Source organism: Salvia splendens, chromosome 3 (genome assembly GCF_004379255.2).
Source record: "Salvia splendens isolate huo1 chromosome 3, SspV2, whole genome shotgun sequence".
NCBI classification, from domain to species: Eukaryota; Viridiplantae; Streptophyta; class Magnoliopsida; order Lamiales; family Lamiaceae; genus Salvia; species Salvia splendens.
Genome location: NC_056034.1, coordinates 35,530,156 through 35,584,233, shown reverse-complemented (window position 1 = coordinate 35,584,233; position 54,078 = coordinate 35,530,156). Strand labels below are relative to the sequence as shown.

The 54,078-nt window shown below is 39.3% G+C and overlaps 4 protein-coding genes, 2 long non-coding RNA genes, 1 other non-coding gene and 1 pseudogene across 17 annotated transcripts; 4 read left to right on the top strand and 4 right to left on the bottom strand.

The window, feature by feature from the left end:
• Positions 1-10,201: 10,201 nt before the first annotated feature.
• On the top strand, positions 10,202-13,718 carry LOC121795813 (annotated as a pseudogene).
• A 1,049-nt stretch (positions 13,719-14,767) lies between these two features.
• LOC121795812 (50S ribosomal protein L18-like) lies at positions 14,768-16,677 on the top strand. Of its 2 annotated transcripts, none has more exons than XM_042194431.1 (2): positions 14,768-14,917; positions 16,155-16,677. In XM_042194431.1, the coding sequence occupies exon 2, from the start codon at positions 16,160-16,162 to the stop codon at positions 16,514-16,516; it is 357 nt and encodes a 118-aa protein (XP_042050365.1). In that variant the 5' UTR covers positions 14,768-14,917; positions 16,155-16,159; the 3' UTR covers positions 16,517-16,677. The 2 variants fall into 2 exon arrangements, with proteins under 2 accessions (XP_042050365.1, XP_042050366.1); XM_042194432.1 differs by having other exon boundaries at positions 14,786-15,191.
• Positions 16,678-16,936: 259 nt separating this feature from the next.
• Positions 16,937-24,338, bottom strand: LOC121795811 (DNA gyrase subunit B, chloroplastic/mitochondrial-like). 3 transcript variants are annotated; one of them, XM_042194428.1, is made up of 21 exons: positions 24,068-24,338; positions 23,630-23,774; positions 23,447-23,527; positions 23,231-23,344; positions 22,883-22,939; positions 22,236-22,337; positions 21,983-22,133; positions 21,770-21,846; positions 21,471-21,641; positions 21,214-21,284; positions 20,892-21,033; positions 20,709-20,807; positions 20,495-20,623; positions 20,244-20,358; positions 20,021-20,088; positions 18,226-18,339; positions 17,991-18,107; positions 17,815-17,868; positions 17,595-17,700; positions 17,373-17,503; positions 16,937-17,229 (listed from the first exon to the last, which is right to left on the bottom strand). In XM_042194428.1, exons 1-21 carry the CDS (start codon positions 24,244-24,246, stop codon positions 17,161-17,163), a joined length of 2,292 nt encoding a protein of 763 aa, XP_042050362.1. In that variant the 5' UTR covers positions 24,247-24,338; the 3' UTR covers positions 16,937-17,160. The 3 variants fall into 3 exon arrangements, with proteins under 3 accessions (XP_042050362.1, XP_042050363.1, XP_042050364.1); XM_042194429.1 differs by having other exon boundaries at positions 21,531-21,641; XM_042194430.1 differs by lacking the exon at positions 24,068-24,338 and having other exon boundaries at positions 23,605-23,744.
• Positions 24,339-24,736: 398 nt separating this feature from the next.
• On the bottom strand, positions 24,737-24,808 carry TRNAC-GCA. The gene has a single exon. It is a non-coding gene; the product is annotated as a tRNA-Cys (tRNA).
• Positions 24,809-27,265: 2,457 nt separating this feature from the next.
• On the bottom strand, positions 27,266-30,270 carry LOC121795810. The gene is made up of 6 exons (XM_042194427.1): positions 29,886-30,270; positions 28,939-29,031; positions 28,381-28,614; positions 28,171-28,273; positions 27,866-28,095; positions 27,266-27,633 (listed from the first exon to the last, which is right to left on the bottom strand). The coding sequence occupies exons 1-6, from the start codon at positions 30,260-30,262 to the stop codon at positions 27,402-27,404; spliced, it is 1,269 nt and encodes a 422-aa protein (XP_042050361.1). The 5' UTR covers positions 30,263-30,270; the 3' UTR covers positions 27,266-27,401.
• Positions 30,271-31,164: 894 nt separating this feature from the next.
• Positions 31,165-31,971, top strand: LOC121794836. The gene is made up of 2 exons (XR_006049364.1): positions 31,165-31,319; positions 31,447-31,971. It is a non-coding gene; the product is annotated as an uncharacterized LOC121794836 (long non-coding RNA).
• Positions 31,972-33,490: 1,519 nt separating this feature from the next.
• Positions 33,491-37,983, top strand: LOC121795809. 8 transcript variants are annotated; one of them, XR_006049641.1, is made up of 3 exons: positions 33,781-35,141; positions 35,264-37,374; positions 37,466-37,983. It is a non-coding gene; the product is annotated as an uncharacterized LOC121795809 (long non-coding RNA). The 8 variants fall into 8 exon arrangements; XR_006049638.1 differs by having other exon boundaries at positions 35,264-37,390; XR_006049639.1 differs by having other exon boundaries at positions 33,788-35,141; positions 35,264-36,976; positions 37,051-37,983.
• A 9,650-nt stretch (positions 37,984-47,633) lies between these two features.
• LOC121795806 (probable auxin efflux carrier component 1b) lies at positions 47,634-50,184 on the bottom strand. Its single transcript, XM_042194424.1, has 6 exons — positions 48,961-50,184; positions 48,641-48,884; positions 48,462-48,547; positions 48,217-48,374; positions 48,067-48,143; positions 47,634-47,980 (listed from the first exon to the last, which is right to left on the bottom strand). The coding sequence occupies exons 1-6, from the start codon at positions 50,000-50,002 to the stop codon at positions 47,914-47,916; spliced, it is 1,674 nt and encodes a 557-aa protein (XP_042050358.1). The 5' UTR covers positions 50,003-50,184; the 3' UTR covers positions 47,634-47,913.
• Between the last annotated feature and the right edge of the window lie 3,894 nt (positions 50,185-54,078).

Sequence of the window (54,078 nt, the reverse complement as noted above, 5' to 3'; positions counted from 1 at the left end):
CAAGGGGGAGATTGGTGTTCAGGAGGCCCTCCCCTGGATCCGCCACTGACTGACGGAGAGACAGTGCAAGAATGGGGTTGTGCTGTGAGCATCGCTATACTTAAAAGCAAAGTTATGGGGAAAAATATTAATGCACGTAATCGTGTATACCCAATACTCGATCAGATATGAGTACCAGATATCCGAAATGTACAAATATACTAGAATACTTGAAGACAACCCATCCCAACTTCTGTGGGTATTGAATACTCGTACTACTTGACACCAGACTTTCATTTTAACAACACAACAACGTTGTGAGACAATTTAGAAAAATTAAAACTTCATAGATATTCTATGGTCAAACCTTTCATCCAAAGTTCAATGCAATTTCGTATTTATAAATAACAAATTGCACATTTTTTTTTTTGTTTTTAACAATACTATTTCATCATACACTAATTTGGACAACAAAAGTAGGAGTAATATGGTATTATAGGAAAATAAAGGGACCAATAAGACAATCAAGCTATAAGAGTATTACAATTTCAGTATTTAACTTGATCTAAATCCTTCTTGGATTTGCTCCTTCCTCTGGATCTTGATCTTACACGATTATGTTTTCCCTTCGATTTGCCTCTTAGCCTTTATGTTCCGTACTCAGTGTTGACCACGAAGCAGACGATTCTGATTCTCTCAGTCGAATTTCTTCATCAATCATCAAATCTCTTACTTTGTCAACTGTCAGTTTTGCCTTTACGGCGCTGATAACTGTCACTGTGTCAGCCAAACTCTCAGACAAGGACAATAGCAAATTATGACACGGTTTTCATCAGCGAATTTTATATCAACTGAGTTCAATTACGCAGTAATCATGTTGAACTCGTTGAGATATTGTTGCACCAGCTTTCCCTCTTGCATTCTAAAATCAAACAATCGTCTAATTAGATATATCTTGTTTGTCGTTGATAGTTTCTGATACATCTCCTAGTACCAAGGTCTTCATCATCTCATTCGTCAACATTGTTGTAGTTGTGTGATACGCCACAAAAGCAATAATCTAATCACGCTTCGTTTTTCTGTCCAACAACTCTCACTCTTCATGTTATATCTTTTCGGGTTTGGTTTTAAAAGGTTTCCACATATTATTACCGTACAGGTAATCCTCGATCTGCATCTTCCAGCATCTAAAATCAGATCCGTCGAACTTCTCTACAACAATCTTCCCATCGATCCCCATCATAATTTATGTCTCTTGAACATTTGGCTCTTGATACAGGAAATAAACACAGACAATCACAAATATAAACGAGATAAACACAAGAAATTGTTTACCCATTTCGATACGATGTGTATCTACGTCTGGGGCGACGCCAAGCCAGTAAGTTTACTATATATTAGAAAATCGATCTCCAGGAGAAATCCTACATGCAAATTTTGTAAGTAACAACTTTTAGCAGTTTTTGTAAAACTGACATAATACGTAATTTTAATTGAAGTATGCAAGACATGCATCCATGCAATCAATGTTTTAAAAATCGGATCGGAAAGCGAACCGGCGTCGTTACTGGTTCAACCGATTCACAGGTCGAACCATTGGTTGAACCAGAATACTGTTTATATATATATATTTATTTATTTAGTACTAGTAAATAATAAAATTTAATTAAATATTTTATCAATAAATATTATAGTATTATACATTTAATAGTATTATTATAGAAAACAAGTCTTGTACTAGTATATTAGAATATTTAATGACTTAAGATTAAATACAATAATAAATTATAATACACAATATTAAAAACTAGTATTAAACTCTATGTATAATTATAAACTCTTATATTGTAAAATATTAGTGATCGTAAAAGTATAATTAAAATATAAGAAATATATTATAATTAACAATTTCTTAAAAGAATATAAAATTAAAATGAATTATTATTTTCGGTGGAAAAAGAATTTCAGATTTAATGTATAAGGATAATTAATGTTCATAATATTTCAAAATAACCATGTGGTAAAGTGGTAGAGGAGTAGGTATTTAGAGATGAGGTCATGTGTTCAAGTCCTAGCAACAATAAATCTCAAAAAAATATTTTGAAAAAGTGAAAAACCGGTTTTCGTTTTTAGGAGTGAACCGGACCGGACTGTCTGCCGGTTCATGGTTGAACCGGTCGAACCGGCCGGTCCGGTCATGTTTTTAAAACACTGCATGCAATGCTCTTTAGAAGATGAGGAGATCGTGTTCTAAAGGGCCCTCATGATATCAAAAGATATCTTTGGAGATCGTAAAGGTTAATATCCTGCATTAATTTTAGAAATCATGTAGATTTACTTCTGTGCATGCATTTAAATATAGAGTGAACTGCACCCAATGGCCCTAACTTTTCACTGTGTAACGACAGAGGCCCCTAACTTTTAAATATCCCACCAGAGGTATCTAACAAAATATGTAATCACAAAACGTGTATATTTTGCCATTTTTCGGACGAAAATGCCCAAATGGGCTGAAGGGCAGTTTAGACCTTTTACGTACTACACCTGCTCCCTATGCCTGCACATAGTCTGCATGTGCAGAGGCTGTCTTGTCAAACAGTATAGTCGTCATAATTCCATTCTCCTATTTTCTTTCTCATTTCCCTCCCTATCCGTTTCATTTTCGTCTTTCATATTTCCCTCTCTAACATAATAGGCGATTATATTTTGTTCGGCATTTGGTTCGGCATCTGTTCGGCATCTCGAAATTACGGGTTTTCATCTGGATTTAGCTGAATTTAAGGTATCCACAAGGGTTTAAGCGATTTCAGCTGGAATTTTATTTTGCAATTGGTGGTTGATTTTTTTGTTGTAGGGTTAGCATCTGAAAAACTAATTTGCAATTCTTGGTCGAATTTAATGGTTGTAGGGTTACAGTCGGGGCAAGTGGAAAATTTTGCTGTTCTTGGTTGAAGTTTACAGTTGGGCGGAAATTTTAGTTTTTGTGCTATGTGCTATGTGCTATGTGCTATCTTTTCGACGAAATTGAATTCAGGCCGTGTTGAATTCTTGCATTGCTGATTTGAATTTTATATTGTCAAATTGAATTCAGGTCGTGTTGCAATGTCTTCTTCTTCTTCTCAATCTTTCGGCTCAAGCTTCAATTGGAATTGGCCTCGTCCCGAAATTGTGAAATGTAATCACGATCTTGATGCTGAGCTTGTGACATCTAGGATGGCTGCTAACCTGGGTAGACGTTACTATCGCTGCCCAATATGGAAGGTTAAAACCATGTATTTTGGTCCCTTTTCCATTAATTTTCTTGGCATAAAGATTAATGAGGAAGTATTATGCAGAAAGATGATTGCAAGTTTTTTCGATGGGTTGATGCGAGTCTATCCCCAAGTCAAGACAGTTACTTTCAGAGAGTGAAACTTGAGCGAGACCAATTCGAATCTGAAGTTTGAGCCAAATCGGTACTTGAAGGTGTTCTGCAGGAGAAATTGTGCATGAAAACTGAGGAGGTTGAAACCTTGAAGTTACAACTGGGCATGAAAACTAAAGAGTGTGACGATTTGGCGCTAACAATTGGTAAAACGGCAAAAACTCTCCGACGGTTAAAAATCACTATCTTGTTCTTATGTATTGTAATTTTTCTACTGTTATAACATAGCTATGTCGTGTTCACTCCGTCGTTATCTTCTGCTGTGGATTGATTACGCTTTGCAAAGCTTTGTTTTAATCTATGCCTGAAATTACGAATGAGGTTACTCTTACTCAACTATGACTGAAATCACAACTGAGGTTAGTAAAATATGACCGAAATCAAAAATGTCTGAAGATGATTGTTTTCTTTATGCCTGAAATCACGAATGAAGTTACCCAACTATGATTGAAATCACAATCACATACTATGTAAAAAATGGATACAAACCGACGAAGTACTCTTATCAAATACCACCAAAATATGTCATGATATCATTTCTACCAAAATACTAGAGTAATTTGTTACAAACTAGTCTGTAACATACATAACATACATATCATATCATGACTGCCACCAAAATATACAAACTCGTAGTTACCATACACATCATATCAACACTGCCACTGTAAATTGTTCACCCATCCCAAACAAACACAAAGTTTTAAGATTAAGTAAAGCCCGTCAATCTTGATCACCACGGCGGCCGCATCTCTGAGACTGAGTCCTGGTCCGAGTGCTTGGTCCCGGATTCGAAACATTAGGCTGCAACACTTAACAGCATAGTAAGTATATACGAGAAAGCACTGTGTACAATTAGAGAATATATGTTTATTGCATATTACCTCTCGGCAACTATTTGACGATTCTGGCAAAGTACTCTCACCACGTTCACGCGACCCGTTGGGCTGCGAAGTCTCCCCAACCTGAGAACGGGCATCTGTCCGAGGATCATTGCTGCATGTCCTCCTATTATGACCTTCTTGACCGCATCGACGACATTTCAACGCACCAGCACAAGTAGACTTGGGCCAATTGTCCACCCCATTGATGGGGTAAAGGACATTCTCGTACAGCATGATCATTGTGGACTTCAAATAATATCGAGAGACGAATCGCGTCACGTCGTCGCCATTCTTGTTGATTGTTGCGATAGCATGCGTGCATGGGATTCCGGTTAGCTGCCACAATCTGCAGGAGCACGTGAAATCACGCATGTTGACTATATATTGGCCAGACGGCCCAGTTACTTGGTACGAAGACTGTCTGTTCTATGTAGCCCTCCACAATGACGCCCTCGCGTACCACTTGTCAACAATCTCCTTGATAATAGGAGGGACCGCGTGATCGTAACTTTTGATCCACTGGCCTCTGATCTGAATTCTTTCTATTTGACTTGTTCGAATCTCCTCCAACATGCTGATAATTGCTTTCTCTCGAGCCAATGTAATCTTCGAATTGAATGTCTCACAAATGTTTTTCAGGAGCACATCACAACAAGTGTGTGGAGAGAAAAATGCCTTAACCCAGTTTTCTTTGGGAGCAACTCCAGAAAGCCACTGATGTGCTTGGGGATACTCGGTCTGCAAAGCATCCATCTTGTCCACATAATGTTCGATGGTGGTACTCGAGGCAATCTCCCACAAACGTTCTTTGAAATTTTCTCCAACAAATCTCTTCTTGAAATTGTTGTATATGTGCTGCACACAAAAGCGATGTTCGCTTTGTGGGAATTCCTCAGCAATCAATTTTGCAAGCCCCTGATGCAACACAACAAAACATTATCACAAAATCACAGTTCAAGTACATCATGTATTGATCAAATCACAGATAAAATAAAATCACATACCACGTACATTATGTAATATTGAAATCACAGGGACCATACCTTTTGTTGGTCAGACATAAACACATATCGTGGCCCATTTGCATGCAAGTTTAGGTCATCAGACAAGTACTCCACGAACCACTTCCACTGGATATAACTCTCGGCTTCAGTCACAGCCCAAGCAATCGGCCACCAGCCATTGTTGGGATCAATCCCCATTGTTGTCATGAGCTGTCCTCTGTACATCCCTCGCAAGAAACAAGCGTCGAAGAAGATAATTGGCCGACATAATTGCATCCGTCCCTTTTTCAATGGTCCTAGGCAGCAGTAGAACCTCAGGAATCTCTGGCCCACGGCGCCAGAATCCCTCGTATTCTCATAATGTATATGAATGCTGGAATCAGGGTGTGTCCGCTCCAATTCGGCTTTATAGTAGAACAAGTTTCTGTATTGGGTTACCGCAGAGCCGAATATGTCGTCCAGTGCGTGCTCTCTGGCCCGATATACCTTCATCCTACCTATCTTCAGGCCAAAATCTTCATCGACACACTGCCGTATAGCTGCAAGTGGAATGTGAGGGTTGGCTTTGATCTTCTCCATATAACGCTCACCTAGCCACTTTGCCGTCAGCCACTTCGAATCCAACATCTGAGAGCATGTGTGCGCGTGATCGCGTTGCATATTCATCACAACGTAATCATGACCGTTGTGTATTTCGTGCTTCCTCAAGTATACATACCACTCACACCCTTGCCCTTTATAAATGGCTCGAAGCTTGTCGCCGTCATTTCTTTTCACGTGCACCCGCCTTCTGGTCATTATTGCGTACTGTCTCAACACGTCATAGAAGAAATCCATATGCTTAAAAACATCACCCGGCTTCCACACCGGAAGCTCATTACTCTCGAGCTTGAACGGGGTAAACTTTATGCCGCTCTTCTTCAAACCCTCCAAACCCTCCAAATCCTCGAGGTCATCAACATCTTGTAACTCGTCCACAGCTTCTTCCTCGAAAAGTGGGTTGTCTGTCATGTTCCTCTTGTCCACATAAGGCGAATACTTCCTCCGCCATTTATCCCCTGACCCCCCTGACCCCGGCTGGTCTTCGCCTTCACCCGGCTGGTCTTCGCGTCCACCTGGCTGGGCTTCGCCTTGACCCGGCTGGTTTTCGCCTTCAACTGGCTGGGCTTCGCCTTGACCCGGCTGGTCTGCATTCTCTGGCTCCTGTCTCGCCTGTTGTTGGAAAATGGATTCGTAATATGAGGTGAAAAGCTGCTCATCTCGGCACATGCGTGCCAACGAGATAAAATGGTCCATCTCATCATCTTCATCATCAGTCGGCGGTCCCTCGTTATGTAGATGGCAGTCGTCCGGAACGTACTCAAACGATGGAATGTATACCTCCTCTTGAGGTTCTACTCCCGGAACATCATGTACTTCTGGAATACCTTGTACCTCGGGTCCAGCTTGCACTTCCAGTCCAACATGCACTTCCGGCCCATCATGCACTTCCTGTCCAGCTTGTTCCACATCACGTTCAAGTCCGGGCATTAGCAATTCATCCGGAATCTCCTCTAAAATGGGAACTTCCGCCTGCAGTTGACATTGCGGTTCGACTGAAAAATCCAGGGTCGGGTTGTACACACTATCGTCAACATGCTGAACATCTTCACTATGAATAGATTGCTCCATCTGATTTAACATAAAATCACAAATGAACACCATACATACAAGCATAAATCACAACTATATTACAAAAGGTGTGCACTAACCTCTACCACACTATCAGGGTCTACAATTGCTTCATCTTCATGCAGGAGAATCTGACCAAAAGATGAATCACATATGAATACCAAACATAAACAATAAATCACAAACATATTCCACAGTGGTGTACTAACCTCTGCATGGTCTATAACTGCTTCAACCTCAACCTCATGTTGTTTAACGTGTTCACCTTTGCTACCTTCATCTCCATCTTCTACCTCAATCTCATCTCCATCTTCGCATTCATGGACATCTCCTTGTCCAATAACTCCATCGACTGCATCATTCTCTTCAACCTCCACCACAACAGCTTCTGCTTGGTCTGCACTACATGATGCAAATGCATCCATCAAATTCTTACTTGCTGCATCCTCTTCCCTCTTCCATTCGCGACGTTTGTCTTCTAAGCTTTTGGTCAAATACTCTTCAAACTCGATATCCCTGGGGTACCACTCAAGCATCAATAATGGTGCCGATGGTTTCCTCTGCTCCTCGTGCTGATGTTTCTTCCTTTTCAGTTTACTCTTACTCTTCGGCACAATTGGGTCCGGTTCGTCAAGCTCTTCAATGACCACAGTGGTTTTTTTACAAGCGTTCACAAATTTTAGAAGCTCATCCGCTTCTTGAGCTAGGCGGCCGCCTCTGTTAGCTCCACGAGATAAATGTGAACAAGCTTTGTGCTAGTAGCCGCGACTTCGAGAAAAGGGGCTAGATGTGGATCGTCCGTAATGGGCAGCAATGGACCTCCTATGTCCACGCCCATACAACCATAACTGTACATTGGATGAACGTAATAGAACTCACAGATGGTTTTCCTATTGTACCCCAACCGCAACACCATTGCGGAAAGATCTAAGAGCTCGAATTGGCGAATCCAGCAATAGTCGAAGAATGTCAATTGCCCCCCAACATACTTCTTCTGTCCATTGATTTCGAAGATTGACCCTCCGTGATGAAAAGCGACAGAAAACATCCCGACATGGTCCTCTGTTAGGGGGTTTGTATAGAATTAGAAAACTTCCAAATTTAAACCAAACAATTTCACATATAAAGTCATAATTTCCCAAACGCGACGACATCAAAACAATTTCACAAAACAACCAATTTTCGGAGCCCTAAATCACAGTCAAAATCGCTTGCTTGGAATTTTAAATTTGAACTTACTATATTCGTCTTCCGGAACAAAGAAATCCAACCGAGAATCGCGAAGGCTCCACGTTTCTGGGTCTACGTTGATTATCTCCGGTCGACCCCTTCTACCGTATCCAGGTGATGGTGACGCAGAAGATGGCGTTGGCGGCTTCTTTTTGCCCCTTGAAGAACTACGGTCGGAACTTCGTCTCCGTTTTGGAGGCATTGATGAAAATGGCGTGAAAGGCAGCGGCGTTTTCCGAGAATTAGTAGAAAATTGTGGTGAGATACGGTTATGCAGACGAAAATGATGCAGTTAAAGTGGATTGGAGGGAAAAATGAAAGAGAAACTACCGCCTAATTGTTTTGGCGAAATGGCTACAAAATTGGAAATTACAATGCAGGTCCGAGGGTTTGAAAATAATAGGGGACAAGAACCATGCTTTGCAGTCACATCAAATCTTTTCGCAGGTCCATCAACAGTCCATGCAGCAGTGGCGGCCATACAAAAGGCCGGTTTTGCCCTACCAAGCCCTGAGGGTATTATGGTCCGAAAATACACGATTTGTGATTACATATTTTGTTAGATCCCTCTGGTGGGATTTTTAAAAGTTAGGGGCCTCTGCCGTTACACAACGAAAAGTTAGGGTCATTTGGTGCAGTTCACTCTTAAAATATTCTTGTTGTAGTGATAAGCTGAATGCATGTCCACAAATCTTAATTAATTTATCCTTGATAAATCCGAGCAAAGGGGAAAGATTCATAAGTGAATCTGTAAACCACCCATAACACCCCATCATCCTATACTCCTATTCCTATCAAATTGACTGAATTCAAATTTCAAAATTATTGTGACTGGTAAAAAATTAACACAAAAATGGAAATATTATTAAATATTTTGGCCATGTTAGCTCCAATGAACCTGGAGAGTTGCATTGGCAAATCGTGCAGATTGGATCGTTATCGGGTCAACCTGGTAATGACCCAAACCAATAAGGCCTAACCTGACCCCGACCTGTTAAGGAAACTGTAAATCCGAACACGAACCCGACCTGCTACCTTCAAATCCGAACACGACCCGCACCCGACACGAACCTGTTATCGACACGATATAATATGGGTTGACACGACACGATAACAACCCGAACCTGATATTACACGATTAAAACCTAATATTACACAATTAAACCTTAATTTTTAACCTAATTTACACAATTAAAATTCGGTTTATACTATTTAAACCTAATTTATAAGAAATTAAAAAATTAAAGCAATATATATTTTTTTAAATAATAATAAAAATAATAATATTATTTCTTAATGGGTTACCTGTATCCGACCCGAACCCAACCCGAAATTATCGAGTTCTTAATGGGTCACTGGATAAGGACACGGATCCAATAAGACTTGACCTCAACCCAATACTTTCGTGCGAATTCGTGTCAGATTATTGTGTCGTGTCGAAAATTGTCAGCCCTATGCAAGCATCTGATCTTGACGCATATAAAAGGGCAGATTACATTCTAAGAAACTCAATTTCTGAACCCAGATAAATTTCAACATAAATCTAAATAATTCACTATTTGTACTCTTCTGAACAGTGAACACTACTCATCTGTGAAAGGGGAAGAATAGTTACTATTATTACTAAAGTTAGAAATCATCAATTGATGTTATTCCCTACAGTGTTATAATTTAGGATGAAATCATTTGTCGGCCATATTTACGTCTTAATGCATACGGAATTGTATCTTTCTACAAACTCGTCTACATTCAACTCTGCAATAGATGTGATAGTCAAACTTTGCTTACAAGGAATAGCAACCCAAAATTGAAGCTTGAATTTGAATTATTCTTTTTTTTCATGAGAAAAAAGTATCCGTATTCAGACCCTTCTCTCCCATCTTTAGTTTTCCATTTTCGATCTTCGATTTTACATACATACTAAAATTACATTTACAAAGTCAAATACTAAACAACTACTACAAATAATAAACTTGAGAGAATAAAGTCAAAATAATGTCACATTTCTGCAACTTCATCTTCCTCTTCAAAAATCAAAACAAATAACAAAAGAAATTTCACCCAAGAATCCAGACAAATATAGCAGTACTACATATATAAGAGCTGTATAATGTAAGAGAAATATCCCATGACACCATGACATCATTCAGAACAATCAAGAAACATCATAAACACATCAACAACCCTTTCCCTTCCAACCCAAAGACTCTACCTTTAATCCAAGGGAGCCTAGTTTTCGATCCAAAAACACTTCCCCCACACCAATTCTACGACATAGGCCATGATTTCCAGCTCAATTGGTCGTCAAGCAATGGCGGGTCTCTCTCGGTTTGCCGCAAGCCCAGCCTCTCAAGATCCATATGGTCCACTGTCCCGGGCCGGGCCTTCGTCTCTGCAGCCGCCGCTGATACAGAGGTCCAAGAGAGCAGGGGATCATTCCTTGTCAAAGACACCAACATCCGCCTTGTGTGCAATCATCAAACTGTCGAAGAGATCGGAGTCATTCAACAATCTGATCTTCAAGCGCCTGCTCTGCTGATCAAAGGGAGGGTTTTTAGTGCCAAGAGAGGGTCTGTCCGTGTGGAGAGTGGAAGTTTGGAGGTGGTTGAGAAGAAGTTAGGTGCATATGCTAAGTATTGGATGGTGTTTGATCAGAAAAACAGTAATCAAGTGGGATTTCAAGTGAGATTTGGGAGGCCGAATTCGGTAAAGGAGAAGACATTCTCTACAAGAAGCTATGGATACAGAGGCATTGCTCGAAGGCTGGGGAGAATCCGGAAGCTTTGAGTTGGATGGTCTGGCTATTTCTTGAGAAAAAGAGTGGTTGTTGCGTTTCCTCAAGAAGAGGAGAATGTGGTGAAGAAAAAGGCACCATGTCTTGATTTCAATAGGATTTTCCTCACTTATTCTAGTGAGAGGAGTGAGAGATTCTATGGCTTTGGAGAGCAGTTCTCTCACATGGATTTGAAGGGGAAGAGGGTCCCAATGTTGGTTCAAGAACAAGGGATTGGAAGAGGGGATCAGCCTATCACTTTTGCTGCTAATTTGGTTAGCTACAGGTGAAGATCGAAAAAAAAAGATTGAATTTTTGAATGTTGATTATGATCATAAACTTTTCTTTTGTTTAAGTGCAGGGCAGGAGGTGATGAGAGCACAACTTATGCTCCTTCACCTTTTTACATCACTTCAAAGATGAGATCACTTTATCTTGAAGGATATAACTACTCAGTTTTTGATCTAACAAATGATGAATCAGTCCAGATTCAGGTGATTTCAGATTATCTCAATAATCAGGCTATGATAACTTAAAAACAAAACTTGAACTTGAAACTCTAATTTTCTGCAGATGTACGGAGATATGCTTGAAGGTAGAATCTTGAATGGAAACTCACCGCTTGAACTCATTGAGCGCTTCACAGAAACCATCGGGAGACCCCAAGAGCTTCCTGAGTGGATAATATCGGGGGCTGTGGTGGGCTTGCAAGGAGGCACAGACGTGGTTCGTGACATCTGGGATCAGCTGCAAGACATGGAGACACCAATATCAGCATTTTGGTTGCAGGTTGAAAACTACATTTCCCTTCACAAAGTAGACAAACATGACATATATTGATTGATATCATATTATCCTGTGTGTGCTTGAACATAGAATCTATGACGTTTTGAACGTTTTAGGAGATGTCTGTGATTCTCATTTAGAGCTTGTTGTGTAGGATTGGGTGGGGCAGAGGAAGACAGTTATCGGGTCACAACTATGGTGGAATTGGGAAGTGGATTCAACTCGGTATTCGGGTTGGAGACAGATGATTGAAGATCTTAGTGCTCAGAAAATCAAAGTGATGACATACTGCAATCCTTGTCTAGCTCCAGTAAGTAGTGAGCAGTAGTTGATTAGCGATTGTAGCTTCGTGTTTGATGACAGTCACACTCACCATTCATCAATGCAGATGGATGACAAGAAAAATGTGGGAAGGCACCTCTTTGAGGAAGCCAATAAGTTGGATATCTTAGTGAGAGACAAAAATGGAGGACCATACATGGTTCCAAACACAGCTTTTGATGTTGGGATGATAGACTTCACACACCCGAAAGCAGCAGCTTGGTTCAAGCAGATCTTGCAGGAAATGGTGGATGATGGAGTCCGGGGTTGGATGGCTGATTTTGGCGAAGGCCTTCCAGTAGACGCTTGCCTCTACTCAGGTTGGTTGTAATCACATCAAATGCTTTTTTACCTATTACAAATATGACTAAAAGATCAAATGAACTGCAGGAGAAGATCCCATCACTGCCCACAACAGGTATCCGGAGATCTGGGCTCGGGTGAATAGGGAATTTGTGGAGGAATGGGAAAGCAGCCGACCAGGCGAGTCTTTGGTTTTCTTCATGAGGGCTGGCTTTCGAGATAGCCCAAAGTGGGCTAGCCTATTCTGGGAAGGGGATCAAATGGTGAGCTGGCAAGCGAATGATGGGATAAAAAGTGCAGTTGTAGGTTTGTTAAGCAGTGGGATATCTGGCTATGCATTTAACCATAGTGATATTGGTGGCTACTGTGCTGTCAGCTTGCCGTTTTTCAAGTACCAACGGAGCGAGGAGCTTCTTCTCCGTTGGATGGAGCTCAACGCGTTCACCACTGTCTTCCGTACACATGAAGTGAGTGAAATTTTTTAACACACAACAAAAGCTCAATGCCACCAGTTTTATGATATGATACTCGTGTTTGTTGGCATTGTGGATTTAGGGAAACAAGCCATTCTGCAATAGTCAGTTCTACTCCAACCAAAAAACTCTATCTCATTTCTCAAGATTTGCAAAGATATACAAAGCATGGAAGTTTTACAGGCTGCAGCTAGTAAAGGTATCTTAATATCTATAGCTCTTACTTAGAGAGCAAAAGCTAATTTTGAATGCTTATGCAGGAAGCGTCGGAAAAGGGGCTTCCCGTGTGTCGCCACCTCTTCCTTCACTACCCGAAAGACGAGCATTCTCACAAGCTAAGATATGAGCAGTTTCTAGTGGGCTCAGAGATCCTAGTGGCGCCGGTCCTCGACAAAGGCAAGGAGGTTGTAAAGGTGTATTTCCCACAAGGGGAGAGTCAAGTGTGGAAGCATGTGTGGACAGGAAAACTACATCACAAAGGTTTTGAAACTTGGGTGGAAGCTCCATTAGGATATCCAGCCATTTTTGTCAAAGATGGATCCCAAATCGGAGAAATGTTTCTACAAAACCTTAAAGACTACAACATCTTGTGATACAACAGATTCTTTGCACTGATAGTTAGGATGGAAAATTATTTTTCATTTTACCATGTGATTAGTATTTTTAAAGTGTAAATAGCATCACTTCCCTCCAAAAAAGATCATGATTCCTCTCAAGCAAGATTCTTCTTTGCTGTTCAAGTCTGCTTTAAAAAATCAATCTTGATCCAGCTATAGTAGAACAGTGACAATGTTTTTTGTAACTAGTTAAAATGTAATCAGAAAGGAGGCAAGTAATGAAGTGAAATGAGAAGAACTCACTTTTATGCAAGGCACCTGCTTGTAAAGATGGAGGATTTTGATTTGTGCTTGGTTAAGACGTGAAGTAAGAGTTGTCTATGTTGTTATATGATGTCTTGTTCTAGGCTAAATAGGAGCTTATTCGAATACTTGTGTGGGGATATTCCCTCTCTCCCTAATTTATTTTACACTCCCTTAATCTTTGGTTATTTCTAGTTTGAGTCCTCAAAAACAAATCTTAATCAACAACCTATATTAGTTTCAGCTAAACAGAATAAACAATTAAACATCATATATAACTACTCCCAAATGATATTTTTATACATAATAGAATATTAAAATCGTGTTTGATATTAGGAAGATTGTCACCTCTTCAACCATTTACACCAAACCCATTTACACAAAACTCAAACCTAATTTTCCAATTTTGTCATATTTACACCAAACCCAAACTCAAACCCATTTTTCCAGTTCTGTCACATCAAACGGTAATTCTACTCCAGCCATTTACACCAAACTCAAAAGAATATTCCATATTCACCTACTTTTTTACTTTTTCAATTTTAACTACATATTTATTTAAATTACACATTCACCCCACAACACTGTCAATAATTTTTCAAATATAATTAAATAATTTGATACAATTATTTATAATATATATATATATATATATATTATGCATTCAATAAAATATACACTAACTTCAAATTATAATACATCAAACGTACTTATAATAACATTCAAACATAAATTAAAATACATTCAATTCATAAATTAAATATATTATGAATTGTAAAATTAAATATACTAATATTACAATTCATACTCAATAAAATAACTAATACTCAATAAATTATTTAATAAATTATAGGAAATATAATTTCACAAATCACACAAAATCCTAATATATTTAAATATATTATACATTTAATAAAATATACACTAAATATTGATGATGAAATCGTCTATATCCTAAAACAAATAAATACTCTGCATCATTACATTATACATATGATAATTAATTAGTCCATCTTAACTAATTAGCCCATTTCAAATAAAAAACAAATACATATATTTAATTTGCCCATTAACGTCACAGTGACATAAATCCTGATTTTCTCTCTCCCATCGCCGCTATCTTCTTCTTCCCCTTCTCTGTATTTTCCCGTCTGCATCTCCAAATTTTCTTCACAAGTTTTTCAACCATCTACAGCTCTCCATAATCAGGTAAGTCGTTTCTTCATTCTTCTTCTCCATTTTCCGTCTCTGTGCTCTCTCATCTCTCTCTTCTTCGAATATCATCAAAGAGGAAGGGCTTAATTGCAATTTCGGATGAGTTTTGCGTCGTGCTACAGTGCTACTGCAAAGATGGAGTAATACTGTTCAAAAACTCAAAAAAGGACGATATTGGGATGGGTTTTCCAGTATGGTTGGAGCTCAATTCCACCTCAAAAATGGGTTTTCCAGTATGGTTGGGGATGCCAAGCTGATTGAATTTTTGGTTAAGCATTCAGAAATCCATTTCCCTAGCAGTACTATTTTTCAGACATTGTTGATGGAATCTGTGTCTAATCTGTCGTTGAAAATGTAATTGTGACGGCGATAATTAGGGGCGTGTTTGATACTTAAGTCTATATTTACTTGGTATAGTTTTATGCGTTTGTGGTGATTGTGCAATCAGATGCCAATGCAGTTCATAGGTGCATATCTATGTGATTGTTTCTTGATAATATTTATTGTCAGATGTTTTCTGAGAGAAAATTACATTCACTTTCTCTCATCTGGAATAGGAATGTGATTTTAGCCTGTTCTTAATGATACTCACAATACGATTATGCTATTAGCCTATTAGGGGTTGGTTACCTGATGGTGTCCCTTGCTATTTGAACGTGTGTGATGCTATATGTTATGTTGAATGAAGATTGCTTTTTCTGAATCACTTTTCACTTGTTTTAGAGTTTAGACCTTGAAAATTTGGAGAAGTATGATCCATGGTTCATTCAGAATTTGTTTCTTTTAGCAAAACATTTTATTCGTGTCCTAAATGATCCCATCCCACCTATTAGCCACGGGATTTTACAAACATTCTAACCATCAGTTACTTGCTTTCCATTGATTTGTCTGTTGTATTAAAATCAGTCTTCATTTTAGAGATATTTGAGATATCCGGATGCTAGAATCCCTTAGTTCTTGCATTTTTACTATTAGAGAAAATAAAGTGCAAGAGAGGGACACACCAACATGTTCGTTCATCAACCCAAACTATTTTTTTTGTATTGATTACTTTTTCAATGATGGAATGCTTCATTAAGTAGATTCAAGCATCAGATAGATTAGAGCCCAGATTCTATCTAATGATTCGTGATTAGAGATGATAAAAATGATTGTATTTTAAAGAAAGTGGCATTCTAGTTCAGCCAATGGGCTTACCACATGTTTAACTGTTGTACGTATTTTTCTGTAGCAAAAATGGTTGTCCCTCCTCCAGTAAGGTCTGAAAGAGTGACGAAGTTTCTCAAACCGTACGTCCTAAGGATGCACTTCACCAATAAGTATGCGAACGCACAAGTTGTCCACACACCGACTGCAACAGTGGCTGCTGCTGCTAGCACGCAAGAGAAAGCCCTAAGGTTGGCCATGGAGAAGGAGAAAGAGAGCACTAGAGATGTTGCTGCTGCTGCAAAGATCGGCAGGATACTCGCACAACGGCTGCAGGTCAGAAACATACCAGCTGTTACAGTGTTGTACAACAGAGATCAAAAATACCATGGCAAGGTGAAAGCAGTAATTGATCAATTAGTAAATGCAGGGGTGAAATTGATATGAATCCAATGTTGGCATTTTTGTTAATCTTGCATCTGATGATGGTTGCGAATCTTAAAGACTAGAGATATTAGAGTTATCAGTATGCTAGAAACTTAGTACTTGTATTTTTGAATATTTATTGCTCTAGAATTCAATGTTTTAAATAAGCATTGCCTGTTTCATTTGCAGATTAAATGGTTAGTATTACAATAACAAGTTACTTTTGCTTCTTGCTATATCAACTACTATCATGACATGCTGTTACCTATATATAAACATTCAGATTTGTATAAAAACCTTGTGCTAACAGTTCAAAACATTAACGTGTTTTTGATCAATTTTGTTTTGTTGAATGAATAAATCAAGAAAATGAGCCAACTCTGCAGCTGCAATTACTGTCCGTCAAAAACAAGGCTGATTCTGATCTAATTTGAAAATTTCTAGATTAATAATGCAGCACCCTTTTCAATCAATTGAATAAAAGGTACAACCAATTTATATGCCAAGAAGTAATTTTGCTGAAACCCTCAATTCGGTAGGGATATTTTGCTGATATTTTACAAAGAAATAAAAGGAATGGAGATGAAATCATCCAAATGTCCTTGCTGCAAAATCCCCAAATTGCATTCACAGTTGAAATGCCCTACAAATCCGCAACATCGCATTTATATATCGAGATGACCAAGATTGACAGCATTGGCTGAGTTCTGAATGAGTTCTTTCCTGAAATCAACCTAAAAAAGAAGGCACTACATCAAAAACATGTACCTAAAGATTGACAAAGATGTGGTCTAATTTGCAGTCTCAACAAGCTTAGATTACCAACTGTTTTTGGGAGGAAACAGAGTAGAAATATATCCATTCATGATTCACTTACTCGAGATCCCATGAGAGACGAAAAGACAACATTGGCCTCTGCCACATCCTCTACTCTTAATTGCTTCAGAAGTCTAGTCTCGGGATTCAAGGTTGTTTCCCACAGTTGTAAAGGCATCATCTCCCCAAGACCTGCAAATGTGTGTGCAACGTCTCATTGAGAACCTCCTTGGCTAATTACAAATAACAATGTTACCGACAAAAAAGTGGAATGAATAGCTACCTTTAAATCTCTGAATGTTGTATGATGCATTTGCAGGAAGTGAGCTCTGAAGTTTTTTGAGTTCCGTTTCATCATAACAGTAGTGTGCTTGCTTCCCCCTCTCAACCTGAATGTCGACGCAGAAATATCAAAACCTGATCAAACTTATGGGAAAGAAGCTGCCCCTTTTTGTATTCAAATTCAGAGGAATATTCCTCATCGGGAATCATCTTCGAGATACCTTATATAGAGGAGGAACACCGACGTAGATGCAACCTTCATCAAACAAAGCTCTCTGCAGGCAGTCAAATCCAACCAAAAACAAATTAGCAACAAGATCCACAAAACACCAGGTCCCTCGTATCAAGAAGCCGCACAATCTTGGGTGTCTCGGTCTTACAACCCCCCATTACATACCTGATACCTAAAGAAGAAGGTTAATAGCAGTGTCCTTATGTGAGCACCATCTACGTCAGCATCTGTTAATATTATAATTTTGTGATAACGGAGCGCATCCTTCCGAAAATCTTCACCCTGATAGCACAGAAGTAAAGAAGCCATCTCGCCATCAGAGAGAGGTAAAGAAGTGGCCTCGCCATCAGATATAGAATAACAGAAAGCAAGATACAAATAGCATTTTAAAGACTAGCACCTTTACTCCAAGTCCCAAACCAAGAATTAGATTTTGAATCTCCTCATTTTTGTACATGGAAGCTTCATCTTTGCGTTCAATATTCAAAATTTTACCTCGTAGAGGTAGCACTGCCTGCAAGATACCAACATGTTTCAAAATTTCATTTGCTTTCTTTTAGGGAAAAAAGCTAGCAGGGCATTTTCAGAATAGTCCAGCAATCCACATGACCAAGATATTTGGTTATTCCTTTTGAACATAGATTAGAATCACAGATGCTTCTTCATTATATTACACTTAGGGATGTCAATGTAACCCGAACCCGCGGGCCGGCCCGAATAACCCGATAAAAATACAGGGTTAGGGTTGTAATTTCGCAGCCCGAATTTAAAATCGGGCCATTCGGGCTGACCCGTTCGGGTTGTCGGGTTAGGCGGGCTGACCCGTTCGGGTTACGGGTCGGCCCGTCGGGTTGAAGGCTTCTGCACAGCGAGCAGTTTTTGTAACGGTCATAACTTTCTCTACAAAGCTCCGATTGAGGCATGCAATATATCCACGCGAAGCTCTTTCGAAGACGGAGAGAATGATATGTATTAGAGGTTTATCAGACTTCAAAATCGCGAGAAACATTGACTCAAACAAGGCTGCTGCACATCCACATATTTTGTGTACATTTTCTAATCCATTTTCTATAATTTCTCAACAAAGACGTAAACATACCAAAATATAGAAATATAATCAAAATAATCCAAGACAACCCTCTAAAACCATGCAAAATCCAAATACGTCAACCGACTATATAAGATCACGAAAAAAATCACTATGTGGTTCATGGATTCATAAATACTCGTATATAAAAGCTTTCTTTTAGTATATTTCCAATATAATAGTGCAAAGTGTTTTGACGCCGCTTCGTCATTGAATTATGCGTACTTTGATGATTCTTAAAACAAAGATAAATTATTATTTGACTTATTTACAGCTGGAATAAATTAAATTTGACCAGTCATAATTCAAGAAAACTTAGAATTACTCCAATTAGCTAGCATCTTAATAATTCACTCTTTAACAATTCAAAATATTTTTGTTACATCTACGATGCACCTCTAACGTTATGAAAATTTTATTTAATTTTCTACGAATTGATTTATGTTTGAATTTTGAAACAAAGTGTTGATTTATGTTTTAAATACATAAACATAAACATATTATTGATAGATATTTTGTAAATAATTATGTAATGAATAAGTTATTTAAATTTAAATAACTTAATCTTTTTTAAAAATATTAAAGAAAATTAAAAATACGCATTTCATTGTTGAATGATTAATTAAAAATATGTATATAATTAAAGAAAATTTTAAATACCTATTATTTTTTTAAAAATATTAAAAGAATTAAAAATACGCATTGGCCCGAATAACCCGGTGGGTTAGCCCGAAACCCGAAGGGTTAGGGTTAGGGTCGAACTTTTATAACCCGAAAAAATCATAACCCGAATAGCCCGTACCCGAATGGCCCGACAACCCGAACGGGTTGGCCCGAACCCGAACGGGTTGGCCCGAACCCGAACGGGTTGGCCCGATTGACATTCAGAATTAATAATAAAATGAAATGGAAAAAAGAATTTGTAAGTCCAGAGTCTCGAGATGACATTCAGCTCAAAATGTGATGGAGAAGCAGTAAATAAACAAGAATGACAGGAGTTGAAATGGAAGCTCTTTTACATAAATACCTCTTTTCTTTTTGCAGGAAATGAGGGCAAACAGTAGCAGATTTAAAACAAAACAAAACAAAACAAAGAATTTGCTATCACCTGAAATCGGCGGTCACGGCCTTGTTTAGCACTGCCACCAGCTGAATCTCCTTCGACTATGAATATCTCTGAATTTTTTTGGAAATAGATTATTGTTCTTTGCCATAAGGGCGTAGACTCATAAATTACACAAAGAAATGCATAAAAATGTAATCTTATTTTCTTTATTTCTTAATCATCATCATTCCTGGTGTAGTACATAACAAAAAGGATATAACCATACCTGCTTCTGCAGGATCAGTAGCTGAACAATCAGCAAGCTTCCCGGGAAGGGATGATGATTTTAAGACACTCTTTTGTCTCACCAGTTCTCTGGCCCTCTTTGCCGCTAATGCTGCCTAAAAAAACAGGTCTCAGTACAATTTAATGTTGAAAAAGAGAATGAAAAAAAAGAAAGAAAAAGGTCACTCGGTGATAAATCATAGTAACAGCTTAGATAGATGCATTAAAAACTACAGATGATGCTGAATATACCTTCAGAGCATTGAGGGACTTCGATAGAATAGCATCAAGGACATCAGGATGCAACTCCAGGTACTCAGTAAGATACTCCAGAATAGATTGATCAACAATCTTCCTCACCTCTGGGTTTCCTAATCTCGTCTTTCGGAAGAAAAAGATTAAAGTATAAGACAAGATTCTACTAGAAAATGGTTTAAGCATTAATATGTATGTTAAAACAACATACCTTTGTTTGTCCTTCAAATTCTGGGTTAGGAACTTTCACGGAAATCACACAAGTCAAGCCCTCTCTTACATGTTCGCCACTTAAAGTAATATCTCTTTCCTGTAAAATGAAATAAAGTCTTTTGAGCAAATATATCAATTGTAATAGAAACTAGCCAGCGTTATTAAAGCTAATAGACGATACCTTAATGACTTTAGACTTCTTTGCAAGATTGTTGAGGGTTCTAGTTAATGAAGCTTTGACACCATCAATGTGAGTACCGCCATCAACTGTTCTAATGCTGTTAGCATATCCTAACAATGTATCTGAATAAGAATCCGAACACCTGTACGTAGATCAAATAAGTACAATTAACTTCCCAAAAAAAAAACAGGTACGTCACATCCTCTTCACTCGACAGTATTGTTCCTTTGTCATTAGCAAGACATCACAAGAGTCAAGAAGGTTAAAGCAAAAGAAAAGGAATATCAGATTTAGAAAAAAAAAGGAAACTTAGAACTATTACCATTGGAGAGCAATATCAATTGAGACTTCCTCTATTTCTTTTCTGAATCCCACAACTTCATGCAAAGATTTCTGGACCAGAAATACGTCAGTTATATCTTACAATAGGTAGTAGAAAAATATTAAAGCATATGCAACATGCTTTAAAGATAAACAAAATGAAGATTATAGAACACTTGAGAAATTCAAGCAATCAAGTACATCAAACTTTGCAGTAGTTACACTGCTAGTCAAACACAAAACTATAGTCAAGCATACCTTATCTGTATTAAGCCATTTCACACTGCTAGTCAAACACAAAACTATAGTCAAGCATACCTTATCTGTATTAAGCCATTTCACATATTCAATTAATCCTCCACCATAGCTGTACACATTATGCAGCGTCTTCTCTGGGTCCACATCCTGTTTCTCAAGAGCAATTGTAACCTAACAATTGAAAAAATAAATCGTTAAGAATTGGCAAATTCTATGAATATGCCCTGTTCCATATCGGATTCACAATGAAAATGTTAAGAAATCCACAACCAAGAGCAGATGTGAAAGATAATATCTACCTCAGGATTTAGAAAAGCAAGCTCCCTGATTCTGCTAGATATTGTGTTGTAGTCAAACTCAATTTCAGTTGTAAATACTGTAATAAAAGAAAATCTGGTTATTGTGTTGTAGCCAAACTCAATTTCAGGAAGCTTTGATGAATGCGTTCAAAGAATTTTACCAAATCCCCCAACACAAATAAACTAGAGATAATACTACAGAAAAAGATTGACCTTCTTTGTCTGGCCAAAAATGTATACGAGTCCCTTGCTTGTCCTTCATATCAGCCGGAAGCTCACGAGAGATCAATTTAGCCGTAGGCTTCCCACGGCAATATTTCTGCTTATACTCCTTACCATTACGCCATACTGTCACTTCAAGGGCCTGGACACAAGCAGATAGAAGGATTGATATTGATGTGGTCAATATTGTGATAGTTACATATTAAAGAGACGTCATCAGCAGTAAAAACTTCAGAACTGATACCTCAGACAATGCATTGACAACTGATAAACCAACACCATGTAGTCCACCAGACACACTATAACCACTACTGGCACCACCAAACTTGCCACCGGCATGCAAAACCTGCAATTATGTATTAAAAGCACCAATTATCTGCACAGCGCAGACATTCAAGGGGAAATTCCACAATTTAATTTATCATCACAAAATATGAATCGAACATGCATGTAAGGGTAAACGAAACTAATCAGCACAAAAATCCAAAACAAAATAGCATGCTGTAAAGATTTACGCCTCAAAGTTCATTTTTGGTCAATTACTACAGAGATTTATAAGCCAGGCCAAACAAGGCTTAAGTGACTGGTCTAACCAGCTGTGCTTCCTTCTCTGGTGTCCTACTTTGCGATCTGCAGTATCAAATTTGGTTTGCATGCTTCGAATAGCGAAGAGTCATGAAAAATCTGTATAATCTTTCTTCAGACCAAGAGTTTAATAAAGAGAACATTTTTTCCATCTAATCCACTGGGTCGACTCCAAGAAAATCCTGAGTTATGCTGTTTCTATAACTGTTTTTCTTTATCCTATTATTTTTCTAATATTAGGAAAATAAGCTGCTGCGAGATATTCTAAGCAATTTATAACTGATAATGATATGAAAAAAAGCATACCGTCAAGACAGTCTCCAAAGCAGACTTTTTTGTCGCTGGATGCATGTCCGTTGGGATCTGTAATGCTAAAATAAGTAGACTAAAATATACTCTTATAGTATGAATCAACAAGCAGCACGCATAAGTAGCATTCTCATAGAACGCCTCAAATCAAATTCAACAGTGAGCAGCTAGTTATAATGTACACTGCACAAGTGAATACATGACAAGCTCAGTCTGCAATATTCTTCATTGTTATGTTATCTAACCAAAATTTTGTAACAAAGTTCGAGGTAATGATGCTTTAAACATTATATTTTCACTTATGCATACAATTATACTTCACTCAGCATAAAATCAGGCACATACCCCTCGTCCATTGTCAGTGATGCACACTGAATTGTCTGCAAGCAAAATGACATCAATCTTTGAAGCAAATCCTGCTTGTGCCTCATCAATAGCATTATCCAAGATTTCATAAACCTTCAATGAAAGCATCAACAACAACAGAGTAAGTAACAGTATAACGAACTTACTTTGTATCAGAAACATGCAAACCAGCAAGAATAAAAAAAAGGAACAAACCAAATGATGAAGGCCACGAGAACCAGTGCTTCCAATGTACATGCCCGGTCGCTTCCTTACAGGGTCTAACCCTTCCAGTACCTAAGAGAACATCATGATTGCTACTGGGAAACATAAATTTCAAACCGAACTGTACAGCAAGATAGTTCAGTTATTACATGTTCATCAAGGCAAGCAGTTCACCTGAATCTGATCCGAACCATATTCTTTTGAGGCTTTACCCTCACGAACAGCCTCGATGCTGACGCTTGATGACATAAATGCTCTCGGAACCAAAGCATGACATGGTGTATAGTTGCTAGAGATCTTTTTCAATGTATCACTAACTCTAAATCAAAAACAAATATTTACACTTGTGAATGCAAGAAACAAATAACACGAAAAGGTTCTCACTTTCAGCTAGATGAATGAGCTGTCAATCAAAACACAAACGCAAAACTTTGAAAGTAAAAATAACCCCAAATTAATTTTGAGAAGATGCTGTTAATCCACCACTAAATTAGTAATCCTTTTCAAATAAAATTCACAGGTGAAAGGAAATGCCACTTGAAAAACCAATACATGCATAACAATTTATACACAACAACAGAGCAAAAAGAAAAAGGCAACACAAATAATTACCCGGTGGTAAGAAATATGAAAGGGGGCTTAGAGAGAGAGATAGAAGAGGATACAGCGAGAGTGGAGCGGGAGCGGGAGCGGGAATGAAAGTAATTAAGAGAAGGAGAAAGGGCATTAAAACGAGAGGCCATGCGTTTAAGCGAAGTAATACTAGGCTTGGGATTGAGAAGAAGAGCCATTCGTAAAATATGTGGCGGTGTTCTTGTTTTGAAATTCAGGTTTTGGGTTCAGGGTTTTACGGAACAAGAGATGGGGAAAGGGATGAGGCTCCTTTTTTTTCGTAATAAAATTAAATCCTTGAAATTGTATTTATTGGAAAATTATGTAGATATAGTTTATCAAGCTTAATGGTAGAATATAATTAGTCATATGATTCGCAGGTATGAATTTGCATTTTCGTACCACAACATATTACTCTTCTTTCTTTCATCTTATTCTAATTTACCCATATGTTAAATTCACATACTACAAGTTATGCACTGCTTCCAAAATTTAGTCATTATTGTCAGATATTCAATAAACTAATAAGAGAAGTTATTAAGTCTAAACAAAATAAAGACATAAACCACACACACTAATAAAAGATGTTATTAGTCTTAAAAAATAAAAATAAAAATAAAAATGTAAAAACACATATTAGTCTTAAAAAATAAAAATGTAAAAACACACAGGGCCCAACCGGGTTCGAACCGGTGACCTATTGATCTGCAGTCAATTGCTCTACCACTGAGCTATGGACCCTTATATTTCTTTCTTGCAGCTTCAATTGAATTAGTTATATAATCATAATATAACGCTGTCGTTACCATTCAGCCTGTGTTCTGTAACTTTGCTATTTGGTTTGGAAAAAAAATGCTATATGGTTTCAGTTATGCAAGTATTAAATCATTTGAGATGATCAATTTTACTTTTGACGGTTCTAAATACATACACATCTTTTGTTGTTTTAGTTATAGTACAAAGTATCATAGTACATCTTTTGATAGTTACAATTCACTCTCTTCGTCCACGATTTAAAGAACCTTTTTGTCATTTTAGTTTATCCATATTGATAGAACCCTTTACTACATAATAATGCAAACTGAACTTAGAGCATTTTTGCATCGGTGCTCGTCGCTAAGAGCTGACGCCGTGCCGACGACGCGGCCAACACCCTACTCGCCGCTGTGCTCTTGCAGTCGGCATGGCCCTGCTCTTAGCATCGAGCACCGCCCTGCCGAAGAGCATGGCGACGTGGCTGAATGTGATTGGCCAACGTCAATGTCGTTGGCTATTTTCTTTTTTTTAATGGCTTTAAATAAAAAATAATAATTTTCCACTTTCCAATAAAATATATCCGTTTTTTTCCACTTTTAATTTACTTTTTCATTATTTTTACCCCAAAATTCACATTTTCATCTATAATACCCTCATTTCCACACAAAAACTTTTACACCAAACTACACAAAACAATTCTCTCATCAATTCTCATATAAATTCTTACTCTTTCACACTTGCAAAAAAAAGTCCAGCTCCGGCGATCACCCCTCCGACTCCCGCAGATGAAATCATGAATGGTTTGACTCATCGCCATTCCCTAATGCTGATACGGATTTCTCGCCCCCTCCTCAAACCCAAGGTTCGCATATTCCGGGTGGCTACCGGCCTTGCCCGGTGGACGAGCAAGATGCCACCGAGGGGCAATACGGGTGGGCTCCCAAAACTGGCACGGGAGGGAGCGCCCCGACGCCACCAGAGGGCGGTTCCGACCGTCCCGACGCTCATCCTCCTCATAGTGTCCGTGTTCGTACTCGTGGCAGTACCGGTGACCTCAACGTCCGCACCCCGTAATCTCCAGGAGAGATGGAGAAGTTATTCAAAGCCTATGTGAAAATCTCCGACGATGCGAAAATAGCTGCCCAGATGGAACCATCGAGCGCAATGTCATCGGAAGAGCCAACGAAGAAATCCAAAAATCCAGTGGTATGACCTCCAGGAACAACAGCCGGCATGGAGTGGCACGAGCGAGGTCGACATCATCATGGCCGCCATGTCGACCTACCAATCAATGCATTACAAACCATTCAAGCATCTCAACGCTTGGCAGGAGGTGCGCTATCATCCAAAGTATAAGAGAGGCGTCGGATCCTACTCTAGCTCATCCAGCAAACGGTCGAGGTCGGTATCCCTATCCGACACCGGCGAGGATGAGTTGGCTAGTCAGCTTGCCGGAGCTCACTTGGATAGCCCCGACGCCGGCCCCCAAACAGTTCCCAACGCCGGCCGCCATGAAGGAAACATGCGACGGCCAGCCGCCATCGCGCAGCGATCCCAGCCGCACCGCGAGCTCCCGCTCCTGCTCCCTTTGTGCCGCCTCCACCCCCACCAACTCGTTGTGGACTCTTTTGGATCAAGCCAATATGGCCGATACGTCTCGGATGACTCCCGAGCAACTTGATTCACATCTTGCAATGATACGAGCTCTCCGAAAAACATTGGGGATACTGCCATCGCGTTAGTCTTCTTTAAGCTTCCACGAATGTATTTTTAGGATTTAATTATGTAATTTTAAATTTGTAGGATTTTAATTATGTAATTTTTATTTTTTAGGATTTTAAGTATGTAATTTTTATTTTTTAGGATTTAATTATGTAATTTATATATTTTTTAAAATTTGTAATAGTAGTTTGGGTATTTTTTTATGCATTTTAATTTTGTGAAAATGTTTTTAGTAATTGAAGTATTTAAATTGAATAATAGAATGACGAGACTTTTGAGCATACTTTTGCCGTCTTGCGGAAGAGCATGGATGTGGATGTTGTGCTCTTACAGAAGAGCATGTAGTAAAAATGAATAAATGTGGGCCGAGTCCACATCCATGCTCTTTGGTAAAAGCATGGATGTAGATGCTCTTAATTGCTTGAAAAAATGTAATTATCTTAATTCAACCCAATAGATTTAAAATCTCGTTTTTGGTAACAAAAATTGCGAAATGTTTTTCTAGAATGCCCAACATCTCTTTTACATCTTCTAGGCGAAAATGTATATAACGCTAATAAGTTAGTAAATAAATTCGCGTGAAAGCATATTTCAATATTGGTTCACACACAGTATATATAAGCTTAATTAGCTCATTCAGCTTATATGGAGTATATAATATGATACTATGTTATTACTCTGAAAATTGAAATTGTATCTATAAGTGGACCAGAATATAAATTACAGGAACCAAAATTTATAGACACAGAATAACATTTTTCATATAGTTTGCAAGTATCAACAAAATAATGAAAAAATTAACACCACAAACATTCTTGAAATAACAAAGAGTGACAAAAAAATTTGAGAATTATGGTCAGCAGTTCTCTCCTTCCCCATCTTCCCAGCTATAAACAGGTATTTGCCATATTTTGGTGTTCTTTTTGGGATCATCTGTCAGACTGAGATCCGTATCGTCTTCCTTGTATGTTCGAATGAACTTTCTGGCTCCCGTCATAATAAGCCTCTCTATCATGAACAGTTGGTAATTGTTCTCAATTATGGGATCCAAAAGACTGCTGTAATTTGATGAATAGGCCAATTTGTATCTGCAAATAAACTAGGATATGAAGAGTAGCTAGAATGTATCTCAGCTATGCTAATGAGTTTAATAGAACTCATTCTTGTTTAGAGTTCATCAATTAGTAATTAGGGCCCAATCACCAAAAAATAGTATTTTTGCCTTAAAGGGACATCTTGGCCCTTGATCTGAGTTTTGAGTGACTGACTTTATGTTGTAGAAATTAATACGGAGTATATAAGTAACTGAGATATAAGTACCTCGCAGATAAAGGTGAAAAGAATCCGGGAGTCCTCTCATTGGATGCAATGAAGAGAGTTCTACCTGGGGGAACCCATTTGGAAATTCTACAAAGAATGAACTCAGGGCGTGTATCTCTGTCAAGATGAGGGTGTAGGGTTCGATCAACCCCAAATCTATCCTTCCTAGTTTTTATTTTATCACCTCGCCGGACATGAATAGCATCATAATCTCCAAGATGTGCCTTTATCTGGTTTCAGCAGCATTTTTCATTACAGCAGATATTTACTCAAGAGAGCAAAATTAGCTAATTGCAGTGGATCACCTTTTCCGCAGCATCTCGTAGCTTCTTTGCAGCCATTGATGGAAGAAAGGAATACGGCAACATAATAGAACTGCGGTTGTTTCGATCCTTGCATTCCATGAACCTGAATGACTACCATGATTAATACCTACACAAAAGTTATCGAGATTCAAAAACTAATAGTAAGAAGGAAGAGTAGTTGGACTTGGACCATTAGTAACTATTACCTACCATGAGAGAGGACTGGCAGTTCGATTTATGAGTAAAATATTTGAATAATTTTTTTTGTGTTGGAGATCAGTTCGACTAATTCCTTCCACGTGCGCTATCCCTCTGGATCCCAGTTTCATGCTTGTAGTAAGGACATGGTGCCATGTCTTTGAATTATCTAAAATCACAGGCACCGTGTTGGACATGTAATCAAGATCATACAGAGAATCCATAGCACATGAGTTAGCTGCCCACCTAAAAAGAAGATAGCTTACATCGTTAAACAAAAAATGTACAAGTTTTAGCTACTGCAAAAAACTCGAACCGAAAAAAAAGTGTACATTCTAGAATAATAAAATTTTTTGACAATTTCTGAAATGTCTAATGTTCCCTAATTCTGTAGTATATGTTTTGGACATCAAACACTATCTGAATTATTTCGAAACCATGATTCAACATCACAAAAACCCGAAAAGATCACACTCTGGCTTAAGTACACTAGTCAACAACCAAGAATTTCATAATTTAATTCTGCTGTGATCCGGCACTGAGTGTACTAAACTGCACAAGAAAACTCACCCTTCCTCAGAAGCCATATTGCCAGATTGATGGAGAATTCCTTTCTTATTGTGGATTGGATTTATACACAACCTGGAAGGCATTACAAAGGTCCTGCAACAAGAGGAGAAGGAAAATATAGAGAAGATGGTCAGTCCGAAAGCACAACATACTGCCAAGAAGGGTATGAGTATCCATTCTCTGCAAGTCATCAGCCCAATCAAAAATGTTACAACACATGAACCGGCCTTAAATCAAGATGCAGATCTAAAGGGACTCCGATCTTCTCATGTCTTAAATAGGAGTAGCTAATAAGTTAGATATGATACTATGAGTACGAGCGCCCCAAAACAACTTCAACCATTTCAACTCAGCTGTTCCCAAAAGAAATAGGCTTGGAAATCAACTAGTATTGATTTTGCTGTGCATTATTAGGAGACCAGGGTTCTTTCTTCACAGAGAAAGAGTAACTGGAGACATGTTAGTTCACCTATAGGCATCCCCAGATCTACTAAGTATATATAGCACAGTTCATTAGCAATCGCGTGCAAAATTCAAATATCCGGATCGGCTATATGAACTTCACTAGAGTTATAAAATCATAAGTTGCAAACCAAAATCGACAACCATCAAAGAAATGAAGAGGTTTTTCATCAATAGAAACCACGAGTGAACTTATCAAGGCCAAATTTTCAATGTTAGCAGAAACAGGGACCTATAATTACTTCCTCAAAACAAACATCACAAACCAAGTTGAAATAATGCAATCATCCATTACTAATGAAGAAAGTCACTACTAAAATCCCCAAAATCAAGATTCACAGCTATCACAACTCAGCTTGAAATAATGCAATTATCCATTACTAATGAAGAGAATCAAAAGATGATAAACTCAAAAATTGACAAGAAATCCACCACTTCAAATCCCAAACAGATTAAATCTCGACAAGAAAAACACAAACATGTACCTGCCGAGAAACAATGCTTCCTCGAGGGCGCACCTAAGGCTGGACTCTTGGTGACCTAAACCCTCGCAGGAATCGCAGTGCTTTCCGGGGCAGTCAATTCTGCTACCCCAGTACAAGTACTTGTCGTGCAAAGTGTGGCGATTTGGGGACGCGATATTCTGTATACTGGTGGGCGCCGAAACTAGACAAGCCACGAGGTACAACACTGCAATGCACGCGATCGAAGCTGTGAGTATGAAGATTGAAGATCTGGACTTTGCTAATTTCGATTTTGGGTGGATCGCCATTTGACCTCGAGCCCTCCAATTTTTGTTCAGTTTATGGTGGCGGAGAGCATAAAGCATAGATTTTTCTGCATTCCATTTCTTTAAGTTCATTTATTTAACCTTCGCATATTTTTTTGGTCTATTTATTTCATCGTTTTTAATGGTTGACTAATAACAACCGTAAATTGTTACAGACTCAATTCCCACATCGGTGCTGAGAACAACTGATTCCCACATCGGTGCTGAGAACAACTGATATGGGGTATATAAACTAAATGAGTTCTCTAACAGGCTAGTCTTTTGGGATGAGTTCTCTCACTTAGTCTGTAACAATTGGTGCTTTCATTGAGAGCCCAAACGGCTCGGAGTGTTGGTCGGGCAACGAACTCGCCGTGACCAACGAGTACGTTTGGGGCTGCTCGGAGTGGTGACCTAAGGAGTGGTGGCCAGGCAAAGAATCCGCCATGACCAACATGGCCTGACCAACGAGAACTCGGAGTGGTGGCCCACAGAGTGGTGGCCTGGCAAAGAACCAGCCATGACCAACGTGGCCGTGACCAACGAGGACGTTGGCCCTTAAAGGAGGGTCGAATGTTACATTCTCAATTCCCACATTGGAATGTTACGTTCTTAATTCCGATGTGTCCCACATCGGAATTAACACTCTCTCCTAACAGACTAGTCTTTTGGGATGAGTTCTCTCATTTGGTCTGTAACATAAATTCTCGTGGATTGGATCGGTATATATACTGATCTTTTATTGCCCATTCCTTTCTTTCTACGTTTTCTTCAAAATTTAAATTTAAGGACGTGTTCGCTGATCCTTAATGGGCCATAAATAAGGTCATTTTCGGTGTATTTAAGACGGTTCCGTGTTGACCAAATAAAATGGGTCGGCCCTCGAGAAACGTTCCGGCCGGCACTAGTCCTTCAGCTTTTTGTCGGAAATATTTATATGGGAGTGGTGATATTGCAATTCTGGTCCGCTACAGTGACCATTAATTGGCGATGAAATTACCTTTGTGTCCTCAAAAATTTTGAATCCCCCTCTCCATATCATTTTCATTTTCATTTTCATATTTTGAGGATTCGTTTCTCTCTGTACTTCTCACTCCATCTCTCCACATACCACCATCGGGAGACGACCGGCGACCTACCACCATCCCGTGTAAGAAAGCACTCGGCACAGCTTATTTGAGATATCAGTTATGCTTCTTGTTTTGGTTATTCATTGAGGTCGATCAATTTTTTTGGAACTAACATTTTCCTCTTTTTTTATGGTTTTGCAATTTCAGATCTGCTTGGTAATAGCACCAGGAAGACCCTGCCGACACTACAAGCTCCGTCGAGGTAGATCCTGCGAACAAGTATGCGGGCTTTAAGTGTGTCTTGTATGTGTTTTTTGATGATTATTTTAACGGTAAAGAATACGGAAGAGGATCTGCAGGATGCAGAGAGGAAAGTGTGTTGGAGTTCAATGAAATTCATCAAGACAGGAAAAGTTTGGAGCGCCGAGAGGAAGAAATAGCAGCAACTACACTGAAGCAGGAAAAGCTTCAAGGATGGAGGGGTAGAGATGGAAAGTTGCTCAAAGAAGGAGGACAAATGGTCAACCCATACGCGTTTCTCATTCACATAGAAGCTCAATTAAGAGTGACCAAACAACGACAATCATTTGGCAATTGGTGGGACCATCCACATTTAATTCCAGTCGGTTTTAAAACATGCAAAACTAATTACGGTCAACAAAACGAGCCCTAAATTTAAGTTAAGCTGCAAATTTAGTAGGGAAATAATAAAAGTAGCAATCAATTCATGTAGGGCTGGTTTGGTTCGTCAGATAAGCATAGTTAGTGGTTGTTTTCTAAGGGCATCCGCAATGGGCGGACGATGGCACGCCCGATGGCACGCATCGTCCGCGCTATCCATCGTCCGCACCCATTGCGGGTGCGAGCCATAGGGCGCGGGTGATAGACGCGCCCTATACTTCGGTCGCGGAGGATAGCGCGGACGATGGCCATCGTCCGCCCCATTGCGGCTGCCGCGGACAATGGCCATCGTCCGCGCCATCGTCCGCCCCATTGTGGAGGTCGCGGACGATCAACCGCGGACGATGGCACGCGGTTTCGTTTTTTTATAAATACCGTTCATTTGTAACATTTCATTTCACTCGATTTCATTTTCAAAACTTACATTTACATAATTACTACGAAATGGATTCAAGCCCCAATAGTCCTACGTTTAGCGCAGGGGCGCATTGGCCGGGTACAGAACCCGGCGATTATCGTTCGTTCGACACCAACACCCATTACGATCCCGATTTCAGTACGGAATTGTATGGGTTGTCTGACATGGAGCCGTCTCCGCACCGCCCAACCGTAGCGGCCGATCCCGACCCCGCCGCGATCGCTTCCGCCCCAGCCAGAAAGAAGTGGAACAGGCAGCGGGCGCAGAAGTTGCCGCCTCCCGGTGATTGCGATGAGTACGCCCTCGGCCGTACGAACTACAACGACGACGAAACTCTCACCTTGACCCGGTGTTGGGTAGATATATCGGAAGATCCGATATTCGCGAACAACCAGCGACAGATCGCGTACTGGGAACGCATCGCGGACCTCTACAATTCGGTCAAGCCGCCGACCGCGTACAAGCGCAAGCGTGAGCAACTCCGCAAGCACTGGGATCAAGTCAAGAACCAAGTGAACTTGTACGCGGCGGAGTTCGAGAAGTTCACGCGGTCACAGGGGAGCGGCGAGAGCTTGAGCGACGTGCGCGCTAAAGCGCTGTTGTCGTACCGGTCGATGTACGACGACTTCAAGCACGAGGCCATCTGGGCGCTCTTGAGGGACAAGCAGAAGTTCCAAGGTGGAATTCTGCACACTGGTGCGCCGAAGAGGACGAAGACCACTGAAGCTGGTGATTACACGAGCAGCGGCAGCGGCAACCACCCGGTTGACCTCAACCGGACGTACGTGGATGAAGGGAGTTCTGGCACACCGGTGTCCTTCCGGCATCCTCTCGGCGTCAAGGCTGCGAAGGCCAAGGGGAAGGCGACCGCGACCTCATCGTCGACCGCTGCAACCCAAGCTCCGGTCCCGGTAGAGCTCCCGACCCAGACGGCCACCGCGTTTGAGTCGTTAGCAACAGCGTCGATGGCAAGGACGATGTTGCAGACGCACATGGCCCTCAAGAAGTGTACTGACCCCGACGAAGCTGAATATCTCGGGGCGTTACTCGATGAGCTGCGTCGGAAGTTGGGAATTGGTCCGACTTAGTTTTTTTTTTATTAGTTCAATGATGTAACTTTTTTTTATTAAAACTTCGCCGTTTGTTATTTAGACCGTTTTTTATTTACTCGTTACTTGAAAACAATTAAATTAATTAAACAAAATAATAAAATGATGATGTGGCGCGCCATAGGGCGCACCTTAGGGCGCCCCATTGCTAATGCTCTAATTAAACCTATGTTTGGTTCAATATTTACCTTTTTTGCAAGGCCCAAGTTTTTGTCACTGGCCCGCTCCATAAATGCACATTTTTGTATCTGCACAAATTTGAGATATAGCGTATCTTTTTCTCATTTTTTTTTATTTATATCTTACTTAATTTACCAAAATAACCCTCTGTTTTACCGCAATATCCATTTCTCATATTTGTGCGTACATATCACCATATTTGCCTCCTTCAACCTCAAGCTATTTTAAAAACTACCGACGGCCGCAGCAGTTTTTTTGAAGAAGGTACATGGGAACCCCACACTGACTTCGGCGCGAAGAGAAGGTTAGTATTCTGAGATTGCATTTTCGGTACAAAAGCCATAATTTTTTCCACAACATCGTAAGAACATTTTGAGCCAACTAATTGGCAATCTGGGTTACCCAATTATGGTTTTCAAAAGTTGTCTTCTTTATTCGATTGGCTTCAACAAGCCATCTCGTTTGAAAGCTTCAAAATTCGTTCTTTTTGTTTTGGTTTGCCGAAATTTAATGTGGTGCTGGGCGTAGCTAGGATTTCATCTCAGAAGGGGCAAAATTTTGTATATAGGAAAAATTTATCTATTTAAGAAGGGGCAATTAGTATAATTAGAGTATATAAATGGAAATTTATATGTAAATGTATAAGAGTGAGGGAGGGGTGAGGAGGGGCAATTGCCCCAGCACCTTGCAAGCTGGATCCGACTGCTGCTAGACAAAAAATTGATAAGTTTTTGTTTTAATTTGGTAATATTTTGTTAGCAATATTGAACAATATACAGAGTTGGAATGGTTTCAAATTGATACGATGAAAAGATTGTGTTATTGAGGATTGTGATCAATTGTGATATCCATCTTCTATGCAGATATGTTTTTGTCGATACTTATTTTAGTTTCAAGTTTATGCTGCCAATACATATCATTATGGAAGACTTGGTCTGGTGGCTTCATATATTTCATTTGTTTGACACAGTAATTTTATTTACTCATAATTGCTTGTTGATAAATGGATCGAACTTGTAAAAAAGAAAAACTGTGTTGCATACGATGGAAGAGATTATACTGAATTATCATGTAGCTTGACTATGTATCATGTACCTGATCCTCAAACAATTGGGTGGACTCAATAAACGGAAGAGAATTGAACTTGTACTACCTTACAACATCAACGGCAAAATGCCTAAGCAAGTCAGCCACATGAACAGATTGGTTTGTGGTCAATCTTAGGATGGACCGGAATGCATTTGGTAGGCTATGTGCGTTGTTCCGACAGCTGGGCACTCTTTGTGACAAGCGGTTTGTGTATATTGAAGAACAAGTGGCCATTTTTTTGGGCATATTAGCACATCACAAGAAGATTCGTCTCTGTGGGTTTGATTTTTTTTGCAGTCCGGCCACACTATTCATGCTACGTCCATGAGGTATTTCGAGCTATCTTGAAAGTACACACGTTGTTTATCGTCAAACCTGAGGCAATACCTGATAATTGTGTGGATTGGAGGTGGAAACATTTCAAGGTACTTTATTGTTGCGACAAGGCCGAACAGTGAAAATATTTTATTTAAAATTTTCACCATATCACACTTATTCTTGCTATTCAACGTGTTTGACTTCCATGCCTTGAATCTATTATATGCAGGGTTGTCTCGGTGCTCTCGATGGTACTTTTTAAAATGTTTTGGTTTCTAATTCCGACAAACCACGCCAAGGGTCAAATTACAACAAATACTCTAGCAGCATGTGATCGACATATGCGGTTCACGTACATATTACCTGGATGGGAAGGATCTGCCGGTGACGCTCGAGTTCTTCGAGATGCTGTCAGTCTCCCCTATGGTCTAAGGGTCCTATAGGTATTGTATTTCACACTTTAGTTCACATAAAACGGACCTCTCATGTGTGGTCTTGCTTTTGAAAGGAAATTACTATCTCTGCGACAATGGGTACGCAAATAGCCAAAGTTTTCTAACTCTATATAAAGATGCTCGATACCATCTAAAGGAATGGGGCTTGAACGCAGACACACCACAAAATGCAGTCGAGTTGTTCAATATGCGTCATACTAAGGCAAGAAATGTAATTGAACGGGCATTTCGCTATATTGAAGATGAGATTTGGCATACTACGGAGTGCATCCTTCTATCCCATCAAGGTACAAGTTTGTTTGATATCGGCGTGTTTTTTACTACATAACTACATCAAGAGCGAGATGGTTGTCGATCCTCTAGACGATCTCGTAGACCACTGGGTTGATGGTATCGGCACAAATGCAGAGGCATGTGATGTCGATTATGTGGAGGCAATAACTGACTGGAAGCTCTTTCGAGACCAACTAGCAAACACAATGTGGTCTCTGGTAAAACTATTGTTTTACATTGTAATTTAAAGACAAACATCGAAACGGTCGGAGCATATTTTTTGGAAGTGTTTGCAGGTCCCGGAAGCAGCTCGAACCTGCATAGCGTTCCAACCTCTAGCTCATCATGCGAGCAAATTTGTTCCATCCTCTCCTCTGCATATCCAAACGTCACCATCTTTTATCTTCACGAAGACATCCCACGAATTTATGCCTACCCATAAGGTCACTGATTCAACAGAATCTTTATCTTGGATGTGAGTTTTCCACCGTATGTTCGGCAAGTTCTACATCTATAATTTCAACGTCAAGGCATAAAAGAAATAACTATAAAGAGTGATGTAATTACCAGTCCACGCTCCAAGTCAGACGTCATCAAAACACATGTGAATGCAGGCAACGCCGACACAACTCTAGATTGGTCATAGTGAGGCTCAAGATCACTGTCTTCGCTGATGGCTGAAGACGAGTGTGTGACCTCTTTCGATGTTGTTGTATTGAACAAACCTTGGCCAGTTCTCATCGAAGTAAATTTCCCTGTTGATTTTTGATATCCCAACCTTCCAAGGTATTCCATTTGGCAGCTGAAGTTCGCATACACAGCAAATCATAGTGGATGGAACCTCTAAAATAAAACATAAATGTCATACCAAACGGATGTCGTAGTCATCGCTGAACATAATTTTGCAGAATGAAGGTTTCTAATTCCTACGTCGATGCGTGGCGAGGTCAAGAAGATGTCAATATAGTTGTCGAAGAAAATGGCTGAGTGGGATGGTTTGGTCATCCCCTTCGACGTACTCGAGCAAGTTTCGACCGTGATCACAGCTGACCTGGGGCTCACCTTCTCGTGGCGTGAGTGGTTCGAGCGCTTTCGATTCTTTGAGCATCGTTATCGTACCTTCAAAATGGTTCATGACACGGAAGGCGTTTACTGTAATTTCAACACTAACGAGGTGATAGCTCCAGTGGACGTCGGGGGAGAGATTATTGAAGGTTTCTTTATTCTTTACTTCTGATTTATTTCATTCAAATCGAAATAATTGTATTGTAATGCAATGTGGAAAAAGTTTAAGCATTCTCTGAAGAAGAAGAAGAAGAAGAGGAGCAGTAGAAGAAAGAGTGATGGCAGAGTCGGTTCTGTTTGAATTGAAGATATCAGGGATGCGGTGGAATTACAAGCTGTTGAGTCATTTAGACAAGCCTTGATATTTGATGAGTTGCTACCAGACAAGTTTTATGATGCTTAGGTAGACAAGCACTGAAAATAGCACAAGCAAAAAAAGTGACCACCTTCCCAAACAAGCATGCAAAGTTACAAGTTCGAATTACACAATCCTATAGCCTTTCACAGGAGAAGACAATATGTGATCGATCTACCAAACTAACACGAGGTAGCAATACTACCAGGTATCATTTTCAATTATCTTTTAACCATAGTTATATTTCTATAGTTTGATTTTAACCACAGTTGTACATTCTTAGTTTCATTATAATCATCACTTGCTGTCGCACAAGGCAATAACCATCTCCCACATTCCACAACAATCACATAACCATATCCCACATTCCACAACAATGGCCGATAGCAAGGCTTCTTCTAGTTCCTGCCCTAGCTTCCCTCGGGAGAAGCTGATCACGTTTGAGCAAGCCTTGAAGCATGTTGAGATGAAACTTCAAAATGAATTAGCAGACTTGGCACATCTCATGCGGCTCCTGATGGACATTCCGAAAACCTACCGACCGCCGGTGAGGATGGACAAGATGGACGAACTCAAACATCTGATCTGCTGCCCCACAGCCACCGTTAATGTCCACCTCGACGACCCCCCTCCCCAAGGAAGGCGAGGAAAGTGAACACACCCTAGTAGAAATTTATTAGTTTCATTTACAAATGTCATTTCTATGTTCCACTCTTTTCGTAGGTATTTATGGGATTGAGTCAGATAACCTTATTTTCATTGGAGTCTAAAATGATGAATTATAGGGGAAACTTTCTATAAGTACTTTGATTGGTTGCGTGAGTAAAAACTTGAGGTAACAACAATGACATTGGAGAATGCTCCTGGCAATAATTAGACGGTTAGTCCCTTAGTTCAAAATGAATTAATAAATTGTTATGGTGTTGAAATTACAAAAGTTGTTTTGGACAATATTAAAAATCAATATTTCTCTCTTATGGTTGATGAAGCGCGCGATGCGTTGATAAAAGAATAAATGACTTTGGTTCTGAGATATGTTAACAATGATGAGGAGATTGTAGAAATATTCTTGTCCTTAGTTCATATCACTGATACCACGGCAAAATCTTTGAATGAATGGATTGACTTAATATTTGGTAAGCATGGTTTATCTTTGTCATGATTAAAAGATTAAGGTATTCGACAGTGCATTAAATATGAAGGGTGAGTACAATAGTTTAAAATAACTTATATTGAATAAAAATCCATCTGCCAAGTACATTCATTGTTTTGTCCATCAGCTCCAACTAATAGTGGTAAATGTTCAAAAGAACATGGTGTCATAAATGATTTGTTACTATGATTGTCAACACATATGGAACGTCTTGTAAAAGAAGGGACAAATAATGAAAAAAATGTCGAAGGTCTAGAAAGTGGAGAAATTAAATGTAACATCCCAAAAACGGGGTTAGACAAGTTTACTATTTTAAGAAGAAGAGAGTCATCATATTGGTATTAATCCAGAATAAAAAAAGTTTGAAATTGACAATTGATTTATATTACTATAAATGGCTTATATCTTATTGGTATGGAATGCTAAAATTAGTACTAGTACATTTAAGAATAATTAGAGAATTAAATGGATAATTTTTACACTTTCGTGTGCTATTAAGTAGTTAAAAAGAGAATGGTTTTAAAACTATAGAATATTCAAAAAAGTTGAATTCCATGTATTTCTATTTTGTGGTGCAAGAACTATGTTTTTTTAGGGACTATGTTGAATAAACATTTCTCCCTAATCTGCAGTTGCCGAGAAATATATTGAGTTTTGGCGATGGAGATAATTTTATCTCCACGATGATGAAGAGATGGAATACTCTAGATGTAAATAAATAAATATATTAATTTCTAATGGTGCCACATGTTAAAGAAATGGATATTAAAATAAGTAGATACTAGTAAAATTTGTGGAGACGTGCAAAAAAATTTGAAGAAAAGGAACCGGTAATAGATGATAGTGATAAAATGCAAACTTATATATTGTACAAATTTCAAACTTTTTAATACAGTGTCAACACAACATCAACACACTCTCAATACAGTGTAAAAATTCAAGATTTTGATGTCAATACAATGTCAACACAATATCAAGACACTCTCAACACATCAACACACTCTCAACACAGTGTAAAAATTCAAGATTTTGATGTCAATACAATATCAACACAATGTCAACATGGTGTCACCGTTGAAACCGTGTTGAAATTTTCTGTTGATGCTATTTTGTCATCTGTTGACATTTTTTAACGATTTAGATTATAGTTTAGAATTTGTATAATATTTAGAGTTTGTATTTGATTATCCTGATAATGGAATAATCTAGAGTATTTTAGAAAAGTACAAATAAACTAATAACTTAAAGTAAGGTCCGTACGGATGATTTTATCATCTCCTATTTATTCCTCTTTTGGACAACAATTGTTGGGGGGTGGGCGAGATCGACAGTCTCCTCCCACATTTTACCTTAATTAATTTTCTTCAAGATTTAAAATTTTAAATGTCAAATAGTCGAATCAATTCCTAATTTCCGATAACTCGAGGTACTCCTTCAACCTAAGAAGCTATTGTTATTTACTTGAAAATTTATAAAATATCTAGTTTGACAAACCCATGTTTCGATTATGAGAATGAAGTAGCATATGATTAATTCCTGATTATTGTCTAGTATGTGATTATAGAATAATAATAATAATAATAATAATAATAATAATAATAATAATAATAATAATAATAATAATAATAATAATAATAATAAGATTGTTTCATATTCAAGCTCCAGAATAAAAATGTTATAATTGTACGACAAAGAAATGATCGAACATATTGATGATTGAATATAATGAATTTGATGTTTTATAGGTAAAAGGGGTTATAGGAATGGGTTTTGTGAGATGGATTAATATGATTTATGTGATATTTGTTTGGAGATTGAAATATATGTTGAAGGTTAAGTTGATCCGAAAATATACATGTGTGGAAGTTTGATTCCATGAATATTTAATTAATTGATCGAAATACATATACGTAGTCTTGAAATGATAAAATGCATATTGTAATTGTGAACTGATAATACTAATATAGTACAATGAGTTTAATTATGTTTGTAATAGATTGATTTTATTTGAATATATTTGGCTTACTAAATGATTATAATAGTATTGTTTGGTATAAGAGATGGTATGTGATGATTAAGCACCCTTATATGGGTTATTGACATTGGCATCCTGTGTGGGATATTGGCACTCTGTGTGGATTATCGTCATCCATATGTGGGTTATTGGCACCTTTATATGGGTTATCGTCCGCAGATTGTCTAGATTGTCCATATAATTATGATTGAGATCAAGCAATATGGTTGTTTATGAAAAGGTGATAAATGATGTTGATGATGATGATAAGATTATTGATGTTAGAAACTACTTCCTCCGTCCCATAATAGATGTCACACTATCCTTTTTAGTTTATCCCATAAGGCCATCCACAATAGGAATAGCCCAGCAATAGCCTAGCCACTGCCACATCAGCAGCACTAAAAATCCTCCTGCCACATCATCAAAACAAGCAAATAGCCCAGCAATAGCTCAGCCATAGCCTAGCCACATAATATCCACATCACTATTAACAAATATATACAAAATGAAATAATTAACAATCACACAATATGCGAAATTTAATTTACGAGACATATACGGGAAAAGTTTAATAATACTATTAAAATTTTAAAAAGTACAATAATTTAAAAAAAGTACATTAATTTTAAAAAAAAATACATTAATAAAAAAGAGTGACAATTCACTCCTCGTCTCCGTCGTCGTCGCCTCCGTCGCTGTCGCCTCCGTCGCCACCATAGCCGCCGCCACCATCGCCGTCGCCTCCGCCGCCTACGCCGCTGCCGCCGCCACCGGTCTCCCTCCGTATAGCCTCCAACTCGTCCTGTAGGCTCATGAGCAAGGTTTGAAGCACGCTCTTCTCCACAGGATCCGTCGCCACCCGCCATTCGGCCATCGTCTTGATCAACTGAGCGCGCGTTTGGGCGCGAGCGAAGAATTTGAGCTCCTGGGTGGATTGGCCAAGGGGGGATGCCGACTGGACCTCCTGGGAAGCCCCGGCGTTCCCTCTCGCCGCCTGCTGAGCGCGCTTGCGCCCAATCGGGCGAGGTCGGCCACCGACCGAACGCGGCGTGGGGAACTCCTGCGTCGTCTCGGGGAGGTCGTGGGAACCTCCGCTGCTGCCGCTGTAATCGCCGGTGTAGTTCAGTCGTTGCTTCTTCGGCCAGCCAGAGTCGACACCTACTCGGAACTTCTCGGACTCGCTCAGTACAAGATAGCAGTTCCAGTAGGTGAAGTCCTTGTATAAACCCTTCAGTGGGAAGGCTTTCTCCGCTATTCTCCTGCAGTCATCCTCCGTTTGGCCACTGCTCATCATGCGGAGTGCGTTGGTGTACAAACCCGAAAATCGGGAGACCGCCGCCCTGATTCGGTTCCAGCCCTTCCGGCAATCCTCCCTGTTGCGGGGCCTCCCCTCCGGGCAAAATCTCTGGTAGGCTGCTGCTATCTTGCCCCACATGTTGACGATCCTTTGCTCGTTCGAAACGAGAGGATCGTCGCAAACACTCACCCACGCCTTGCTGAGCGCGACGTTCTCGTCGTCCGTCCACCTCCTCCGTACCTCCTCCTCACCCGGCTGCGACGACTCGCCGACCTTCTTCTTGCCCTTCTTCTTTGGGGCGCCACGCCCCGGCACTGCCCCCCCCTTGAACTAGAGTCTCCGGAGCTCCGAGAGTATCAAACCCCAACTCATCTAAGGAGAAACTATCAAACCCCAAGGGTGTTTGGGTCGATGTGTGCGAAGACCCAGTCGAAAAATCAAAACTGGGGCGATAGACATCCCCCGCCGTCGCCGGGGACCCCCCAGGAGTCCCCTGTGTAGCCGGTACGACCCCCGGAGTCCCCTGTGTAGCCGGTACGACCCCCGGAGTCCACTGTGTCGCCGGTACGACCCCCGGAGTCCACTGTGTCGCCGGTGCTCCCCCGGGCATCATCTGCATCCCGGGTACCCACCCCGGTATCGGCGGAAACCCCCCCGGCGGACTCCCCCCCATTGGGGCCCCGGGCTTCATCTGCTGCCACGGGTACATGTTGTAGTACCCGGGCACCTGACCCCATCCACTTCCCACAGGGATAGTCGGAGTTTGTGACCCGCTACTCCCGGAACTAGGCTCGTTGTTGAGATCCATTTCCCGTTGTTGATCTTGAACAGAAATTAAGATAGAGAGAGTACTCGTTAAAACAAGTAGTGCGAATGAAAATGACGAGCAAAGCGCGTATATATAGTGTTTCGGAAAAAAAAATTAATTTTCGCGCTAGGCGGTGCGCTGGGTGATCCGGGCGCTGCAATAGCGCCGAACGGACCGCCCAGCCGACCGCCCAGAGCCACATAACCGCCCAGCGCTGCGCGGTTTCTCTCTCCACTCAGCCGCTGGGCGGCTGCAATAGACCGCCCAGCGAACCGTCCAGCTCCGGCGCTCGGCTGGGCGGTCGTTGGGCGCCTATTGTGGATGGTCTAAAAGATGTCACATTTCATTTTTGGAAAAAAACTCCCCATCACATTAATATAAATATACTATTTTCTCTCTCCACCTAACACACAAAATAATATCTCCTAAAATCTCGTGTCATTTCCCAAATGTGACGTCTATTATGGGACGAAGGGAATACTATTGAGGTTGCTAAGAATATTTGTCTATATTACATCAACGTAATTAAGGTTCTGTGTAGTGTGACCTCCAAATATAAGTTAAATATGTTTATGAATCGAATTATTAATATTAAATATTTTGATTAATATATCTCTTTATCGTATCAGAATTGTAAAATCTTAAGTTTGATCGACCAGTTCCATAGTGGATGTTACATGGAAGATGTTTAAATCAAGAGACCAAGCGACACTCGATGGGGGTCACACCTCACTACTTTGCTTCATTTAAAAAGCATGTGGTCGTCGATAATTGAAGTGCTTGAACACGTGTATGAAGATGGTATCAATTTGGATAATAAAGGTATATCAAAAACATTTGTTATGATGATGGAGAGTTATGACTTATTTTTATTTTACATTTGATGAAAGAATTGCTTGGGACAACAAATGATTTGTCAACAATTCTACAACTTAGGGATACAAATATCGTCCAAGCTACGCCTTTGATTGATACAATGAAAAGGATTTTGCGAGATTTGACAGAAAACGGGTGGAATCAATTCTTGTGACAAGTCAAAGAGTTTTGGGTGCCTAATTCCATTGACGTTATTAGTATGAATGATACCATCAAGTCTCGTGTGCGTATGGAGCATGATTGATGTGTTACTATTATCATCATTACAAAGTGGAGATTTACCATCAATTATGATTACAATTAATTATCAATTAAATATGAAAATCACATTTTTTTTATTATTAGGTTCTTGATTTACTTACTCAAAATATGGATATTCGTTTCCCAAAAGTGAGTACGGAATTTCTTACTTGCATGAATTGCTTAGTCCAAAAAACTCATTTGTTAGCTTCAATGTCGATAAGTTGGTTCGTCTTGCAAAACTTTATCCGGGTGACTTCTCGTCTACTAAATGTATGTCTCTTCCAAATCAACTTAAAAGTTATACCAATGATATAGTTGATAAAGTTGAGTTCTCCAACATTGAAGAATTGGGAAATCTAGCAAAGATTTTGGTTTCAATAGCTCCTATCTAGAGAGTATGTTCTTCAATGAAACTTATTAAGACAGATTTGTGAAACAGAATGGGAGATGAATAGATGAATGATATATTAGTTGAATACATTGAGAATGAAATTTTCAAAAAAAATAGAAATCAAACATTCTTTGACGATTTCAAGACATGGCGACTCGTCGAAAATAATTATCATCTGTGTATCTTAAAAGTTGAACATAGATGACATGTAAAATTATTTTTTTTTAAATTTCAGCCCCGGTTTATTTAATTTTCTGCTTCCGTCACCGCAAGTAGTACTATAATCGAGCTAGTGGTATGAAAGTCAAAACTAATTCTAAGTTATGGTACTATTTTCTTCCACTCTGCTAGGATCAATATTAATTAATCGGTACGAGATTTTAGGAGTTTGTGTTTAATTAGAAAGAGAAAAAGGTAAATGTAAAGTAGTAGTATTAAATTGAGAAAGAAGAAGATTGAATATTTTGATTAGATAGGAAAAGTGGTAGAATATACTCCCTCCGTCCCACAATAGGAGTCCCATTTTTCCATTTTAGTTCGTCCGCGAATAGGATTTCCGGTTCATTTTTACCATAAATGGTAATAGGGTCTCACATTCCACTAACTCATTTCACTCACATTTCATTTAAAACTAATATATACAAGTGGAACCCTTATTCCACTAACTTTTTTCCACTCACTTTTCTTAACATTTCTTAAAACACGTGCCGCCAAGGAATGAGACTTCTAATGGCGGACGGATGGAGTATTTAGTTATGACACTAGTTTCAAGAAATATAAAGGAAAGTGAGTTGAATAATTTAGTGGAATATGAATCTCACTAATATATATTGATTTAATAATAAAATATGAATGTAATAAGTCAGTGGAATGTATGGTCTATATATCATTTATGGTACTTAAAACTGAAATAGGACTCTTATTGTGGGACGGACCGAAATGGCAAAATATGACTCTTATTGTGGGACGGAGGGAGTATTAATCAGAGCAAAATTATACTCCCTTCGTTCTATAGTAGTAGAGTCATTTTATCATTTTGGTACATTCCATAATAGTAAAGTCGTTTCCTTTTTTTAGTAAAAGTCAACACAGTTCTTCCCACTTACTTTTTCCTCTCTCTTACTTTCTTCTCTCTACTTTTTCCTCTCTCATCCTTTATTATCTTTTTATTTGATATATTACACATATATTTTTTCTCTCTCATCCTTTATTATCTTTTTATTTGACATATTACACATATATTTTTTCTAAATCTAAGTGTCATTAAGAAAGTATATTTTATTGTTTCCAAAAATATAAATGTACTTCAACATCTAATCTGGGACTGACAAAATATATTTTAATAATAAATCTACATAAAACAAGTTAATAAATTTTTTGGAGCTAGCTCTGAAAATAGATGGTAAGAGCATCCACTACGCGTCGCGCCGGCGTCCCGCGACCCGTCCCGTCCCGCGTCCCGTGTCACCGAGACAAGCGACGGGCCGTCTCGCCACGCGCCTAGGCGACGTGGCGCGACCCGGCGTCGTGCGTGACGCCCATTCACCGGCCCGCGAGTGGGCTTCGTCACGTGCTGACGCAATAAATATTTTTTTTACAACATTCAAAAATTTTTTTAAAAAAATAAAAATAAATGGGAAAAAAAATTCTAACGGTAATAATACCGTTTTTTGTTTTTTTTTTTAATTTTTTTTATTTTTTAATTAATTTTTTTACTTTATAAATACTCCTAAACTCATCCTCATTTCACACACAACTACACATCTATTCTTCCTATCATCTCAATTTCCTCTCAAATTTTTATATAACAACTCAAGATGTCCGGCGACGGCAACTACGACGGTTCCGGCTCCGGCGGGTGGGATCTCAACGCCTTCGGCGATTGGGAGACCATGATCAACACACTGGGAGGTTCCGGTTCGTCAACGCCGGGGACCTAGGGTTCGGCGACGCCGGGTGGGTACCAACCACCCAATTTTGACGTTGATGCATATGCCCGTCCCTCCGCCCCGCAGTATTCGCAGGGATTATCCCAGATCCGGGAGGATTTTCCCGTTGATCCCACGCCGGGAGGTGGCCGAGGCCGTGTACAACCCCAGGCGGGCGAGGACGAGGAGGAGGAAGAGGAAGAGGAAGAGGATCTAGGCCGGCATCCTTACAGCAACCTCGAAACGCTGGCGGTGTACAACGCCTGGATCACCGTCTCGTACGATCCTGTCGTCGGGAATCAACAACTCCGGAAGTGTTTCTGGGAAAAGGTCTGCGAGGTCTACCACCAAATAAAGCCGAAAGGCTCCCGCAAGCGCAAATATAAAATGCTCCGCTCTCACTTTGACCGAGTCGACCGACAAGTCAAAAAATTCTGCGGCATCTACTCGGCCGAAGCGGCGCGCTACCAAAGCGGCTCCACGGCAACCGACATTTTGACGTCCGCTTTGCACGCCTACTACGAGGACACCCGTCAACAATTTAGATTTGTTGATGTTTGGCAGGCCGTGAAGGACGAGGAACGGTGGGCCGGCGGTTTCCGCTCCAGCTCGGGCTATAACTCGAAGCGCACCAAGCATACGGAGAGTGGCCAATACTCGTCTGGTGGCGACACCGCTGAGGGCATCAGCCCACATGAGGCTGCATCGCAGGAGTTTGCGGGTACGGTCGGCGATGCTGGAGGATCTGGAGGTGGGCGCCGTCGGCCGCAAGGGACGAAGGCGGCGAAAGCGGCTAGAGCGAGGAAGGGACGAGGCGAATCAAGCCAGGCGGCCTCGGGATCGGGCTCGCAGGGAGGCTCGGACACACTTATGGCGGTGTTCATGACCGCCACAATGGCGGACGTTTCCCGCTACTCGCCCTCCCAATACGAGGCCTGGTGGAACGGAGTTGTGCATATGGCAGCACGACTTGGCCTTCCGACTCCTCCACCTCGACCGCCTCCGGATGATGATTCGCCTGCGGAGTAGTTTTTTTTTCCTCCAGATTTGTATTTTAAATTATGTTATGTGTTTTTTTTATGTTTTGTGTTTTTTAATAAAGTGTGTTTGTTTTAATTGAATTGGGTTGGAAAAAAAATAAAAAATGAAATTGAATGAATAGTAATTTAAGGGACGGTTAAAGGACGGAGCGTTGCAGGTTCCGTCCCTCAGTTAAAAGATAGAGGAATAAAGTACAGCGGGACCCTCAAACAGTAGTTTAAGGGATGGTTAAGGGACGGTATAGTGGATGCTATAAAGAAAAATAATGCAGATAAAATGTAAATACAGCTGGGCCAAACGCTGCCTTGTGGGAGACCAGCAGCCGACACGGCCTAAAACCTAGCCATAGCTCCGCCACCCCAATTAAATCTGTCGCCTGTCGCTCTGTCACCCACCATCACCTTGTTTTCTGCCGAAACCTCAATACATACTCAACTCTGTGTTTGTACGCAATTATTCAATGCAAACACAATCACTTACTCAACCAGTCAACCAACACAACCTTGACTGAAAAAAACACACACAACCCACTAGCAAGAACTAAAATTCTGGGAGCAAAATTATACAGCCTTGAGCAGCATAATGAAATAAATTTGTGTCCATCTTTATTACCGAGAGATATTCTTGTTAGGTAACACATTTATTTGACTCCATCAACAAATCAACTAAAAGTTCAAAAAAACACACCCAAAAGTAGTGGGATCACAAACTCAACTTTCTTCATTGAAAAGAGCAAAAGTATCAAGTGGGGCACGGCAGAGTTCAGCAAAAGAAGAGACCAAAAAACAAAATATATTAATATCACTACCACTAATTCTACTACCTGTCTAATGATGTTTCTTTTCCTTCTTTTTTTTTCTTTTGAGAGAATTTTTTTATATTTGGGGCCTGCAATATTTTCCAATAACCTTCTTCTAATTTCTTCTCTCTTCGGTTAGAAGCCCAAAAAAATGCGTTAGTTGTATGCAGGTTCATCTTCAAAGCCCCAGCAAAATGTAGTAGACAAGAGTGATGGGAAGAGCTATTAACATCCCAAATATCACACTGCAAACAAGAACAAATTATATACTGCTACTTAGTAAATTAGTAGAGGAGTAATTAAACATTGTGAGAGAAATGTGGTGACTAACCCAGTGCTGAGTATATCAGGGTGCACATTATACTCCTTGGCAAAGACAAAGGGAACAATCCCCTGAGGCAGAGAAGCCTACAAAAACATTGCAAGATTATAATCAAACTTCACCAATCTTGTAATCAACGAAAACCACATTATATCTTACCTGAACAATTGCAATATGCAAGAGAACGCCGCGGAGACCTACAGCGATGGAGGCGGCAGCCATGACGGCAGGCCCCGTAAGAAACCGGACGGCCATGGACAACGCAGCCACGGATTTGCCACAAGCAATGATCCTAGGCTGCAGAGCCATAAACAAACCTGCAAATCAACCACATTGTCAAAATTGAATTAAAAAAACACTCTTGCATCCATCCTAGTATTAAAAAAATTCTCAATCTCCCTCACCAAGACTGAACATGGCCATTCCAAGACCAGCATCAGACAGTATAGCGATTGATTTGGCAACAATTGCAGGCATCTCAACATTCCATCTACAAGAAACACAGCACAAAATTATCCACTCTTGAATACTTAAAACATAATAGCTCTAACTTAGTATAATAGTGATGACGACAAGATATTACTTGAATGAGACCAAGGACCACGTTAGGCCAATCAAACTCGAGTAGGTGTTGGGATTTCGGATGAGTTTCCGCCACACCATGATCAAAATCAGCCTAGTCATCACACTAGTTGGGGGCATGGCTGTGGCCTTGGCCTCAATCGAAGCCTTCGGGTTGAGCTCTGCTGTTGAGCTCGACCCGAGCTTCGAAAGAACCGGTCCCTCGCCCCCCGTTTTATACCCATCCCGGCCAAAATCATCGTAATCTGCATTTTTTATTTATCACATAATAATTCAGCAAATAAAGGTACAACAAGAAAAGCGTGCATGAGAGAGTTGTACCTTTGGGATGAGCTCCAGTGGCTGCAGCATACTCGGCGCCTCTAAACACATGAATCCCTCCCTCCGACACCGGTGAGGCGCTGGAGCTCCACACAAACATGTGGAGATCCTTTCCGACTTCAGCTCCTCCATTCGCCGCCTTCTTCTTCGGCGGCGGAGGGCAGCCACGGGGCTGATTTGCGTAACCGCTCTCTTCGTCAAGCCCAAAATTGGAATGCCTAGGGCTCGCATTCTTCCCATTCACCATTGAGTAGAAATCCGTGTGATTGAAACTGGATCCTCGCGGCGTGGGATTCCGCGACGATTGAAGCGAGTAAATCTCAGCATTAGTCAAATTGGAAGGGCGCGGAGTGAGAGAGAGGGCGGAATTAGGGCCATGGGATCTCCTGGAGAAGATTTCCGATCTGGAACTCGTGGATTTCCTGACAGTGACATGAAGCTTCCCATCCTCGCCGACATCAGCTTGCGTCTCCAGCGGCTCTTTCCCGTCCAGCGAAATGACATCCGTGTCGACGCGGAAGGAGATGATTGAAGCAGCGGTCTCGGGGAACTGCTCGGAGATTAAGGATCGGGCGCCGCGGTACTCGAAGAGGAAGAGCATGAGCGTGTACCAGATGATGCACTGGAGTACGACGATCTGGACCATGAGGCTGCCGGAGTCGGCGCCGTACATGCCTTTGAGCAAGGGGATGCCCATGACGAGGGTGTTGGGGAGGGTGGAGAGGGAGAAGAGGGTGATGGACCAGTCGAGGGAGGCTCGGGCGCTGATACGCGACCAGACGGCGAGGACGGCGAGGACGATGAGCTTCTGGAGCGTGTCGGCGGCGATGAAGCGGTAGTTCATGGCGTAGGGGTTGTTGGTGGAGATAAAGTGGAAGGAGAGGAGGGGGACGGCGAAGAGGGCGACGAAACGGTTGATGCCGGAGCACTGGTCGGGGGTGAAGATTTTCCACCATTTGACGGAGCCGTAGGCGAGGATCATGGCGACGTAGAGGGGCACCACGGCGGTGAGGACGTGGTAGAGGTCAGAGATGGTGATCATGGCGAAATGGTAGCTGTTTCAGTTCCGGCGTTGAGGTGTGGAAATTGAATTGATTTGATTTGAGCCTGATTTTGGGGGTGAGAAATAAAAGGGGATGGAAATAAATGGCAGACAGAGAAATAAAAGGTGAGGCTTTTGAGAAGCTTTTGTATAGTCTTTTGATGGCGATCATCATAAAAGAAAAAGGACTACTGCCGCTGCTACCAGACACTTTAATGCATGCATTCCTCTCTACTCTCTCTTTTCTCTTCTCTTTTTTTTCCTATATCAACAGGACATTCAAATTATGATTATTTGCCCTAAATTTAAATTTAAAATAATATATTCTATATTATACTTTTTATATTCTTAAAATTTAAAAAAGTTGATTTTGTTTTAATATAAACCTAAAAATAAGTATTTTTTACTCAAAAATAAAAAAAAATGTGATTAATTTTTTAGTACTATTAAAACAAATTGCCTACTTGACTTTAGGTTTTAGTATATCATTATAGATGATCTTAGATGGAGTATAAGATTTATGGTAAAAATTAATAATACAAGAATTTTTTATACATATATACTATTCTCTCCGTTCCATAGTTGTAGAGACATTTCTTTCCAGTATAGAGATTGAGAAAAAGGTGTATAACGTATTCCCTCCGTCCCGCACTACTCGCACGTATTTCCTTTTTGGGCGTCCCAAGTTACTTGCACTCTTTCCATTTTTAGTAAAAATTTTCACCTATAGCCGTCATTTTTGACTTTCCTATACACTCATTCCTTAATCTCCGTGCCGAAAAGGAAATGAGCGAGTAGCTCGGGACGGAGGGAGTACTGTTCTATTACTATAGAGTAATAAAGTAGAAGATGTGAAAAAGTAGAGAGAATAAAATAAGAGAGAAGTAAAGTAAGAGAGAGAAAATGTGTTACTTTTTACTAAAAAAAGAAATGATTATACTAGTACTATGGAATGTCAGAATAGAAAAAAATGACTCTAATACCATAGAACGGAATGAATATTAATTTTATATGATCTCCATCCGTTATTTATAGTCTCATATTGACTTAGCACATGTTTTAAGAAATGGTTTAACTTTGTGAGTTAAAATGGAAAAATGAGTTAGTGGAATGAAAACCTCACTTTTATATATTGATTTTATAATATAATGTGAGTGTAATGATTTAGTTGAACTGCGGATTTTATTATTAAATTTAATTTTATTATAAAATTGAGGTGATATGAAATTAAAATATAATACTATATTGTAGTATAATTTTATTAAAATCTAAAAAAGATGAGAATGGAATGGAAGGAATTGATATTCTCAATTCTGATAAGGAATAGAATGGAGTAATTCCTAAAAAAATATACTACCAAAAATTAGGAATATATTGTTCCATTCCCCCATAAGCCCCTAGAAGTCTTAAGAAATGAAAAAATTGTGTTTATGTGTATATAAGAGTAGAAAGCAATCTGGCTGTTTATGTGTATGAAAGAGTAGAAAGTAATCTGGCTCTTAAAAAATGAGATAGGAACTATTTATTTAGCATATGATGGCGAGCAAGCGCACCGAACCGACGAAAGCTTGAGTAATAGTCCCTCGTGATTATTTTTATAGTAATCCCCCTGTTTTTTTATAGTTCAGACGAAACTTTTCGTTACGGAGTTTAAAAAATATATATTGAGTGTGTTAAATAAATTGATAAAGATAGTTAGAATAAAATAGAAAGTGAATAAAGTAGAAAGAATAAAATAAAAGAGAGTAAAGTGACAAAGAGAAAAAAGTTTTATATATGGAAATGACTCAACTATATGGAAACTTTCTGAACCAGAAAAATGACTCAATTATGAGGGAACAGAGATGATACTAGTATATGATATCATCAGAACGAAAATTGCTATTCAAATTTTGATTTGAGTTAAATTAGCTAGCACTAGCAAATCATTTCAGCAAAAACAATCGTGCCAAATGTGTAATGATGGTGAATATATGTATCAAATACTCCATCCTTCTAAAAAATAGGACTATTCTATTTTTATCTCTCATTTTGAAAAAATGATAATAAATAATTAAAGTAGATAGAAAGAAAAATAAGAGAGAGAATAATATAGATTATCATTTTTCCAAAACAAGGAATAAAAATGGAATAGCCCTATTTTTCATGGACGGAGGGAGTACATTACTTCAATTTTGTTTTATGGAAAATTGGTTTCTTAATGTAAAGGAATCACATCATAGATCGGTCGAAAATGTGAGCTATCATTTGAAGTTTTTTTTTTCTTCATTAGCTCTAAAAGAATCATTACAATCGGCCTTTGTGAAATCTCTCTCAGTACTCCAACTTGATATATATGTATATAAGTATTTTGTTGTAACACAAATACTCTGTTTTTATTTCAAGTTTTTCCAAAATTGAAATCACCATATGTTATTCAATTCGTCAAATGCAAGCAATTTTTTCAGTCGATTTATTGGATGCACTTGATTGAGGATAGAAAATGAGACTATTGTAGAATGGTTGTGGAACATTTCATCAAATTAGGTTAGACATACGATTCCTTGCAAAAAAAAGAGAGTTTCACAACTAGAAGTGAAAGGCGTTTCACAATGATAAACTTTAACTACATATCGCATAAATGTTGCATTGTTAGTCTGGAAGTTTCCATACATTTGAAAACTAGCTATATTGGTGTTGTATGGTACAAGAAGGATACAACGATGAGATAACTTTTTGTTTCTTATGTACAGAAAGACGAGCTATTGAAACTATTAGGATTATTTCTTAATCTCTGTAGTTAACAATTAGCATATGGTACTAGTTATACATTGCTTTAACTTATCAAAACTCACAAATTTTCATTAGCTAAACTAATCACGATATCTTGGGCAATGATATTTAATACATGCCGGTGCTAGGATTGTTATTGCGCTAAATTGTGTATGACAAAATCATTTTGATTATATCAAGGGGGCGGACGCATAACTGAACATGAAAATGGTCTAGATTTTGAAATCTTATAATAAAAACATTTTAAAAATGAATTTAATAGGGACTGAAGCCCCTTGCCCTCCTCTCCATGTAGATCCGCCCATGATTATATCCTCATGAGGGGTTCATAAAATGCTTTTCAGAAGCATGGACGGCTGGAAATAATTCCTTGAATAATAAATAATTACACGAACTGGGTGGTTAACTAATTAAGAGTCGGAAGTAAGCTTAAATAAATTAATGTATGTTTAAATCTTAAATATGAGAAATTACTAAATAAAAGAGTAAGCTCGAATTACTCGTAATTTTGGTCTCAGACGAACGGTCATATTATTTTCGATAATAGCACAAAATAATATTCCATTAGATTAAATTTAAAATCAATTAGAATTAATCCAATAAGTACAATCCAGTCAAATATTCTTCATAAATCTCTGCTCTGGCCTGGGTGATCTAAGTGTTTTTTAATTGCACTCAAATGCCATTGCCCTAGGCTTTATCACTCAACATGTAGTACTATTAATTGACTTACTATACTATACTATACTATACTTACTATATTTATTTGACAACTGTATCATCTTTAGATTGCTAAGAAATGTAATACTCGTATCATAAACCAAAAAGTAAATAAACATATGGTGATATTGTTTGTGATTAATCCAAGGAGAGAATTGGGAGACAACACCAAAACAACATCAGCTTTCAATCTCCATGAGAGGGATAGACCAGAGAAAAGGAAAGGACCCTACATAAAGCAAAAGTAAACATCAAACAGCCAAGTGTTCAGAGTGTGCTTGACAGGGAACTAGTAATTTTTAACCTTTAAATAGTAATTTAGATATATATTTTTAATTTTATATATCATCCATTTTGGTATTCTTTCTAGTCATTGTACATTACAAATAAATTTTCTGGTTTTTATTTTTATTTTTGGGCAGTCTGAAGTCTGAACAAAAGATTTTATTCCATGACCCACTCACTTTCTCTTCCTTTGTGGGGAGTGGGATGGTTAGCATTTCTTATTGTTAATTTTATTGTTTTTTTCTTTTTTAATATGAATTATGGGAATATCTGTGCTTTGAATCATATCACATGACCCT

Bases quoted from the DNA above. Each gene is read 5' to 3' on its own strand.
- LOC121795812 (XM_042194431.1), top strand. From the start codon at position 16,160: ATGGTTGTCCCTCCTCCAGTAAGGTCTGAAAGAGTGACGAAGTTTCTC.
- LOC121795811 (XM_042194428.1), bottom strand. From the start codon at position 24,246: ATGGCTCTTCTTCTCAATCCCAAGCCTAGTATTACTTCGCTTAAACGC. The intron at 21,034-21,213 runs GTAATAGTTCTA...ATCTACGTACAG, and splicing joins ATTGATATTGCTCTCCAATG to GTGTTCGGATTCTTATTCAG. The intron at 17,230-17,372 runs GTAAGTGAATCA...CTTCTTTTTTAG, and splicing joins CGTCTCTCATGGGATCTCGA to GTTGATTTCAGGAAAGAACT.
- LOC121795810 (XM_042194427.1), bottom strand. From the start codon at position 30,262: ATGAACTTAAAGAAATGGAATGCAGAAAAATCTATGCTTTATGCTCTC. The intron at 28,615-28,938 runs GTGAGTTTTCTT...TCTTCTTTTTAG, and splicing joins AATATGGCTTCTGAGGAAGG to GTGGGCAGCTAACTCATGTG. The intron at 27,634-27,865 runs GTACTTATATCT...GTTTATTTGCAG, and splicing joins TTTTCACCTTTATCTGCGAG to ATACAAATTGGCCTATTCAT.
- LOC121795806 (XM_042194424.1), bottom strand. From the start codon at position 50,002: ATGATCACCATCTCTGACCTCTACCACGTCCTCACCGCCGTGGTGCCC. The intron at 48,548-48,640 runs GTAATATCTTGT...TGTTTCTTGTAG, and splicing joins TGGTCCTTGGTCTCATTCAA to ATGGAATGTTGAGATGCCTG. The intron at 48,144-48,216 runs GTAAGATATAAT...ATGTTTTTGTAG, and splicing joins TGCATATTGCAATTGTTCAG to GCTTCTCTGCCTCAGGGGAT.